Raw genomic sequence first — 72,089 nt, forward strand, 5'->3', positions numbered from 1 at the left:
AAATATCTATGGGGATTAGAACAGAAAATAGTTTTGGAAACTGGTATTAGAACATATATTTAGAATTAAAAACTGAATTTTAAAGTCTAATAATCAGAGCATATGATCAGAGCAAAAAGAAATAGAAACTGACATTAGAAATAAAAACTAAGTTCTAATTTTAAGCTGCAGAGCATATGTTAGAATAGAGAACTAAGTTCTAAAATCTAACTATCAGATCATCATATAAAACATATAGCTCATAAACTATTCTCTGTTTACATGGAAACAAAATAACACAGTTTAGAACATGATAAGCATTTAGAGATTATAGTATTACAAAAAGTGTTACATACTTCCTCATGTACTTAATCACCAGAATATCCTGTGTTCTCCCCCTTTTTGTCATCAGAAAAGAGGGTTAGTAAACCAGAGCAATATAAAAGTAAAACAACAAATAAAAAAAAACCTAGGAAATTTAAGTAGAATTCAATAACATAAACTACAAACACAAACAAAGAACTGAAAACAAGTAATAGAAATAGTTCACAAAACATAGTTAGAGCAGATTAGAAAGAAGTCAGAAGGGTTTAGAATCAGTTCTAAGTCTCTTAGAACTTCTAAGGTTTTGTGCAGGAGAAGTTTCAGTAGGACTCTCAGGACATTTAGATGAGGGGTACAGAGGAGGCTTCCTTCCATGAACCCTATGCTTTCCAGCAGTGTGCTTCACTCTCTTAGGCTTTTCTGAGGTAGGAGTGTAGGGTGTGCCCTTTACCTTTAGAGTAGCTAGTCTTCTCTCATTAACATTTTTCATCCTTTCTAAAGATTCAATAAGGGACTGGTTGTGTGCAATCATAGCCTTACTCTGTTTGATTGCCTTATCAAGCTCCTTATTATGCTCTTCGATGAGTTCTTTTTCCAGTTTGCCCTGCATAGCCTCTCTACTCCTTTGTGCTGTCAGAAACTCTGATTCCCTTTTAGCCTTAACCTCAGTCTCTTTTTCTTCTTCACTTAATTCTAGCTTTTTTGTTTCAGCATCACTGGCTTCTTCAACTTCTACTGCCTCTACTTTTTCAGTTTCATCTTTAGGATCAACAGAATCCTTTTTCTCTTCAGTTCTTGCTTCATCTTTTTCTTCTTCTAACTCTTTTTCTGACTTTATTTCTTCCTCGACAGCTGTGTGCTTTTTCTATCTATTCTGCTTCCTGCAAAATAAGAATCACTATATCCAACAAGATCAAATGTATCACCTTTAGAATACCACAGACCCAAATTAGAAGTTCCACAAAGATATCTTAGAATTCTTTTTACAGCAATTAATGAGATTCTTTGGGACATGATTGAAATCTAGCACATAAACAAACACTAAAATGAATGTCAGGTCTGCTTGTAGTTAGATATAGTAAAGAACCAATCATACTTGTAAACAATTTAATATCCACATCCTTATCTTTTTCATCTTTTTCTAATTTTGAGGATGGATTCATTGGTGTACTACATACCTTGGCATTCTTCATTTTGAACCGTTTCAACAATTCTCTAGTATACTTACTTTGGTTTATGAAAATTACATTATTACATTGTTTGATTTGAAGTCCAAGGAAGAAATTTAATTCTCCCATCATGCTCATTCCAAACTCACCCTGCATAATCTTAGAAAATTCCTTAAAAAGAAGGTCATTAGTAGAACCAAAGATTATGTCATCAACATAGATTTGCACAACTAGAATATCATTTGCTTTATTTTTAATAAATTGTGTAGTATCAACCTTTTCTCTAGAAAAACTATTTTCTAATAAAAACTTAATCTTTCATACCAAGCTTTAGGAGCTTGTTTCAAACCATAAAGAGCTTTAGTAAGTTTGTAAAAATGATTTGGTTTATCATAGACTTCAAAACCGAGTGGTTGTTCTACATACACTTCTTCATTTAGAAAACCATTTAGAAAAGCACTTTTCACATCCATTTGATATAAGATGAAATTTTTAAAGCATGCAAATTCACAAAGCATTCTAATGGCCTCGAGTCTAGCAACCGGAGCAAAGGTCTCATCAAAATCGATGCCTTCCTCTTGGTTGTACCCTTGAGCCACTAACCTTGCTTTGTTTCTCACAACATTACCTTGTTCATCAAGCTTATTTCTAAACAACCATTTTGCTCCAATAACAGAATGGTTTTTAGGTCTAGAAACAAGTTTCCAAACTTGGTTTATCTCAATTGATTTAGTTCTTCTTGCATAGCGAGAATCCAACTTTCATCATTTTGAGCATCTTCTAAGTTTTTAGGTTCTAATTGAGAAACGAAAGCAACATTACCAAAATATCTCTTAAATTGAGCTCTAATCATCATCCTTTCTGAAGGATTATCCATGATGTCCTCTTTAGGATGATACCTGTGGAATCGCCATTCTTTTGGTAATTTAGAATTCTCATTTTCTGTTTCTAGCATTTGACTTTCAGTTGAATTCTGATCTTCATGTTCTATTTCTGATTCAGCCTGATTATCAATGTTCTGCTCATTTTCTGGCTATTCTAGTTGTTCTGATTATTCATTCTGCTTTTCTTGATTAAAATATACAACATCATCATTTTCTAAAATTCTAGAAGTAGAGTCAAATTCATCAAACACAACATGAATAGATTCTTCTACAACTAGAGTTTTCTTATTAAACACCCTATATTCTTTACTATTACTGGAATATTCTAGAAAAATTCCTTCATAAGATTTAGCATCAAATTTAGCAAGGTGATTTTTCTTATTGTCTAGAATAAAATATTTACACCCAAAGATGTGAAAATAACCTATATTTGGCTTTCTAACTTTGTATGGCTCATATGGAGTCTTTTTTCAGTTTAGATCTTACCAAAGCCCTGTTTAGAATATAACAGGCAGAGTTAACGGCTTCTGCCCAGAAATACTTTGGTAACTTAGAATCACTCAGCATGGTTCTGGCCATTTCCTGAAGTGTTCTATTCTTGCGTTCTACTACTCTATTTTGTTGAAGTGTTTTAAGTGCTGACAAGTTATGGAAGATTCCTGACTCTTTGCAAAATACATCGAATTTCTAATTTTCAAATTCTCCTCCATGATCACTTCTAATCACAAAGATGTTGTATCCTTTTTCATTTTGTATTCTCTTGCAAAGATGAACAAGCATATCATATGACTCATCCTTATTTCTAAGGAAGAGTGTCCAGATGAATCTAGAATAATCATCTACAATAACAAATGCATAGAATTTACTTCCAAGACTAGAAGGAGTAATAGGTCCAAATAAATCAAGGTGTAGTAATTCTAAAAGTCTAGAAGTAGAAACCATGCCCTTAGATTTGAAAGATGTTCTAGTTTGTTTGCCTAATTGACAAGCATCACAAATGTGATCTTTTTTAAACTTTAGCTTTGGCAAACCACGAACCAAGTCTTTCTTAGACCATTTAGAAATAAGGTGCATGCTTGCATGTCCAAGTCTTCTATGCCATAACCAACTAGAATTGTCGATAAAAACTAAACATATATCTAGGTTATGCATATAAGAAAGATCTACTAGGTATATATTCTAAAAACTTTTCCCAACAAATAAAGTTTTGTTATCATGCATATTCTGAACTTCACAATAAGAGGGTTCAAATATCACTCTTCTATTTTTATCACAAATCTGACTCGCACTTAACAAGTTATAATGTGATCCTTCTACTAAGCATACATCTTCTATTGAAGGATTAAAACCTACCTCACCAATACTAACGATTTCACCTTTTGCTTTGTCTCCAAAGCTCACTGTACCTCCCTTTTTCTTTTCTAATCGGTGAATTTCTTTCTATCACCGATCATATGCCTAGAGCAAGCGCTGTCCATGTACCACATTTCTGTTTTCAGCTCACTCCTTAGGCACAACTGAAAAGATCATGCAGATTTAGGTACCCAACTCGTATTGGGTCCTGGAGGGTTAGTGGTAACATGTGTATTCATCTTACTATGATTTTTCTTTCTGTTGAGACTGTTAGATTTCTGATGTTCTAAAGTCACAACATTAGAAACAACATTTTTCTTATTAGAAACATGATTATGTTTTGAAATGCTATCACAGCTAAAACTTGTCTTTTCTTTAGAAAACGACTCTTGAAATTGACTTTAGAGTTCTATTCTCAGTTTTCAAAGATTCATTTTCAAAATTCAAGTTTTTAAATTTTTCTTCAAAGTGTTTCAGATTTTCAGAAAATTTATCATTACAATCTTTAAGATTTTTGATCTCTATGATAAGATCTTTGCATGTAACTTCTTGATAAAAAGCATCTTTCAAATGATTACATTCTGTTTTTAACTTTCTGAGATCCTTCTTTAGAACCTTATGCATTTTAACAAGCTTTTCAAATTCAGTGCAAAGGTTATAATAAGTATCTAAAAGATCATTTTCAGATTTAGATTCAAAAATACTTACATTGCTTTCTTCAAGCTTTTGGCCCATTGCATCTATTTCATTACTTTTAGCTTTCTGTGTTGAAGTTAGAGTGTTGATTTCCTTGGAGTCAGAATTGATAGTGGCCATTAGACAAATATTTGCAGTTTCTTCTTGGTCACTTTGGCTTTCAAAATTAGAAACATCTGAATCACTCCAAGAAGCTATGAATGCCTACTTTAACTTTTCTTTCTTTGACTTCTTTTTCAGCTTAGGACAATTAGGCTTGATATGACCGGGCTTGTTGCATTCATAACAAACCACTTCAGAAGGTTCTTTCTTAGGCATGTTGCTATTTTTAGATAGAAAGTTCTTTTTGATAAACTTTTTATGTGGCCTTCCACTCTTTTTATAGAACTTTTTGAATCTCTTAGCAATAAGTGCTAAATCATCACTATCAAGATCAGAAGAACTTTCTTCACTAGAATCTACTTTCAAAGCCAGTCCTTTCTTTTTCTTATCTTCTACAGTCAAAGAAGATCTCATCTCTTCTGAAATAAGAGCTCCTATCAAATAATCATAAGTAACGGGAGTCTCTTTGTAATTCATAATAGTTTCTATAGAATCCCATTTTTTAGGTAGAATTCTAAGGAAACAAGCTCATATTCTGAAATTTCCTTTCCAGGAGTGTTCAAAGGATTAACTATATTAGTAAATCTAGAATTTAATTGAGCGATAGTTTCTCCTTCTTTCATACTAAACATTTCATATCCTCTCCAAAGGATATTAACTCTGGATTCCTTCACTCGATCCATACCCTCATAGGTAACTCTGAGTTTTTCCCAGACTTTCATTGCAGACTTACATCCAAAACTTTGTTGTATTATGTTGGATCTAATGCACAGTGAAGAATATTAATAGCTTTTGTGTTCATAGAAATATTATTCCAATCAGCATCAGTATATTCTTTTTCTGTTTTTCTAACTCTCTCATTTTCCACAGTTTTTATAGGAATACGAGGACCATTAATGACGTTCCTCCAGCAGTTTATATCAACTGATTTTATGAAATTTTCCATTCTGGTTTTCCAGTAAGAGTAATTAGAATCATTGAACAAGTGGTCTAGAAACAAATTGACCTTCTAAAGATGTAAGAGGAAGTGGGGCTGCTAGGATCTTATCTCTTAAGCTATTAAGCTTTGGTAAGTCAAGAACCAATGCTTTGATACCAGATTGTGGGTCCTATATACGTATGGCACAACCCAAGAGGGGGGTGAATTGGGTTTTCTAAAATTAAAAATTTAACTTTCAAAATAAAGTCAGAATTCTATTGCAGCAGAAATAGAATGCATTTGTGAGAGTAAGTTATTAAGATTAGAACTTCCTCACAAAGCTCTATGCAATAAATAGAAAGACTTTGTAAAGAGCAGCTATTGAGTAGAACTGCTTCACAATATCTTAATCAATTTCAAAACTACTTTATGAATGAAAGTTATTACGTTTTTGAACTACCTCACAAAGTTTAGACAAATATTAAAGAGTATGTGAGAGACAATTATTGAATTTCTGAACTGCTTCACAAAGCTTTAAGTATAATCAGAAAACTGATTAAAAACCCAAATTGTGAAATATATTGAATATAGAAGAACTGATTAGAACTTGGTATATTCACAATGCAAAAGTCCAGCGTTCTAATGTTCAATAAAGATAAAGCGTATTCAAGTTTAGAATAACAAAATCATTAACAACTTAGCATTTCTAAAAGATTAACAGAAGTGTAAGTAAAATGGTATCAAGTAGAGCTTCAGAAAATAAAAAGATTAACACAGTGATTTATAGTGTTTCGGCACTAACTCGCCTACATCCACTTCCCAAGACTCATCTTGAGATCCCCCACTATGTTATCTCTTTTTAAGGGTAAGAGACAAACCAATAGTACAAGGCAATAGATCAACACCTAAATCAACCCTTTGTCCCACTAGATTTTCCAAAGGGTCTAGTCAACCTCAACCTTTTCTGTTTTTGTAGAGAACAGAAACTCAAATCAAGACATTAGAATCCCACACAAGGAGAAGGTCGCTTGATAATCTATTTCACAATAGCTTTTCACCTAAGCTATTACACAAATGTTTTTCAAATAAAAACCTATCTACAATAGATTACAAAATCTATATAGACAGTGAGAAATGCAAATATAAGTACAGAAAAAATAGAAATCAAGATTAAAAATCGTTTTAAAGAACAGAATCTGTTTTTCAAAAGAAGTTGTTAAAAATCTTCTTTTCTCTTTTAAAAATAATTCGTGAAGTAATAAGATGAAAAGAAATAAGGGGGTTGAGAGTAAGTTTTGACAGATTAAAGATTTGATCAATGGACTTATATCTTAAAACAAAAACCCACATCTTTACAAGCGAAAGATACTTTTTATAGAAAGGGATGAAAATCCCATTTTAGAAAGTAAAATCTCTCCTTTTAAATAAGAATATTGACTTTCCAAATTTTTAGAAGATATGGAGATATTGTTGCCAAAAATTCTTTAAGTCAAAATCTTTTTTTTTAAGGTAAGCGAAATAGAATAAGATTTTAGACTTTCCTTTAAAAATAGTTTTCGGAAATAAGTATAGAAAAATCTTTTTCAAAATATTTTATTACCGAAAATAATTACGATAAAATCTCTTTCATTTAGATAAGTGAATTAAATTTATGAAAATGAGAAATTTTGTGACCATAAATGATTAAGAAAAAATCTCTTTTGTTTAGGTAAGAAATTCGAAAAGAATCATGATTTATCTTTTATAAATTAAGGTAATTTCCGAAAATCATTTTGAGAGAGAAAAAAATATTTTTGTGCTTATAAAAGAATATTCTTTCTATCCTACAACGAATCTTAATATACTTAACCATTAAAATTTTTAATGGTCTTCATGATCTTCATTTAAACTTGGATTTGCTGGAATTTGCCTTATTTATTAATAAAAAGTAAATAAATCCGCATAAAAATAATATTAGTACAAATAAAATAATTAACTTTATTTGTTTTGCTTAATCATCAAAATCTCAAGATAAAATTGACCCTTAAGCCAACAGTACGGGATATAATAATAAATAAATAATTATTTATAATAAATAATAAACATAAAATAAAAAATACTTAATTTCTTATTTCAATATAATTAGTTAAATTCTCAAAATTATTATCACTATTGGAAAATCTATATTTATCTATATAATATATAAAAGTAGGGTACTTTGCTTTATATGGAAGTCAAATGTAAGTAGCACAATTTGCCACATAACATTATTGTAAAAAGATCAGTTGTTTTATATTTTCAGATAATCCCTTTATCAAGATAATATCCATAAAAAAAATTATCTTTTCATATAATCCCTTTATCAAGGTAATATCCATAAAAAAAGATTATCTCTAACATTTAATTTAATATATTAATATAAATTTATTTCTTCTTACAAAACAATTAATAAGTAATCACACGCTTAAAAAGAGTGTGGATAAATAATATATTACTATTAAATAAATAATATATAAGCAATTTAAAAAATATAAATTGAAACATATATATGGGATACGATAATTTTTAAAAAAGTAGGACATCCACACGCTTATGACACACTACACTAAATAAGTAATACATTAATATTTCAAATATATAGATAACAATATATATATATATATATATATATATATATATATATATATATATATATATTAAAATGGATCCTTTATTGTGTAGATCAGTAAGTAGTATTAAATCTGATGACTCAGATTCTTCAGAAATTAAAAGGGTAATAAATAGAAATGAATTAATTTTACAAGATTTTAGTAAAGCAATTGATGAATGGGAAATACCTAAAGTTGATAAAGAACAAATTTATAAAATAAATAAATTTAATTTATTTAAAACAGATTATGTAATTAAAACAGAAGAAAGAGATTTTCAATTAAGTAAACCTTTTGAAAGAATAACTATTTTATCTTCTAAAACTTTACAACATCATAAAAGTAAAAAATATAAATATATTCATATAGGATTAATTCAAGTAGGAATAAAACCTTTAACCAGAGAAGGATTAAATACTAGTATTCTTGCAGTAGTAAGAGACGCTAGATTTTTAAATTTTCAAGATTCTTTATTAGGATCAGTTGAGACTAGCTTAAGTGAAGGACCGATCTCCTTTGAGGTCTATCCAGATATGACTGTCTCATTAAATGATTTAAATATTTTGGAAAGTATAGTTTTGGAAATTAAAACTCATAATTATAAAATGAAGCAAGGATCAATTCCTATAGCTTTAATTTATAAAATTCATTATAAGGCAATGAATTCAGCTTTTGGTACTAAATATAAACTACAACCTAAAATTGGTGAAACAAGATTTCTTCAAACAGATTTGACTAAAACGAACACAGTAATTCCTAAAACCATCCAATGGAAGGATATAACACTTCCAGATGAATGGATTTTAGAAGGGGTTGTACCTCCTCCAGTTATTGATAAAGTAAAACCAAACATCAATTTGCAAAAAATTGAACAATTTGAAGATGGTAAAGTAACTTTAAAATTTAATAGAAGTCAAAGTATGAGGTATGCAGGGTCATCTTCCTCTGTAACTACGGATGAAAATGATAAACCTACTTCATCTATACCTTCTGTTATTTATGCTAAATATAAAGAGACTGAGCCTAAACCAATAATTCAAACATTAGTAAAACCAAGATTTTCTACTTCTGATATTCCAAATTTAAAAATGAAAGGTGTTGATTACAGTAATTCTATACCACAGGCAGTTTATAATCCTGTAGATAATTATGTTAATCAACAATCAAATTTAGTAAATACACCTCCAGTATCACCAACAGCTTCAGCCATAACTGAAAATGTTAGTGAACTCAACAGGGAATTAAATGTACTTAATAAAGACGATATAGAAAAAAGTTTAATAAAAGAAGTATCTAAAATTAAAAATTTACTTAAAATGAAACAGATATTAAAACAATATACTTTTGAAGAATTAAAATATGAATATTTAGATTATAAATTAAATACTCAAACTGACATTAAATTCTTTGATTGGTATAAATTTATTAAAGAAAATTCTTCTAATAAAAGTTTAAATCCAATTACTGTAAGAGATAAAAGACCAGAATGGATAGTAAATGATCAGACAATTAAAAGTGATTTTCCACCTAAAACAATTAGTAAATTAAAACATCAAGACCATGAAATTGTCTGTGCTCCATTTAAAAATATAAGGGAAAATGATACAAATAATAAATTAATTGAACAAAATAATTTTAGTAATGCCAGTTTAATTTGTTTAAATACACAATTAAAACGAATAGAAAATTTATTAGAAGATAAACAAATTGTAAATGAGACTGTAAAAGGTAAAGAAAAGGTAAAAACTCATATGTTTAAACCTTACCAAATTTCTCAATCTAGTAAAAATGAATTTGTAAATACACTAAAAGATCAATTAAGTAAAATTCAAGTTAGATCTGCTACTACCCAACATGTAGCTCAGGATACTCCTCAATCATCAGCATCAAGAAACATAAATATAATTGAAGAAAACACCAACTCTGATGTTAGTGAACCTGACTCAGAAAATATTCAACAATTTGAAATCAATCCTATAAATCATCATAGAGAAATAGTAAATAGAGCACCAGACTTAGGAATTGTTGATAAACCTAATACTATATCTCAATTTAAATATAATGCTTCAACAATCTATGAATGGAACATAGATGGTTTAAGTGAATATAATATCTTAAGTATTTTGCAACAAATGACAATGGCTGCAAATGCTTATAAAACACAGTCAATCATTTCTGATAAAGCTATAGCAGAAATCTTAATTGCTGGATTTACCGGCCAACTTAAAGGATGGTGGGATTATCATCTCACTGACCAACAACATTTAGAAATTCTAAATTCAATTCAAATAAATGATGAAGGTGAACCTATATATGATGAAAATGGTGAAGTAATTCAAGATGCGGTGTCATCTTTAATTCTCACCATTTCACTTCATTTTATAGGAGATCCATCTCACTTAAAAGATAAAAATGCCGAGTTACTTAGTAATTTAAAATGTAAACATTTAGGTGATTTTCAAAATTATAAAACGACTTTTCTCACTAGATTAATGTTAAGAGAAGACTCTAATCAAAGCTTTTGCAAAGAAAAGTTTTTAGCTGGGTTACCTTATTTCTTGGGAGAAAAAGTTAGAAATCATATTAAACACCAACATGGTCAACCTATACCTTATGGTAAGTTAACCTATGGACAATTAATTAGTATAATTCAAAAGGAAGGTTTGCAAATATGTCATGATCTAAAACTTCAAAGAAAGATAAAATATGAAATGCAGAAAACTAAAAAAGAATTAGGATCTTTTTGTAAACAATTTGACTATAGTATAACTTCTCCACAGAAATGTGAGGGCCAATGTTCTAAAACCAATAAGCCTAAAAAATATTATAGAAATAAATACTCTAAAAAACAATATAGATATACACCTAGTCAAGATAAATTTTATAGTAAAAAGAGAACAAAATCTTCTTATAGAAACAAAAATAAACAACCTTCTAAATCTACCACTAAACCTTCTTATAAAAATTTAACTTGTTATAATTGTGGGAAAAAAGGGCATACATCTAAATTTTGTAAATTTAATAAAAGATTACATGAATTAAATTTGGAAGAAAACGTTTTAAGTAAAATATACGAACTCTATATTGATTCGGATTCTTCGGAATCTGAGACTAATGAAAGTGAAAATCAAATTGATGAATTAGGAACTACTTCAAGTTCTTCCAGTTCATCAAAATTTTCTTTAAACATGTTATCTAAAGATCAAAGCAATTTATTAACAGTAGTTAATGATATTGAAGATCAAGAAACTAAAGCTAAACTTCTTAAAAAACTAATAAACAGTTTTGAAGACGTCGATGAAGTAAAAAATATTACTCCTAAAATCCAGTCTAATATTTATGATTTAACTACCATTTTAAATAAAAATCAATCTAAAAAGGTCGATATAAATGACTCTACTAAAGAATTATATAGAGAAATTAAGATGCTAAAAAATGAAGTAAAAGAATTAAAAACCCAACTTCAACAAAATTCTAAAAAAATAAAAATATTAGAATCTCAACTTATTTCCAGTTCCTCTTCAGAAGAAGACGAACCAGATACTAATTTAAAAATAAATGAATTAGACGAAGATGTAGATTGTAATTTTCTCAATTTATTACAAGAAATCACTTCACGAAAATATTTAGTAAAAATAAACATTCAAATAAATGATTTTGTGATAGATGCAATTGCACTCTTTGACACAGGTGCAGATTTAAACTGTATAAAATCTGATCTAGTTCCTAAAAGATATTGGTTAAAAACTAGTGAAAAATTAAGTACAGCCAATAAATCTAAACTTGAAATTATAGGAAAGACAGATGCAATAATCATAAATCAAGAATTAGAAATAAACACAGTATTTTTACTATCTCCTCAAATAAATTATATGGTCATTTTAGGTACTCCTTTTATAAACCTAATAACACCATACTCAGTAAAAGAAGATTGTATTAAATTCAAAATAAGAAATAGTAGAGCTAGATTAGAATTTACAGAAAAACCTAAAACAAAACAATTAAATTTGTTAAAAGCTCATTCAGTTAAAATATTAGAAATCAATTCTTTAATAAAATCAAAAGAAGAAAATATAAAAGATTTAAATAACAATATCCATTTAAATAGAATTCAAACTCAATTAGGCAGAGATCTTGTTAAACATAAAATTCAAAATCTCCAAACATTAATGGAAAAAGAACTATGTGCTGAGCATCCAAGTGCATTTTGGGATCGTAAACAACACATGGTAGATTTACCATATGAAAACGATTTTGATGAAAAAACTATTAAAACTAAAGCTCGACCAATTCAGATGAATCCTGAATTAATTGAGCATTGTAAAATAGAAATTCAAGATTTAATAAATAAAAAATTAATTTGTAAATCTAGAAGTCCTTGGTCATGTGCAGCTTTTTATGTCAATAAAAATGCTGAAATTGAACGAGGTGTTCCAAGACTAGTAATAAATTATAAACCATTAAATACAGCTTTAAAATGGATCAGATATCCAATTCCTAATAAAAAAGACCTATTAAAGAAATTATACAATGCAAATATTTTTAGTAAATTTGATATGAAATCTGGTTATTGGCAGATTCAAATTGATCCTAAAGACAGATATAAAACAGCATTCACAGTTCCATTTGGTCAATATGAATGGAATGTAATGCCTTTTGGATTAAAAAATGCTCCTTCTGAATTTCAGAGGATTATGAATGACATATTTAATCCCTATAGTAAATTTTGTATAGTATACATTGATGATGTGTTAATATTTAGTCAAACTATTGATGATCATTTTAAACACTTAAAAACTTTTTGTATGGTAATTAGGCAAAATGGTTTAGCACTTAGTAAAACAAAGATGGATCTATTCAAAACTAAAATTAGATTTTTAGGCCATTATATTGAACAAGGTACGATTCAACCTATAGAAAGAGCACTTGTTTTTGGTGAAAAATTTCCTGATGAAATTACTAATAAACCCCAATTACAACGTTTTCTTGGTTGTTTAAATTATGTTATTGATTTTTATCCAAATTTAAATTGCATGATAAAACCATTACATAATAGACTTTGTAAAAATGCTGGTCCTTGGACAACTCAGCATACTCAATTAATAAAAAAGATAAAATCATTGGTAAAAGAAATTCCTTACTTATATATTCCTGATCCTAATGCTTTTAAAATCGTTGAAACTGATGCTTCTAATATTGGTTATGGAGGCATTTTAAAACAAAAGGTAAATGGTAAAGAAAGAATCATCCAATATACTTCAGGTCATTGGACTCCAACTCAATTAAATTATTCTACTATTAAAAAAGAAATTTTAAGTATTGTTATTTGCATAAATAAATTTCAATCTGATCTTTTAAATCAAAAATTTTTACTTCGTATTGATTGTAAATCTGCAAAAGATGTTCTGCAGAAAGATGTCCAAAACCTTGCCTCTAAACAAATTTTTGCTCGATGGCAAGCACTTTTAAGTATTTTTGAATTTGACATAGAATATATTAAAGGCAATGATAATAATATTCCAGACTTTCTAACTAGAGAATTCTTACAGAACCATGGGAAGAAAGAAGGATAAAGGGAAAGAAATTAAACAAGATTCCGGCTCCCCAACTAAAGCTCTTTCTGAGCAATCTGAAGACCTTAAAACCTTAAACACTAAAACCACTCCTCCTACAGATCTTAAAAAATGGATTGAGGAACTTTCTCAATCTCCCGAAGTTATTAAAGCCCTGCAGAGTATGGCATCCTCTTCCACAGAGGACCCAGGTATGTCTTCTAAATCTAAAGCGATCGTATCCGCTCATGATACGGCTACTCTGTCTCAAACGGTAGACAGTAAAGAGTTATCAAATCCGTTGATGGCTGTGGATTTGCCAAAAATCCAATATAAATCTACTAGTAGTATACATAAATGGTTTGATAAAAATTTATTTGATTTTGAAATCGAAGTTGAGGATGGATATAATCATACCAATCCTTGGCAAATTATAAAAAATTATTATCCTGAGAATTGGTTTTTTATGCCAACAGATTTGTCAAAACCTCAGGCCTATTATAATAATATATTATTAGATACTGAATCAGTAAACATCAAACATACTTTTGATAAAAATGGCATTATTTCTTATTCTTCTATAAAAATAAAACGCGTCATCCATCCTAAGGATTGGCCCGTACCTTCTTTAGTAACACCAGTAAAATTTAAAGGATTACATAAATATAATATGAGTTATAATTATTTTGATTATAAAAAAGCATGGGATACGATATTTTGTCTTCAAAATCCCACCACTACTCATTCATGGTTAATATATTTTGATCAAAATATACGCACTGATTTAAAAATCCCAAATTGGTTTAAACGATGGTGGCAATTTAAGGGTATTTCAGAGGAAATCATTCCTCATGATATCCTTTATTTGTATCAGTTCTTTAAAACCCATTATAAACCCAAACCCGAAGAAGTCCATATTCCTTCATTGATGTATTATTGTATGACCTTCTTCACACCATGGGTATATCAATGGTATTTTGATTATCAGTATGTTCCAGGAAGTCAAATTCCTATGATAGTAAAAAGACATAAAATAAAATGGTGGGGATCATTCAAGAATTCCACCACTGAACATAAAATTAGTCAATGGATCCGCAATAAATTATCCAGCCCATCTAAACCAGCTTTAACCTATGCCCATACATTAGCTATTCAGGATAACCCCCAGTTTGGTATCCAAAAAGCCCAATGTCAGGCTCGGTTAGCTGCAGCTAAAACAGCAGAAGAATATAGATTGATCTGTCAAGAGATGTCTGAACAACTCTCAACCAGTTCAAATCAGCCCATAAAACCATCCACCAGTAAAGCCCACAGTGCATCCTCCAGTAAATCTTCAAACACTACACACCATAAAAGCAAGGGTAAAATCGTTCTACCATCATCCTCATCATCCAGTTCATCTAGTGACGACAGTGATGATAGCGATATCATAAAAATCCGAAGCAAAGCAAGTCAAAAGCAAAAAGATAAAGACAAGAAAGGCAAAGCTAAAGGAAAAAGAAAAGAAAAAATAAAGAGAAAAGCAAAGAAAAAGGACACGATAACTTCTTCCTCCTCATCATGTTCTGACACATTGTAAAAGAGGCATGTGCAACAGTAAAAGTTAAGTCACCAAGTCATTTTCAAATAATAAAAGCGAAGGCATCTCCAACAGTAAAGGCCAAGGCATCTCCAACAGTAAAGGCCAAGGCATCTTCCTCAGCCAGTGGCAGACAAGGAACTATTCATTAATAGTAAAGATTCGCCAATTTTCCTATTAAAAAGGGAGCCTCTCCCCTTGTGAAGGCATAAGTTTTAGTTTTAGTTATTACCTATAATCCCTCTCTCCTTCTGTACTCCTAGTTCGAGTTATAAGAGTTCAAGTTGGAGAAAGTCTAAAGTAAAATTGTTGTAAGTTTTTAAATCTTGTATTTGTATTTTGTAAATAAATAAAGTTTGTATTTTATCTTAAACTGCTACGAATATAAGTCCGTGTTTACGGCACCTTTCTCTTCTCCCTCCACACTCTGACTTAATTCTGGGGATCCCAGGTTAAGGTTGCAGGAACCCTAAACCTTAATTAAAATAAATTAATTAAAATTGGTTGAGTTGATTGACAAAAAATTATTTGGTAAATTGATTTTGTTTGTGATAAGTATGCTCTGTGGATGCAGCTTAGTCTGATCTTCCACATCAGAAAAATTGTTTAAATTGTATGTTGATTTTATGAATTATATAAGTATTCATATAAACCCAATTAATCATAGTATTTTAGTTCACAGTTATGATTTATCTTTAAATATTTGTATCTGTATTTATTTAAACCCTAGTAATAATCTTAGTGCTATACATATATATGATTTTATTTAAAATCAAATATTAAAGTCATTTGTCATTATTATTTTCAAAGTCATAAGTCATTGTTTTTATAAGTCTTTAGTCTTAGTTAGGGTCTTTTGTTTTGTTTTGCTTTGTAACGTGTTCTTGGTTTAAATTCAAAGTCTTATTTAAAATCAAATATTAAAGTCATTTGTCATTATATATATATATATATATATATATATATATATATATATATATATATATATAATCCTGAAGCAAAAAAAAAAAAATATAAAAAGCTTACTTGTCACTTGAAACACCTCGTAATTTTATTTTCAAAACTTTCGAATTTTTATTAAATAAAAAATCTCGAATTTCAACTATATGGGTTATAAACATTGAACAATCTTAATTTGAGTCCAAAGTTTTGCGAGTTGGGCCCAAGCCCAAATATATTGTCGAAATTTTTGATTTGAGAACAATTAAAATTTTCGAGAAATAATATAAAACTCCAGGAATTAATTTATTATATATATATATATATATATATACCCTAAAATCAAATATCATTAGTAATTATATTTTTATTTTTATTTAGTTAATGGAGGCAATGTTACAGAACCTAATTAAAATAATCAAAATAAATCGAACCGGACCCGGGAATCAAATTGATTTTTTCAAAAACCACACGAATAACCTGAAAACCAAGTGAAAACCCTGTAAACCGAGCAAGAATCGAGCCAAATCATTGAATCAGACCAAATCATTTCGAATCAAACCGGAATGATCTAGAAACTGACTTGGTCTCTTTTTTCTTCCTCTCTTCTTCTTCTTCTTCTTCTTCTTGGCGCGCGACAGCCCCTTTGCCGCTGGTTCACTGCGATCTCCGGCCTCCGGCCATGGAATTCGACACACAAGCACTCCATCTTGATCCTCTCATCGAAACGAACTCCTCTGTGGTCTTGGTTCACGCGATAAGGGCTGGAATTGAGAGAGATCGCGACTGGAAGGCTGGCCACCGCGCGATGGAGTTTTTCGGTGAAATCTCATCAGTTCCGTTGACTTCAAGTGCTGGGAGTGGTCTCAAATGACTCCTCTCATCCACACAAACATTTCCCCTCTGAGAAATCGACTATCTGATGAGAAATGACGAAACCACCATTAATGGCAGCACTAAGCTACTGTCGGGGCTATTTCAGCCAGATGGAGGGCCGACCTCGTACAACCAACATCAAAAACGGGCTCCTCGATGAAATTTGAGTGGGGTGGCGTGAAGAATGGTCAATTCTGGGCGGTTCCAACTTTTTCAGCCACCGTGGACGGCGGCGGTCCGGCGAGCCTCCGGCGAGGCACCAAGGGACAGAATGTTCCTCTCTTTGCGAGGAATGTGGAATCATCGCCCAAATTTCAATCGGTACGCCCTAAGACTCAAATAAATTCTGAATTAGTTAATTAATGAATCTAATTGAGTAATTAAGTAAATTAAAATTGAATCATAAGAAATAGGTTATTGGAATAGCCTAAATATATATAGAACATTTTTAGTCCTTTGTAAATAAATTAAATTGATTAGTATGCGGATTTTTGCGATAGCCGAATATGTTTAGTTAATTGGTTTAGGATATTAGAATAATGTAATTGTAAATTAGTTTAGAGTATTGTCAAATAAATTTCATGAACTATAATCATAACTAGAAGATTTGACATGGAAATAAGAATTCTTAGTTATTATTTTTGTGAGTTGATTATTTGTTAATGCAAGAGCTTAATGGATGTTGAGTTATGAATGTGGCGGATGGGAAGTGTTGTTGAGAGTTGCCCGACGGATGGATTGCGTGCATTGACTGATAAATATATAATATTATTGTGATATTTAAATAGGTAGATAGTCCTACTTTTAGGGGAAATGCTGTCGAAATTTCGATAGAACCTAGACTAGTTTTAATTAATAACATAATAAATAAGCTTACTTAGATAATTTCTATAATTTGATACATAATAAATAAAGTGCTTTAATTACTTTATCATTATCATTATTATTCATTTCATTATTCAATTATTTATTTATTTTCATTATCATTGTTTATTATTATTATTATTATTATTTATTTTATCGTTGTTGTTTATTGTTAATATTATTTATTTAATTATTTAATTGCATTTGAGAATGGATGTCTAATTGTGCATTGCATTACGATGTTCAACTGATCAATATGTCTGCATTTAATTGCAATGTTTGATTAATTGTGTTGTGATAATGCTATGCTTTGTTTGTGTGGAATTGGGATGAAGTGGGTCACCATGGGTTTGTGAGACCGTTAACCTTATATGGATCCTAATTATGATTACCGTTAGCCGGGTAAATGGGAGATCGGCGCTCTCGTGTGCACCTACCGTTATGATCTGTATGATATGGAAAACCACAGGTTGGTCTCTTTATTGGGCGCACCTAATAATCTAGATTTGATTGCAGCCCGCAGGTTGGCCTCCTGTTGTGAGCGCCTGATGATCTAGATTTGATGGAGACGACCGGGTTACCTCTAGTTGGTATAAAAAAAAAAAGAAAAGAGAGACTAGAAAAATAATGAGAGGACTGGTCGTGTGAGGATTATACCGGTCGACCAGAATGGGGGATTAGCTCCCTGGTGCACACGTGAGTGGATGGGCCATGTGGGAGGACGGCTCATCGGGGTTTCGGTGATGCCACTAACTAATTTCCACGTGATGTGATTATTTGAAGGTGATATTAATTGTGAGTGCTGGTGAATGCCATTTGTGTGACTGACTGCATGAGCATATAACTAGTCGGATGACTAGATTGATATATTTACACATTTGTGTGAATGTGTGTGTTGTGCAATAATAGTTACTCCTTAGAAAGCTCACATATCTTGTTTAATTTTTCAGAAAGTAAGTTTCTCTTTAATTCGATTAAGCTATGTTCCTTCGCCGCAGGGCTAGAAAGAAAATTTCCCTAGTTCAATAATTATTTTGCTATGTATCTATATGTATAAAAATCTATGTATATCTATTAGTTAGTGACTCCGCAATTGTAGAATTTACTTACATTTAGTCGTGTATTATCATAGACGAAATTATTCTATGAGCCCATATTAGAAATGTGATGTATTGTAAATTAGGCCCGAATTGTGAAATGTTGTAGAAGATAAATTTGGGCCGAGATGTACTAAAATCTTGAGGTTTATTTTTTTTGTAATATGGGCTGAATATTTGAAATTTATATTGAGATAGTAAATTTTAGTGTTTTAGGCTTACTAAGGGCCTCGGGGGCCTTAAGCTTAGCTGAGTCCTAATGCCGGTCCGGCCCGTGGAAACGGGTCGTGACATCACTCTATTTATTAAGCATTCTATTTTTCCATTTTTAGAAATTTTTATATTTTTTCTGAATTTTTAATTAATTAGTTAATTAATAATAACTAGTAAAGATAATTTTTAAAATTTTAAATTATACAGGGCGTTGTAACTAAAATACAAAAGCACCGTTGTATCCTATCTTTATATTTTTCTTATTTTTACTGTTTATAGATTTTAATTCAAGTTAAATTTTCTAATTTGTTTATTTCTAAATTTTAGAATTTTCAAAACAATGGAAGCGATAATGTTTGTGTGCATAAATAACATGAAATGGATAGATATTTCACAAGTATTTGAAATTCTGAAACAAATAGTACCGAATATCAAAAATTCATAAAATAGAAATTTGAAAGTGGCTTGAGTTCACTTTAGCGACCAATTGCAGTGTTATCCCAGATGAGTCGAGGCTAAACTTGCACCACCACTAATTCCATAATGGGTTTTGATTTTAATGGTTTTCTTTCTTTTTTTTTTTTTTTTTTTTTATATATATATTTTTGATTGTTATGATATAGAATCAGATGCTGAGCTTGTTAATTTGAATTGTGAAGGCAACATGTGTAGCACTGCTGTCTACAAATATAATATAGAACTGCTGTTATCTATAAATAGAGTATAGAAATATAATATAGAGGATAGAGAGTTCTGTAAGTTTTTTTTCTCTTTTTTTTTCCTTGATCCTCAATGTACTTAGCAAAAAGGTGATTATTAATCAATTAAATTAATTAATATTTTGGATCATGAGTTCACCTGTCTTTCTCTGTTGCACGCAACGTCGACGGGAAGATTTTCACTCTTGGGAAATATAATAACAAGTGCATATGCTAAAAATATTTTTTATGTTGATAGGTCGCCATGGAACCAGATAATAAAAATTAAAGAATAGTCTAAATATGGTTCAATGATGTATGAGAACAGAGTTATAGATAATTTAATAAAGATTTTAGAGATTATTAATAGATTTAAAGAAAATTAGTTGATACAGCTAATATAGTTTATTTAAAAGCTGGGATACCTCCTACTGTAACTTAACAAAATTTTATGATTATATGTTTATATTAATGTAGCTTTTTATTGACCCGTGTAAGTGATAGTTTGTTAAGTATGTAACTTTTTATTGACTGTGTATTTATGTTAATATTTACTTTCATTGATGATAATGAAGTAGGGATTTGCCATTCAAATGTTCTGTTTATGATTTATTGAGTATTTCATTTTTTTTTTTTTTTTTTTTTGTAAATATGATATCTTTATATGTTGTCATTTTTTTCACTTTTTTTCCAATTAAACAAGGTCGTCATTGTTATTTGAACTAAAGACTAAGTTGATAGCATAACGTTTCTTAGCTGAATTTTAACTTTATTTGCAGTTGCAAAAAGATTAGGATCCCATAAAAAAGTTCATATAATCAATAGCATAAATTATAATAGTTGCCTAAAATTGAAAAAATAACATAATTTATAATTTTTTTTTTAAATTCAGCCTAACAAAAATTACTGCTACACAAATATATTATATTTAAAAAAAAATATTATAATACATATCATTAAAGTAATCTCCTATAAAATCCTGCACAATGCGCGGGTGTTTACTAATTTATAATAAATTATAAACATAAAATTAAAAAAACTTAATTTCTTATTTTAATGACACAAAAAAAATTTAAAAATACTTCATTTGTTATTGGTAATAAAAAAATCTTAGTTGATTAGCTTGGTGTATAGAGTAGTTTCATATACTAGAAGCTGAGTTGCATGAAAAGGAGACACGAGATATGGAACATATGAAATACTATAATTTTTAAAAAAAGTAGGATATTCACTCGCTTAAAACACACTACACTAAATAAATAATACATTAATATTTTAAATAAATAAACAATCATATAATAAATATAAAATAAAACAACACTAAGTTTCTTATTTCAATGACACAAAAGCAAATTAAAAAAAAATATATTTTATTGGTAATAAAAAAATCTTAGTTAATTAGCTTGGTGTATGGAGTAGTCTCATGTACCAAAGAGCTAAATCGTACAAACACAGAATACGAGATAGAAAAACGTTTGAGATACGATAATTTTTAAAAAAGGTAGGACATCCACACGCTTAGGACACAGTACACTAAATAAGTAATACATTAATATTTCAAATATATAAACAATAATTTATGATAAATTATAAACACAAAATAAAAAAATTTTAATTTTTTATTTCAATGACATGAAAACAAATTAAAAAAAAATACTTCATTTTTATTGGTAATAAAAAAACCTTGGTTGATTAACTTAATGTATAGAGTAGTCTCATATACCAGGAGCTATATTGTTTGAAAACGGGATCAACAATTTTCAAAAAGGTAGGATATCCACACACTTAGGACATAGTATACTAAATAAATAATACATTAATATTTCAAATAAATAAACAATCATTTATAATAAATCATAAACATAAAATAAAAAATACTTAATTTCTTATTTCAATGACACAAGGAAATTAAAAAAACACTTTATTTTTGTTGGTAATAAAAAAAATCTTGGTTGATTAGCCTGGTGTAAGGATTAATCTCATATATCAGGAGCTAGGTTGCATGGACACGAACACGAGATATGGAAACGTGCAGATTGACAGTGATTTTCGCAAGTGTACGAAATCGCAACAAAAATATATAATGAGTAGGGTATCGTTCCCTCGAGGATTGTCTACCAAGTACCAAAATTATGTTATCCTACTATTATTTAAACGGCAATTTAGGGAAATTATTTTAAGAAACTAAATTCAACAAATAAAAGATAATAAAAAGAAATCAAGCAAGCAATTTTTTATTAAAAGAAATCAAGGAAGCAATTTTTTATTAAAAGAAATCAAGGATCAAGGACTAATAGGGATTTTGACTTCCCTTAATTCTATCCAATTTATTTATTAGTTCATTAATCAATTTTAATTGTTCAAGTAGGGAAAACAACCCTAAAATCACTAATAAGTTCTCCTGATATATTATTAGTTATTTTAACCCGATTTAATTATCTGTCTTTCAATAGTGCAATCAAATATGAATTAAATCATTAAGTTTTATGGTTTGTTTTGTGAATTCATAACCTAAGATCATTAACTTATGAAAACCCCCATGAGTCAAACCATATAGCTTCTACATCAAGTTATTCTCATGTAATTTATTATATTTTTCATATCAAAAACCCTTCTCCCAATAGTGATTGATGAAATAAATCAATCCAGGAGAGAAACTCTGCCTGGAAGCATTAAGCTCAATATAAAATTATACTTTGAACAAAGAAAAACAAATATAATATTATAAATTGGAAAAGAAATTAACTATATCAAATCCCTAGTATAGGAGTTTAGTTCGACATAGTAATTAAATAAAACTCAATTAAACTTGATAATAATTCCATAATCAATATGAATAATGAAAAGTAAAAACAAGATTAAGAGTTTAGAGATAAAAACTAGTCAAATAACGTGGACGGCTTCCTTGAATCTTGACACAATTCTTGATCACTTAAAGTCTTAAAGAGAGAAAAATAATAGAACAAGAGATTATAGAACCAGCGATATCTTTACAATGAATTGGTTCTCTCTTTATATAGGCTTCTTGGGAGAAAATCCAACTTCGTTTAGGAAATAGAGTCTTCATTAAGTAAGAAACCTTTTGGAAATAGGAAATTGTTTAGGCTTTGAATTTCTTCTTAATTAGGACTCCCCCATGAAGTTCATCTGTATGTCAGGAAATCATCTTATGTTGGGCCATGTAAGTAGTAGCGACTAGCTGGAGTTCGCAATCCAAAATAAAACTTGATTTGCAGCACGTGCGTGTTGTGCGGCACGGTCAGGGCGTGCCAGAGCCTGAGTTCTAAGGATGATTCAGCACGGACCATGCTTAGGGGCACGTCTAGAGAGGAATCTATGGCACGGGGTACCTACACGATGAGTAACACCATATTTTGAAAGAAGGGAATCTAACTATTTGTTGCAAAAGTGCTTACCTCCGTCTGTGATTGTTGCTCTCGGAGTACCATGACGTGTGAAAATATATTTCTTGATGAAGTTCATCACACTCTTGGCATCATTGTTGGGAAGGGCAACAACTTCCACCCATTTCGAGACATAATCCACTGCTACTACAATGTATTGGTTGGAATAAGAGGATGGGAATGGCCCCATGAAATCTAAGCCCCAAACATCAAAGATCTCCACTTCAAGGATATTGTTTAATGGTATCTCATGTCGCTTGGACATATTACCTAACCTTTAACAATGATCACAAAAACGAACAAAGTTAGAATCATCCTTAAATAAGTTAGAACAATACAAACCGCTTTCTAAAATACGTGCTGTTGTCTTACTTGCTCCAAAGTGTCCTTCACATTCCATTGAATGACAAAATCGAAGTACACTTTCCATTTCCTCTTCTGGTATACATTGTCGAAAAATCTGGTCACTACAATACTTGAACAAGAAAGTCTCCTCCCAATAGTATTATTTAAGATCATGAAAAAAATTTTTCTTTTGTTGATAAGAAAGATTGGGAGAAGTAATCTTACAAGCATGGTAGTTAACTATGTCGGCATACCATGGAGCTCATGTATTTGCTAGAAGAAGAAGATGGTCATAGGGGAAGTCTTCATTGATTTGCAATTCTGTCTGCTCTTCTTCCCCCAACTCAAGCCTGGATAAGTGATCAGCTACAAGGTTCTTGGTTCCCTTTTTATCACGAATCTCCAAATCAAACTCCTACAAAAGAAGAACCCAACGAATTAATCTAGGCCTTACATATTTCTTTTCTAACAAATATTTAACAGCTGAATGATCAGTGTAAACTATGGTCTTAGCTCCAATCAAATATGCTCTAAATTTATCAAAAGCAAAAATAATAGCATGATTCAATGTGAGACTAGCATAATAAATGACATAATTTAGTTGTGCATTATTCAATGTGCGACTAGCATAATAAATGACATGCAACTTCTTTTCCTTTCTTTGCCCAAAAACAGCTCCTATAGCATGATCACTAGCATCACACATAAGTTCAAAAGGAAGACTCCACTTTGGTGTAGCAATAATAGGTGTTGAAATCAATTATTTCTTCAACCTATTAAAAGCATTCAAACACTCTTTTTCAAAATTAAAAGGAACATCCTTAACTAATAAATTATAAAGAGGTTTTCTGATTTTGAAGAAATCTTTGATAAATCTGCTATAGAATCCTGCATGGCCAAGAAAGCTTCTTATTCCTTTTACTGAATTTGGATGTGGTAGCTTTTCAATTACCTCTATCTTGGCTTTGTCCACTTCAATTCCTTTTTGTGAGATTTTGTGCCCTAAAAGAAAACCTTCACTAATCATAAAATTACATTTTTCCCAATTTAAAATAAGGTTAGTGTCCTCACATCGCTGCATTACTAAAGAGAGGTTATAAAGACAAGAATCAAAAGAAGAACCGAACACATAAAAATCATCCATAAATATTTCAATGAACTTCTTAACCATGTCAGAAAATATGGACATCATGCACCTTTGAAAAGTTGCAGGAGCATTGCACAACCCAAAAGGCATTCTCCTATAAGCAAAAGTACCATAAGGGCAAGTGAAAGTGGTATTCTCTTGATCTTTGAGAGTAATAAGTATTTGAAAATACCCTGAACAACCATCTAAAAAGCAATAGTAGGGGTAACTTTTAAGTCTCTCAAGCATTTGATCAATAAAAGGTAAAGGAAAGTGATCTTTGCGTGTTGCTTTGTTCAATTTTCTATAATCAATACACACACGCCAACCTGTGATAGTTCTAGTAGGAATTAACTTATTATTTTTGTTAGAAATAACTATCATACCTCCTTTCTTTGGGACAACTTGAAAGGGACTTACCCAACTGCTATCGGAAATTAGATAGATAATGCCAGCATCCAAAAGTTTTATGATCTCAGCTTTGACTACCTCTTTCATGTTTGGGTTCAATCTTCTTTGATGCTCAATTGAAGGTTTGTAGTCTTCCTCCATCAAGATCTTGTGCATGCACACACTTGGACTTATTCCCTGCAAATCTGAAATTGACCATCCTAGGGCTTTCTTATGTTTTCATAGAACCTGCAATAACCTTTCCTCTTGATCAAGTGTTAAGTGAGAAGAAATAATAATAGGAAAAGAATTATTCTCACCTAAGAATGCATGTTTTAAATGAGATGGAAGTTGTTTCAATTCTTGCTTTGGTGTTTCATTTTCTTTCTCATCTATGATGCTTTGATTATTAATGTCATTTTTATCTTTAATATGCAAAGTGTCCTTTATGCATTCATCACCAGCATCAATCCTTAAACAGTTATTATAATCCATTGGAAGTTTACAAGATTTAAGAACATAAAAAATAACCTCCTCTTGACCTACCCTGAAGGTTAATTTACCTTCATATACATCAATCAATGCTCTTGTAGCTGCAAGAAAGGGTCTTCTAAGGATTAAGAATCCTTCTCTATCTTCATCAATGACAATAATAACAAAATCAATAGGAAAGATGAATTTACCTACCTTGACGAGCACATCTTCTACAATCCCCCTTAGGTATTTGATTGATCGATCTGTCAACTGTAGAGACATCCTTGTTGGTTTCAGCTCTCCTATCCCTAGCTTCTTAAAAACTTCATAAGACATAAGATTAATACTAGCACCTAAATCTGCTAAAGCTTTTTCAAAATCAAGACTTCCAATATTACAAGGGATAGAAAAACTTCCTAGATGTTTTAATTTTGGAGGCAATTATTTTGAATGATCGCACTACACTCCTCTGTTAACATTATCGTTCCTTGATCATCGATCTTCCTTTTCTTGCTCAGGATCTCCTTTAGAAACTTTGCATAGCTGGGCATTTGAGCAAGGGCTTTAGCAAAAGGGATGTTGATTTGAAGCTTTTTGAAGACGTCAAGAAACTTAAGGAAACTCTTATCATCTTGTGTTTTCTTTAACCTTTGTGTAAAAGGAACTGGTGGAACATAGGGTTTACTTCCTCTTTCTCTTCTAGGTAAATGATGGGGATCTTTTTCTACTCTTCCTTCTCTTTCTCCATCCTGGGTGGAGCTTCCAATTGTTTGCCATTCCTCAAGGTTATAGCTTGTACCTGTTCTTTAGGATTTTTTTTTAGTATTACTAGGTAACGTACCTTGAGGTCTGAAGGCCATCATGTTTGCAAACTGTCCTAGTTGAATCTCCAAGTTCCTCATTACAGCTTATTGGATTTTGTTGTTTTCTCGAGTTTCATTCATGAAATCCATATGAGATTTAGAGAGGGCAATAAGGAGATCATCACGAGTCTTTTTCTCTTGAGGCAGAAAACCTGGTGGTGTATTCAAGGCATTGTTTGGATTCCCATATGAAAGATTAGGGTGATTTCTCAACCTGTTATCATAAGAGTTAGAGTACGGGTAATTCTTCCTTCCTTGATTCATCACATAGTTTACCTGCGCCAAAGTTTGCAGATTTAAAGAATCTAACATGCATTCTCCAATCCCATGTTGCCAATTACACCTGTCATAAGCTTGCACAATAGAATTAATCGAGTTAGTAGTCAATAAGTCCAACTTCCTTACCATATTGTCTACCTTGGCATTGAGTGCGGTAATGGCATCGATCTCATAAACTCCTACAGTCTTCTTTCTTTCGGAGTTGCTTTGATAATGGTTATTGCTTACCATCTCTTCTATCAAGTCATATGCCTGATCAATTTCTTTTCTTTCAAAAGATCCACCTGCAGCTACATCTAGAGTAATTTTTATGCTAGGAGATAATGCATTATAAAAAGTTTGTACTTGTAACCACTTAGGCAAGCTGTGATGTGGGCACTTTCTCAATAAGTCCTTGAATCTATCCCAAGCTTCATACAAACTTTCTTAATCATGGTGGATAAATGTCATTATCTCATTGCGCAGTTTTGTGGTCTTTGAAGATGGAAAGAATTTTGCTAAAAATTTTTGGGCTAATTCCTCCCATGTTGTAAAACTTCCAGCAGGGCATGATTGTAACCAGGATCATGCTTTATCCCTTAGAGTGAAAGGAATAAGTCTTAATTTTATGGCATCCTCAGAAACTCCATTTTGTTTGAAAGTATCGCAAATCTCTAGGAAATTTGTGATATGTGCATTAGGATCTTCACTAGGTAAACCTCCATATTGAATTGAGGTAGAAAGCATTTGGATAATTGCAGGTTTAATTTCAAAATTGTTAGCTTCCACCCTAGATCTAGTGATACTCGAGGTTGTTCCATTGAGAGATGGAGTTGTGTAATCTCGCAAAGTGCGGACATGAGGTTAGGGTCCATCCTGTAGGTTAACTTCATCAGCATATTTGCTTACTATTCTTGTTTGCCCTCATGTGCTCTTCTAGCAGCGTTGTTCCAACGACAAGGCTTTTCGATTTCTGGATCAAAGATCAAGGGCTTAGTTCAACTAGATCTTCTTTCACTACAAAAAAAACGCTCAATTGCGACCGATTTTTGCGACCGATTTTTGCGACCGATATATAAGGGTCGCAATTTTGCGACCGATTTGCGACTTCTAGTACATCGGTCGCTCATATTGGCGCTGAAAAATTCCCGCGAGAATGGTTAGTGATTTGCGACCGCCTTACTACGGATTTGCGACCGATTTTGCGACCGATTTGCGACTACGTTTTATCGGTCGCAAAATTTCGCGCGTAAAAAATGCGGCAAAGTTCTGAGACCGATTTGAGACTGAATTGCGACTGATTTTTTTGCGACCGATATGTTTTGTCGCAAATCGGTCGCAAAACTTGTGCCTAGTCAAACGACGTCGGCTCATTAAAAATTGCGACTGAGTTTATAGAAATTGCGACCGATAAGTCGGTCGCAAAAATTAGGGCTTTAAACAAGCCGCACCCTCTCTTTTTTCTTTCTTCTTCTTTCTCTCTTCTCCTTCTCCTCTCCTCTGCTCCGTCCGCAGCGCCACACAGCCCCTTCCTCACACCGTTCCAGCTCGCCTGACGCCGCCAGCCCCGCCCCCTTTGCTCTCCGCCAGCCACACAGGTTAGTTTTATTTTGCGATTAATTTGTCAAAATTTTTTTTTTCGAATTTATTTGTTTTTCGAATTTATTTATTTTTATTATATTAAGTTATATATGGTTGATTTTGTATATTGTTGTTAGAATTTTGTATATGGTTGCGATTAATTTATTTTGTATATGGTTAATTTATTTTATTATTATTATAATTATTAGCTAGTATTATTGCTGTTGTTATTATTATTATTATTATTATTATTATTATTATTATTATTATTATTATTGTGATTGTTATTATTATTATTATTATTATTATTGTTATTATTATAATTATTACTGCTGTTCTTATTATTATTATTATTATTATTGTTATTATTATAATTATTATATATATACTGCTGTTCTTATTATTATTATTATTATTATTATTGTTATTATTAAAATTATTACTACTGTTCTTATTATTATTATTATTATTATTATTATTATTATTATTATTATTATTAGTATTAGTATTATTAGTATTATTGTTGTTGTTATTAATATTATTATTAATGTTATTATTATTATTATTGTGATTGTAATTATTATTATTATTATTATTATTATTAGTATTATTGTAGCTTCATATAATAATAATAATAATGTTAGGAATAATAATAATTTTATTACTGAATATAAAATTGTAGCTTCATAAAATTTTATTATTAGTATTGTAGCTTTATTATTATTATAATTTTATTATTTTAGCTTCATAAAATCTCCATAACCCGTAGATAATTATTTTATTATTTCATTATATTACTATTTCGAAAAGTGTTTAATTTGCAGCTTGATATTAAAACCTAATTGAAAGTACTTTTTGTAAAATGTTAGGAATAATAATAATTGAGAGAAAATTTATATTGTATTCAAAGTTGAAGGAGAAAGAGAAGAATTTTTATGGTATTGAAATTAATGTTCTTGTCTCTATTTAATTATCTATAAACCATAATTATTTATATTTAAATGCCTAATTATCAATTTATCGATTTAAATAATTTTAAATAATTGTGTAAAGTAGAATGCACAACAACAATTTGATTGTATAAATTTCATGTGGCGTTCTTTCTCCTTTTGCCCATGTCATTTTTGGACCTCCAAAACTAAGATTGGATATGCATTTTATTAAAAAATAATAATTATCTATAAAAGACATGTACATGCTAGCTAGCTTAATCGTCCAAGAAATTAACGGTGAGTATACCAATCTAATCACATGAAAATAATGTATCCTGCACTCTTCAGTTTGTAAACTGTCATAAAAAGCAACCTTTTTTTTTGTTTTTTACCATGTAGTGAAAGAAGATGATCAAAGACAATTGAGAGAAAAACATTGAGTGCAGTTTTATATTCAAAACTCTGTATTTAGGGATTTTAAAATCCTTGGATTAAAAGTTAACCCCAAATAATTAGTTGCGACTTACAAAGTTACTGAGTTGTTGCAAATTCTCACCGTAATCTTACTTTTAGGATGCTAATAAATCTAAGTTTTAAAATGAGAGTGCCAAGAGGATAAAGTTTATTTTAGACTGATTTAAGCCTTTTGTGTATAAAATGATAAGTTATATGTTAGTTGAGATTTTTTTTTTATAATTAAGGATATTTAATTTTTATGATATTAATAATAAAAATTTTCAAATGAATAGAAGATTATATTTTTTTAAAAATATATTTTTAGATTTCTTTTATTTACTTTAATAATATTTTTAATTTATAATTGGGCGCTCTTGAATCAATCTTCTAGATACGTCCCTTCCTACAATTTTTACCTGTCTTAAAAACAACCTCCTTAACATTTTTTTTCAAAAGTATTACTATCTTTTTACAACAATTACAACGTGGCTAGTGTCTCTGGCACAAATTGTGCCAAAAGTATTTACGGAAAAGAATAATTACATGGATAAGGTTAACTTTTTAGTCAAAAAATCCATTAACACGCACCGTCAAGCAAATGAGGAATCTAACTAGAAAGCGTTGTACTCGTACTACTACTACTACTATTAACGATGTAAGACTGCTATGGAACAATAGAATATTATATATTCTAAAGACCTATATATATGTAATGAGTAGAGGGATCATAATGTGAATGGTTTGATCCTACGCTAAACATTGGCACGAAGGTTCATCCTAAGTATAATCTGGTTGATATTAATCAAAGAAGAAGATATACAAAGTATGAACCTTTTGTTTTGGCAATGCAAGCTGCACAAGTGTACTATGTCCCATATCCATCGTTTAAACGAGATAGATGCGATTGGATGGCAGTGTGTAAAATCAAGGCTAGATCAGTTGTTCATGCACTTGAAATGAAACAATCTTCTTCACTCGCAGTATCGGAGGCATTTCAAGAAGTTAGGGTTGAAACGCAACCGATGCAAGTTGTTGAAGATTTAACAGATAGGTTGGATGATGAAAGCCGATCTTATGTTGAAATAGGAGCATCAGATGATGAAGAGGAAGAAGATCAAATCATCATGGGTACCTCAGAAGACGAATATGAAGAAGAGGAAGCTGATGAAGAGGAGGAAGCAGATGATATTGAAGACACTTAAAACTTAGAGCAATTTTACTGTTACAAATTGATAAATGTATATGCAATTAATATTATTAATGAAGAATTTCAATGGTATTCACTTTGTTTGCTCGTATTTACCACAAGTTCTACAATTCATATAATTGTATAAATTCATTTTATCTAGGTTCTGATATCTGCAGTACAGATGGCTAGAGGCAGAGCGTTTGATTCTGACGCGTCCGGCAGTGGTTCGCATGGAGGTCGTGGACCTGGACGCAGTGCCCGTGGACGAGTAGGGTCGATCCCTCGTCCTTCGTCAGGTACGTCTGGGGCTTCGTCATCTGCTCAGCGACCAGTACTGCCGCCATCACATCCTTCTTCAGGTACGTCTGGGGCTTCATCCTCTGCTCAGCGTCCAGTACTGCCGCCATCACAGCCTTCTGCTCCTTCCTCTTCTGCTCCTTCCTCTTCTACCCCCGTTTCTGGACCATTACAGACTCCAGCAGCTGCACAGTCACCCACTGTGCAAGGTAATCATAAATGTCATAACTGTCATTTTAATTATATATTAATTATCTAGAAATGTATAACATTTGTCATTTATTTTGCAGCTTCATCAGATCCACGTATCACCCTCAGTTTGGTAGCGGGACAGTAAGTACTTATTCAGATTTTCTGTAGGCATATTTTGTAATTATATTTTGTACTTATTCATATCTGTGATGCTTTCGTGTAATTATATTTCACTTCTGTTTTTTTTTTTCAGCATATATCCATCTTCTCGAGCAGCGAGGCAAATTTTGAAGATAATCAAGCTACAGCTGCATAAAGAAGGATACACATGGGATGCCGTACCACAAGAGGCGAGAGACTTTTATTGGGAGGAGTTCCAGGTACTCTTTGGTTTAAGTTATATCATCATTCAATGTTTACAATTCAAGATAAATCCTTAGTGTTTAAACACTATATTTCATTTTTTTGCAGAAACATTTCATATGGGACGAGGCCATTACAGCTATGCTGAAAGTAGCCTGGGAGAAGATATGCGCCGATCGATACGCTGACTTCACGTATAGGATGAGAAAAAGCGGTAAGAAGCAGCAGTGCGTGTCTCAGGAGATATGGGAGAGCTGGCAAAAGGCTTGGGAGGATCCTGCATTCAAGAGAAAGCGGGAGATATTTGCACAAAACAGGCGTAGTGAGACTGGCGGTGATGGAGCAGGACCTTCGCGACACACAGGCGGATCTATATCTGCTATAGAGACAGCTCGATTATTAGTAAGTGACCTAGTCCATTTACAATAAACTGATGTTTAATGAAAGGACATTATATATATTAATATATCATGAATAAAAATTTATTACAGGCTAAAGAATTAGGTCGTGAGCCCACACCGATGGAGGTGTTTACATACACTCACACGAAGGACCACGATCGTAATACCTTTGTCGACAGACGTGCGCTGAGCGTCAATGTAAGTAACAATGAATAATATTTACATTTACCCTCTAATCATTGCGAAGATGTACAAAGTTCAATATAATAAAGCTTGCAATTGCATTGATTAATTAATTTTTTATTTTCAGGAGAACTATACTACAGCTCGGGAGCGTATTGTTACTTCTCAGACCGATGAATCCGAAGCTGAGTCAAGAATTGACGAGGTAGCGCTTTATCTCGAGGCTGTAGGGGGCGAGAAGAAGAGGAAGGTATACGGCATCGGGTCTCAGGCATCACAGTTTTACACTGGCTCAGCAGCTCACGCTTCTACAGCCAGCGCAGCACCGCAGCCGGAGCACACTGACTCGCACTATGATGATGATATACGGGCTCAGCTTGCTGATCAGCAGAGATAGATTGCAGAGCTTAGAGCGCATGTGCTGCGGCTGTCCGGTGAGCACCGTGCTGGTACTTCTTTCTCTGATCCTGCGCCTGCTACAGACCGACATGTTTCGACGTCTCAGCAGCAGCCACTATCGGCTCCTGATCCCGATGCTGCAGGCGATACCTTGCTCACCCCTCCTGGCGCTACATCACATCCAGCAGGTACTCCTCCCGGCGATCCGACATCGGAACCTGCAGATGAGCAGCAGCATATATAGATTTGATTTCCGACCTTTTATTTTTTCATTTGTATTTTCATTTTTTAATTTGTCCAGAACAATAAAAATTACATTTTTATACTGTTCTTGAATTGCGTGTGTGTATATATGCATTTATGTCAACTTTCACAGGTGTAGAAAAATTTTGGTTTCAAAATAATATTTAATTTTTTTTATTCCCTTTTTCATTTTTGCGACCGATTTGCGACCGATTTGCGACCAAAAAAAAATTTTTGAATTTATAAATTGCGACCGATTTGCGACCGATTTTAAAAATTTGCGACCGATATTCTGCGACCAAATTTGCGACTGAATTTCCAATTAAATCACGACCAAAAGTTGCGACCGATTATTCAATTTTGCGACCGACTTATCGGTCTCTAATTTGCGACCGATTTTCTCATCGGTCGCAATTTAGATTTGCGACCAGTGATTTTGCGACCGACAAAAGTCGGTCGCAAATCGGTCGCACAGAACAAATAGCGACCGATTTTTGCCATTTTGCGACCGATTGGTCGGTCGCAAAATGGCGTTTTTTTTGTAGTGTTTGCATAAACACCTAAAATAATCTTCCAGAAAAATTAAAAGAATAAATAAAAATAAATGTCTAAATTAATAATAGGGTAATTAGTATTGATATTGGTAATGCCAATCCCCAGCAACGGTGCCAAAAACTTGACAGTGATTTTCACAAGTGTACTAAATCGCAACAAGTAATATATAATGAGCAGAGTATCGTTCCCTCGAGGATTGTTTACCAAGTACCAAAATTATGTTAACCTACTATTATTTAAATGGAAATTTAGGGAAATTATTTTAAGAAACTAAATTCAACAAATAAAAGATAATAAAAAGAAATCAAGCAATCAATTTTTGATTAAAAGAAATGAAGGATTAAGGACTACTAGGGATTTTGACTTCAATTAATTCTATCCAATTTATTTTATTAGTTCGTTAATCAATTTTAATTGTTCAAGTAGGGGAAATAACCCTAAAATCACTAACAAGCTCTCCCGATGTATTGTTAGTTATTTTAACCCGGTCTAATTACCTATCTTTCAATAGTGCAATCAAACATGAATTAAATCATTAAGTTTTATGGTTTGTTTTGTGAATTCATAACCTAGGGTCATTAAATTATGAGAACCCCCCATGAGTCAAACCATATAGCTTCCGCATCAAGTTATTATTCTCATGTAATTTATTATATTTTTCATATCAAAAACCCTTCTCCCGATAGTGATTAATGAAATAAATCAATGCAGGGGAAAAAACTCAGCCTGGAGGCATTAAGCTCAATAATAAATTATACTTTGAACAAAGAAAAATAAATCTAATATTATAAATTGGAAAAGAAATTAAGCTACATCGAATCCCTAGTATGGGAGTTTAGTTCGACATAGTAATTAAATAAGACTCAATTAAACTTGATAATAATTCCATAATCAATGTGAATAATGAAAGTAAAAACAAGATTAAGAGTTTAGAGATAAAAACTAGTCAAATAAAGTGGATGGCTTCCTTGAATTTTGACACAATTCTTGATCACTTGAAGTCTTAAAGAGAGAAAAATAATAGAACAAGAGATTGTAGAACCAGTGATATATTTACAAAGAATTGGTTCTCTCTTTATATAGACTTCCTGGGAGAAAATCCGACTTCGTTTAGGAAATAGAGTCTTCATTAAGTAAGAAACCTTTTGGACATAGGAAATTGTTTAGGCTTTGAATTTCTTCTCAATTAGGACTCCCCCATGTGCCTAAATAGGATTAGAAGTTGATCTGCACGTTAAGAAATCATCTTATATGGGTCCATGTAAGTAGTAGGGATCGGCCGGCATTCGCAACCCAAAATAAAAGTTGATTCGCAGCACGGGCGTGCTGTGCGACACGGTCAGGGCGTGCCGGAGCTTGAGTTCTAAGGATGGTTTAGCATGGGCCGTGCTCAGGGGCATGTCTAGAGAGGAATCTGTGGCACGGGCGTGCCACATAGCACAGCTAGGGCATGCTAGGCTCTGAGTCTTCATGATGGAATGCAGCACAGACCGTGCTCAAGTAAGCACACCTTTGGATTGATGTCCTTTTGCGGCACGGGCGTGCCAGATAGCACGACTTGAGCGTGCTAGGGCCTGAGTCTCCACACTGATTTTCCTTGATTCTAGCACGAGCATGCTAAGTTACACGGCCTGGGCATGCTAGAGCCTGAGTGTTCTGCTTTATTTTGCTACTTTCTGTGTCAAACTCCTACAAATTTCCGTAAGATCAAGCAAATTATGTTTCAAGGAAGCTTTGATGAAAAATATAAATAAAACTAAATAAAAAGCTAACTAGAGTAATTAAAACTACTAAAAATTCTAATAAAAATTATATTAAAGATACTATAAAAATAACACTTATCACAGATACGATAATTTTTAAAAAGTAGGACATCTATATACTTATGACACACTACACTAAATAAGTAATACATTAATATTTCAAATAAATAAACAATCATTTATAATAAATCATAAACATAAAATAAAAAAATACTTAATTTCTTATTTCAATAGTTAAATTCTCAAAATCATACCATGCATTACTTTTGCTATTGCATATCTTATGAAAAGTTTCCGCATGATACTTAAAAAGACATATCTCAGCATCACAACTTTTCAGCATATCTCAAAAAGATACAATTTATCATTTTGTTATATAATTTTACTATTTTTGAATGATGTTATAAAATATTATTTCATCTTTTAATATTACCATGCGCATCGTGCAGATTATAAGGAAATAAAAAACTTCAGATAATAGTCATATAGGAAGAAAAAGAACTAAATTAATATTAATAAGTAAAAACTATTTTATTTGGAAATAATAAAGAAATATAAGGGAAAAGAATTCTGATAATTTTCTCTTCAAATTAGAAGGAAAATAAAAAACTATAAAAATAAATTTGTAAAGAAAAAATAATTTTATTTTTCTTTTATATCAAAAAAAAGTAACAAAAGTTTTTCCCAAAGAAAATTAGTCCCTTCTTATTTTTTTGATTATTCATTAATAAAAAAGATATAAAAATAAATTAAAAAAACAGTTTATCATGCGATACGGAAACCTACGTGATATGATAATTTTTAAAAAAGTAGAAGATCCACACGCTTAGGACACACTACACTAATAGTATAATACGTTAATATTTTAAATAAATAAATAATCATTTATAATAAATCATAAACATAAAATAAAAAATACTTAATTTCTTATTTCAATATAATTAGTTAAATTCTCAAAATTATTATTACTATTGAAAATATACATTAATAGTGTGTGTGCATTTTTTTTATGTAGGTCATACTATGGGTGTCAAAATGGGTCACGACACGCGAACACGATTCACTTAACACGCAAAATAAATGAGTTAGGGTTGAGGTTAAACGAGTTTGTGTCATAAACGAGTCACTCATTTATGACATGAAAATAAACGTGTTGTGTCACGGGTTGATACGCGGGTTAGGCGAGTGACCTGTTTATTTAAGAGTAAAGAGGTAATTTTAGTGTTCGATATAAATACTCTAACAAAAACCTATTTAAATTTTATTGTTGTATTACTTTTTTATTTTAATTATAAATCTTGAAGAATTTATGCATTTTACGTGTGAAAATTTATTTTTAAATATGATTGAAGTTAAATAGTTTAGAAGTTAAAAATACCATAAGTAGGTTAAGTTGGTCGTATATAGGTCAACACATTCACTTAACCTATTTATGATATTAAGCGGGTTACATAAGTTGTATATAGATCAACACGATCCACTTATCCTATTTATGATATTAAGCAGGTTAAACGTGTCGTGTTCGTGTCAATCGTCTAATTTTCGTGTTGTGTTTGTGTTAAAGTTATAAAAAATTATTTCATCCTTAAATATTGCTCTGCGCATGGCGCGGTTTCTAACACTAGTTAATCATAAATAAAAAGAAAATTCTACTTTAAGTTTACATTAACCAAATCTCTCTCTCTCTCTCTCTCTCTCCCTTCCTCTATCAATTAGGCCATAAACAAACCGAATCGAGCTGAGGCTTGGTGATCTTGAGCTTGGCCTATTTAAAAATAGCCAAGCTCAAGCTTGACTCGGGCTCGGCTCGATAACCATAAATGAGCCGAGCTCGAGCTCGAAATCTATTAACCAAAATGGCGTCATTTTAATGTAGGTCTTAATTGATTTTGACTTATTGAACTAGTTCGTAAGCTTGACTTGGCTCGATAAGACTAGCTCGTGAGATAGCTCTAGAGTTCAGCTTGATAAAGCTGGCTCATGAGCTAATGACCCAAGCTTGAGCTTAGCTTGTTTATTAAATGAGCTCGAGATCGGCTCGATAAGCTTATTGAACGAGCTCGAGCGACCTTTTACCGAGCTGAGCCTCGAACAGCTCACGAGCGGCTTGTCTCGTTTACAATCCTACTCTCAACATCCATTCTCACCCATTAAATAATTTTACATCAATTATTTTATAAAAGGCTTATGTTACGATATTTCATTATTCAATTTTTAAACGGTAAGCAAAAAGCCAAGAAGTAATATGTGTGCTTCTGCAAAGTAATATGGCAGAGATTCCTTCTCCCTTAATCAGAGGTCTCGAGTTTAAACTCTGAATATGTAGTCTTTTTAAATACTCGGAGGAAGTACTTTACCCCTTTTTATGGACATATCCAGCGCGAATCTGTATTAATCGGACAGTGAGCTTAGGGACATTGGATGATTAAAATCAAAATCAAACTGCCTTTGATTGTAGACTGAACTCTACTGTAAGATGCTAACTGCATGGATTGTGATGCTTGGATGACAATGTACGGTATGATATTTACCAGAAAATAAATGTTTGGGTGTGATAGTTTGACAAAGTGAATTGATCAGACTTGGCTACCAGTTCATCAGATTCACTGGATTTGGTAATTCATTAATATGAATGAATGCTATCAAACTGTTAATGACCATGATATGCGAGCCATTTTTATTTTTATATTTCTAACTATAACTACCAAGAAGAAAAATCTTAATTAACAAATATTATATTTGATTGAACTATATTGAATTTCAAAAATTTTAATTTCTAAGAGAAAATATTTTGCATTTATATCAAACATATCTTAATTTTTTTGGGATGTAGTACAATGTATATCATTATATATACAACGGCACTCAAATGAATTAGAGACAAAATTACTTCATAAAATCGTGACAATTTTATAAAGAAGATGTAATTTATATAATACACAGATTTCACAATCGATGTGAGATTTTAAGGACCAACTCACTATCTGGTGACCGCGAGTGGAAGACTAAACATCATACGAGTTTAATCAATGTTAAAGTTATTGCAATTAGAAATTTAGAAAGCTGTGCAAAACTTAAATGCTGAAATTAGGTACAGATTAGATTAATCAAACCATGGCATTTGTAAATATGGTTAAAACCATGTCCTAGATAGAAATAGGCAGCACCAACCAGACCACGTTGGACCACGTTGTTTAAGCAACAAAGAGTCAATGTGCAGAAGTAGAACTACCACATGCACATACTATTCTCTTTTTATTTTATTTTATTTTTATTTTGAATTAAAAAATTATTGGAGGCAAAAATCTGGCTGGGTTTCAAACTCACAATTACTTCATTACTTTGACAATTAACTAGTGTTAGAACTTGCATGATGTGCAGAATAATATTAAATGATGAAATAATCATGTGCGGAATAATAAAATGATTATGAAATGCATTATAAAATTATATCTCATTGAGATATGCTAAAAAAAAAGTTGCCATGCTAAGATTTGTCTTCTTAAATATCCTGCGAAGCATTTTACCAAAAGTATGCAATAGGTTTGACACGGATTTGCCTAACATGCAACATGATTAGGGTCAACATGAACACAATATAAAAATTTGACCAATTTAATAATTGTGTTAAATTTATCAACACGAACATGATACGTTTAACCCGTCTAATATCATAAACAAGTTAAGCGGGTCGTGTTAACTCATATACAACTCGTGTAACCCCTTAATATCATAAACAAGTTAAGTGGATGGTGTTGACCTGTAAACGACCCACTTAACCTCTTTAGAATATTTTAAATTTTAACCTATTTAACTCCAATCATCTTTAAAAATAAATTTTCACACATAAAATGCATAAATTCTTCAAGATTCATAACTAAAATAAAAAAAGTAATACAATAATAAAATTTAAATAGGTTTTAATTGGAATATTTATATTTAACACTAAAATTACCTCTTTACTTTTAAATAAACGGGTCACTTGCCTAACCCGTGATAGGTACGTTTATATTAATGTCATAAATGGGTGACTCGTCTATGACACAAACCGGTTTAACCTCAACCCTTAATCCATTTATTTCGCATGTTAAGCGAATTGTATTCGCGTGTCATGATCCATTTTGACACCTCTTATGACCTGCGTAAAAAAATGCACATATACCATTAATGTATTTTTCAACAGTAATAATAATTTTGACTAATTATATTGAAATAAGAAATTAAGTATTTTTTATTTTATGTTTGTGAGTCCCATTTTATATGGCACAACCCAAGGGGGATAAATTGGGTTTTTAAAAAATTTATCTGTTACGCAAGTTCAGAATTATAAAGCAGCGAAATTAGAAAGCATTTGTGAGAGACAATTATCAAGATTAGAGCTTCCTCAAAAAGTTTATGAAAGATTAGAATATTGATTATAACTCGGATTTTGATTTCTACTACATGTAAAAGGACAAATTAGAATTTGGAGAAACCACAATATAGAAATCAAGAGTTCTAATGATCTACAAAGATAAAGCTTTTGCACGATTAGAAACATAAAATCATTTATAATTTTGCATTCCTAAAAACATTAACAGATGTGTAATCATAATATAATCAAGCAACACTTCAGAAAGTAAAAGAAGAACAACACAGAGATTTATGGTGGTTCGGCCCTAACTCGCCTACATTCACTCTCCAAGACTCATATTAAGATCCTCCACTATATTATCTCTTTTAAAGGGTAAGTGACAAAACAATCGTTACAAAGGAAATAGATTAGAAACCTAGACCTAACCTTTAATCTACTAGATTCCAAAGGTTCTAGTCAACTTCTACTCTTCTATTTTACTGAGAATAGAAAACTCAAATCAAGACATTAAAATCTTACACAAGGAGAAGGTCGCTTGATAACCTTTTACAACATAGTTTCTCACTTAAGCTATACACAAATATTTTTCATTTGAACCTCTAATCTACAACAGATTACAACAATCTATATAGATAGAGAAATGCAACTATAAGCAAAGGAAGAACATAAAACAGATTTTAAAAAAGAAAGTAAGTTCAGAACTGTTTTTCATAAAAAGGTTGTTACCAGATTTCTTTTCTCTTAAAAATATTCCTTAAAGAATTGAGAAGAAAAGAAATGAAGGGGGTTGAAGAGAGAGTTTTGAGTGATTTGAATCTTTGAGAAATGGTCTCTTACTCTTGCCAACATTTCTTTTGAAAGACGAAAAGCTTTTTATACAAAAATGGTGTTCCCGTTATTTAATAAATGTTGGACATAAAGCAATAAATATTTCTTACATGGTGAGCTTAAAGAGACAGTGCATGGATAGTATTTAAACAATCTGACAGGGCACTTATTGCACACACACATGCACGATGTTGCAGATGAAAGGTTTAGTTCAAAAAGCTATGTTACTTTTACAGCAGAAGCAGGCAGCTGTATCAGAAATAGACAGTTGTGTCAGAAATAGAAATTGTCAATTCTGTCAGAATCAGAAACTACTTTTACAGAAACTCATTTAATAGCCACCAAAAAGATTTAATCAAAAAATCTTTTTCATTTTGGAAAATGTGAAAAGCAAAAATTTGACTATTTCCTTTTAATATTTTTATCAAAAACATTTTAAAATGATTTTAAGAGAGATGAAATAAGTTTTGTGCTTATAATATAATTTTCTCTCTATCCTACAATAATTCCTAAGATTTAATAAAATACTAACCACTAAAAATATCTTCAATAATCTTCATGGTCTTCAATAAAAAAATATTGGATTGTAGGAGCTTGATTTCTTCAATAACTTCAACATTAAAAATAAATCTGCATAAAATATCTTTAGCACATACAAAAACATTAAATTTATTTGGTTCGCATAATCATCAAAATCTTAGGATAAAATTAACTTTGAGCCAGCAATCTCTCCCTTTTTTATGATGACAAAACCAATAACTTTATCACATATAAGAATAAGTGCTCCCCTTGAATTTATGCAATACAATAGAATAAAATTTCTAAGTTCAAATATTTTCTAATTTGGCAAGATTAGAACTTCTATAAGTAGATAAAACTCTCCATGAATAAGTGCAATATAAGCGCTAAGGTATTTAGAACAGAACACAGATAAAAGAAGAAACTGATTTTAGAATTAGAACTGAAGTTAAGTCTAACAATCAGAAATAACTACTCAAGATAAGCATATTCTATTCACACGAAAACAAAACATTAGAACAAAAAGAGTCACAGTTAGAGCAGGATAAGCATAGAGATTAAGTACTTAAAAAACTTTTACTATATTCTCCCCGAGTACTTAAGGATATACTATTTTCTCCCTTTTTTTGTCATCAGAAAAAAAATAATAAAAAAAAAGCAATAAAACAACCAAGTTAAAGAAAAAACAATACAAACAGAAAATTCAGATGTAACACAAACAGAATAAGAATAAATCAAAATGTTAACAAAATAAAATAAGTTATCAAAAATCTTTGCAAAAATTCTAGTAAAAAATGTTTGGGTAAGAGGTCACTAGTTTTTAGGTTTAGTTTTGGGTTTCTTTGAGCTTCTAAGGTTCTGGGCAGGTGTGGATTCATTTGAGTCCTTGGTTCTTTTGGAAGATGGGTGCAAAGGGGTTTTCCTCCCTAGTCTTTTATCGTCCCAGCAATGCGCTTGAACCTTTTAGTCTTTCAAGACATAGGAGTGCTGGTTGCAGTTTTGACTTTAAGGGTAGCCAACCTCCTCTGATTTATACTTTTCATTTTCTCCATAGAATCAATCAATGACTGAGTATAAGCCATTACTTCTTTTCCATGCTTAATGGCTTCTCCAAGCTCATTATTGTGCTCCTCAATGAGCTGCTTCTCTATCTTAACCAACACTGATTCTCTATTTTTCTACATAGGAGTTTGTTCAGGTGCCTTTCTAGCTTTTGATTCTGGTTGTAGCTCTTCTTCATCACTGATTTCCAGCTTCTTAGTTTTAGTCTCACTAATCTCTTCAACTTCATCTCCTTCCTTATCCTTTACTGCCTCCTCAATTTCAGCTTTATCAAAATCTCCAAAGTTCCCTTTATCTTCTGGAAATTCATTTCCAACTACAGCATCTTCTTATTTTTCTTTTCCTCGATCTTCTTCTTTTTCTTTTCCTTTATCTTCTTCTAATTCTACTCCTTTCTCCTCTTTTAATCTTATCTCTTCTAACTTCCCTTTTCCTTTTTTTGATCTCACCTTTTCTAACTTTACTTTTTAAGACTCGACTTTTTCTCTCTTTTTCTTTTCTAATTTTGATTTTTCATTTTCTAAACTCATCTTTTCCTTTTCTAATCCTTATTTCTCCTTTTCTAATCTCACTTTCTTCTTTTATGTTCTCACTTTCTCTTTTTTTTTTTTCTACTACTTCTAGCTTTTCTTTTTCTTTTCCTTTTTCCTTCCCTTGATCCTCCTTTTCTTCTCCTTCTTCTTTTTCATCCTTACTCTTCAAAGAATTGCTATCTAACTTAGAAACACTATAGCACTTCTTCCTTTTTAAGTTCACTCCTAGAAATTCAAAGATGGGAGTTAGAATCATCCCATAGGGCAGTTTCTTAGAAACACCTTGTATCTTGTCAAGTATAGCATAACACAGATTAAAAGGCTTTTTCTCAACAATATGCCACATTAAACAAAGCTCTACTTGATTAATATAAGTGATGCACTCTTAGGTAGTAGACAATGCATAACTAGTTTATACAACCACATAACTAGTTTATAAAACCACTTAAAATTTTCATGAACATCAGAGCAATCAATCACAACTTTTTATTTTTCTACAATCCTCTTCTTTGTGATTTTTCTAATGAACTCATCCCTTTTATACATAGTAAGCCTAGTTGTTTCTTTAATCTTTGTTGCTTTTGTCCCATTATTAGGAATTTTATAAATATTGCTAAGGTCAGTGAGGGATAGTAGCCTAGTCTCTCCATCCATTTTTCATAGAAAGTATCTCAAGACTAGTTCCTCTAACAGATCCATAAAACTCCTTAACAACATTTTCATAACAGGGCTTATTCAATGAAAATCCATCCACCCTTGAAATTCAAACCACTCCCTAAACTGAAACTCTATTTTTCCAAAAAAATTTCCAATCTATTACATAGGAGCGCATCAAAGAGTATAGAGACAAAATCGACTTACCCTTGTTTCGAGAAGCAGTATCCTTTTCAATTGTCTTCTCTTTTCCTTTGTCTTTCTCTAGTTTGGGCTTTCATTTCTCCTTTTTCAAACTTGATTGGCTCATGGATTTCTTGAGTTCTGGTTCTAATTTCTTATATTTCTAGGTTAGTTCCATGAGGAGTTGGAGTTCTTCACTGGACAGTTTCAGGAGAGGAAGAACTCGATTTAGACATGGCTGATTTCTATTTTCTAGTTCTATGAGTTTTAGGGTTTTGTTGAGAGATTAGAGAGAAAGAGACGTTGGAGACAGAGAGAGAGAGTAGAAGGTTAAGTGTAGTTATGGTTTTAGGAGAGAGAAGAAACTTTAATGGGTAGTTTTAATTGAAAGAGAGGATGTGTCAGGAACATGGGAGAGAGAAATCGAAAAAGTAAATGTTGCAGTTTTGAAAGTTGAAAACGCAGTTTTTGGGGGGAAGCTAAAATTAGTTGACTTGACTTTTATAAGCTTTTGATAGACTCAACAAGTAAATAAAAGAAAATATAACTGACACACAATTAAAAACCTGCTGCCACTTTTATAAAAATGAAAACTAATAATAAAAGAATTAAATAAGACAAATAAAATAAAAGAGAGACTTGACTTAAAAAAAATAGAATCTGATGTAGATGGCGACATTCGAATTCTACATCAGAACTTAATAAGCTCTTTTAGACATAAAAACACTTTACTTCAGAAGAGTACACATGGAATTAGAATTGCATACAAATCATAACAAGTCTTTCATTCTTAAGCACAGGAAAGCATTTAGAACATGATAAATAGAGTTCTAAAGTTAAGAGTTTAGAATCAGAATACACAGTTCTTTTCTAATCAATCAAAATTGATTTTCATTTAAAGGCTTGGTGAACATATCAGTCAATTGCTTTTCAGTAGGAATAAACTCAACCACTGTATCATTTTTTTGAACATGATCACGAATGAAGTGGTGTTTGAGTTCTATATGCTTGGTTCTAGAATGCTAAACTGGATTCTTAGTAAGATTGATAGCGCTGGTGTTGTCACATTTGATTGGTATTGTTTCTAATTTCAGACCATAGTCTGCCAATTATTGCTTGATCCATAGAACTTGTGCAATATAGCATCTAGCAGCTATATATTCTACTTCTACTGTAGAAAGAGCAACAGAAGTTTGTTTCTTACTAAACCAAGATATAAGGGTGTGTTGACGCGTGGTTTTATGCCTCCATCTAACCCAATGATGATATGAGGACAAAGGATGAGGTTTCACAATAAACCAGAAGTGCCTGAATCAAAAATAGAATCAAACCGCCCAAAGGAGTCTGACCCGTGTTAGGGCTGCGTCACGCAGCTAATACCTGCGTGACGGCACTCTTAGTTGCGTCACGCAGCTCTAACGGGTCTGACACCCTTGGCGCGCGCCCGTGCAATGGCCTGCACTGTTTGTATGGATACGCGACAACTGTACGAAAAGTAAGTCGCATCACGCAGGCTTACGGGTGCGTCACGCAGCTCCTACCCGTGTGACGCGACTACCCTGTTGCCCTAGCCATATAAATACTGCATTACACAGCAAAAACGGGACTTTTGAAAACTTTTTTTCATTTCTCTCAAAAAGACTAAGGCATTTTAGACTAAAAGAAAACGATTGCGGCTAGGCTTTTTCCTCAAAGACTCCAGTGAGTAACCTTGAGGAAGATCAAGCCATTAGGCACATAGATTGAAAGCTTAAAAATATAAAAAGGACATAAAAAAGAGTAAAAAAAGAAAAGAAAGGTTTTTATTGCTAAGATTGGACACTGAACATTTCTGGGATCGTGAAGCTTCATCCCTAGATCAACCATATCGTATGCAATCCTCAAATCTGAGGGTTAGGTAATCATCTAAACCATTTTTTTTTATTTTAGTTACTTATTTGTGAAAGTCTCATTTTCTTAGTATTTTAGTTAGTTTGGCTTTGATTAAACTACATTTTGCCCATCTCTGAGTGTTTCTGAGTTGTATTAAATCTCTGTTGGTAAAAAGAACACGCAAAAAGAGTAGTTTGAATGGTAGTTGTGGACTAGAGCAGCCGCGTCACGCAGCTACTACCTGCGTGACGCGACTGTTCATGTCCAAAAGTCTTTAATTCGGACTGGACCACCTGCGTGACCCAGCTATTCACATGCCCAGGATACTTGTATATTTAATGTGATATTTTGGATGAATAATCAATAAAACTAAGAATTTCAATAAGTCCCGAATAGTTCCGTCACGCAGCTGGGAGTTCCGTCACGCGACTGTTCTTCGTAGAACAGCTGCGTGGCGCAACTGTACCTATTTCCAGTAATATGAATAAGGGGAGCTGCGTCACGCGACTGTTCCTTATGGAACACCTGCGTGACGCAACTGTCCTAAGATTTCAGTATATTTTCCCTTGTTTCACCTTAGTTTCATATTATTAAATAAGACTTTAATCTCAACCCAGAAAATGATCAAACATGGGCAAATTAAGATTTAATCAAATCAAATCGACTAATTATTTATGATTATGAGGTTTTAGGATTTATTTCTCTTTGTTTATTATTTATCATATTATCAAATTCGGTTTGTGGCCCGCCTTTAACCATAAGGCAAGAGCGGGTCTTTTATTTTATTGTAATATGTGTTATGGATGGATGGTGAATGATATGCTTTATTTGTGATGAATGCAATGGATGAAATTAATTGGGACGGTTAATTAATTTTCCACATAGGAACTCGGTTCGATTTATTCGGGTTGGGTTTAAATAATTGGCTTTTTCTAAAATAAAATCAAATTAGAAATCGTAGGTTAAAAGAGGCCGGTTTTTTTCGGGCGTCGGCTTCCAACGGGTCGGCGTACCTAATTCCCTTACCTAGAATCGTACTTGGTACGCCTGACCAGTTTTTTTCAAATAAAAGGCCTTGAATAAAATGGGTTAAAATGGAGTCACTTTTACAAAATAAAAATCAAAACGGTCCCATTACCGAAATAATGGGTGGCGACTAAAAACGATTTATAAGACCGATTTATCGGCATCGCATATCAAAAAAGGTTTTATCACCCTTTTTTAATAAAGTATTTAAGTACACAAAATAAAATCCGATTTTCTCTGGGGGGAAAACAGGGTGCTACCCAGAAACTGACAAGTTCTAGACATACTCTTTCTATCTACTCTGCTTCTTGCAAAATCAGAATCACTATACCCAACAAGATCAAATGTGTCATCTTTAAAATACCACAGACCCAAATTAGAAGTTCCAGAAAGATATCTCAAAATTTTTTTTATAGTAATTAAATGAGATTCTTTGGGACATGATTGAAATTTAGCACACAAACAAAACACTAAATTGAATATCAGATCTGCTTGCAGTTAGATATAGTAAAGAACTAATCATACTTCTAAACATCTTAATATCCATATCCTTTCCACTTTCATCTTTTTCTAATTTTGATGATGGGCTCATTGGTGTGCTACATACCTGAGCATTCTCCATTTGAACCTTTTTAACAGTATCGAGTATACTTGCCTTGGTTTATGAAGATTCCATTGTCACATCATTTGATTTGAAGATCAAGGAAGAAGTTTAATTCTCCCATCATACTCATTTCAAATTCACCCTGCATAATCTTAGAAAATTCCTTACGAAGAAGGTCGTTAGTTGAACCAAAGATTATGTCATCCGCATAGATTTGTACAATTAGAATATCAAGTGCTTTGTTTTTAATAAATAGTGTAGTATCCACATTTTCTCTAGAAAAACCATTTTGTATTAGAAACTTACATAATCTTTCATAGCTCTAGGAGCTTGTTTTAAACCATAAAGAGCTTTAGTAAGTTTATAAACATGGTTTGATTTTTCATATACTTCAAAACTCGGTGGTTGTTCTACATACACTTCTTCTTTTAGAAAACCATTTAGAAAAACACTCTTTACATCCATTTGATATAACATGAAGTTTTTAAAGCATGTAAATGCATAAAGCATTCTAATAGCTTTAAGTCTAGCAACCGAAGCAAATGTCTCATCAAAATTGATGCCCTCTTCATGGTTGTAAATTTGAGCTACTAATCTAGCTTTGTTTCTCACACCATTACCTTGTTCATCCAGCTTATTTCTAAACACCCATTTTGTTCCAATAACTGAATGATTTTTAGGTCTAGAAATAAGTTTCCAAACTTGGTTTATCTCAAACTAATTAAGTTCTTCTTGCATAGAAAAAATCTAACTTTCATCATTTTGAGCATCTTCTATATTTTTAGGTTCTATTTGAGAAATGAAAGCAACATTACCAAAATATCTTCTAAGTTGAGCTCTAGTCATCAGCTTTCTGAAGGTTTGTTAATGATGTCCTCTTGAGGATGATAATTATGGAATCGCCACTTTTTTGGTAATTCAGAATCTCCATTTTCTGGTTCTGGCATTTGACTTTCAGTGATATTCTAATCTTCATATTCATCTTCTGGTTTAGCCTGATTATCATCATTCTGCTCCTATTCTGGCTGTTCTAGTTGTTTTGACTGTTTGTTTTGCTTTTCTTGGTAAAAGTCTACAACTCATCATTTTCTAAATTTCTAGACATAGAATCAAATTCATAAAAAACAACATGGATAGATTTTTCTACAACTAAAGTTTTTTTATTGAACACCCTATATGCTTTGCTATTACTAGAATATCCTAGAAAAAATTTCTTCATAATATTTAGCATCAAATTTAGAAAGGTGATTTTTCTTGTTATCTAGAATAAAATATTTACACCCAAAAATGTGAAAGTAGCTAAACTTGGCTTTCTACTTTTGTATAACTCATATGGAATCTTTTTAAGTTTAGATCTTATCAAAGCTCCGTTTAGCATGGTTCTGGCCATTTTTTGAAGTTTTCTATTCTTGTGCTCTACTACTCTATTTTGCTGGGGTGTTCTAGGTGCTGAGAAGCTATGGAAGATTCTTGATTTGTTATAGCAAGCATCAAATTTTTTATTTTCAAATTCTCTTCTATGGTCACTTCTAATTCCAGTGATGTTGTATCCTTTCTCATTTTGTATTCTCTTGCAAAGATGAACAAACAAATTATATGACTCATCCTTATTTGTAAGCAAGAGTTTCCTGGTGAATCTAGAGTAATCGTCAACAATGACAAATGCATATACTTTTCCTCTAAGACTAAAAGGAGTGACAGTCCAAACAAATCAAGATGGAGCAATTATAAAGGTCTAGAAGTAGAAATCATACCCTTAGATTTGAAAGAAGTTCTGGTTTATTTGCCCAATTGACAAGCATCATAGATTTGATCTTTTTCAAATTTTAACTTTGGCAAACCACGAACTAAATCTTTCTTTGACAGTTTACAAATAAGGTACATACTTGCATATCCTACTCTTCTATGCCATAACAGCTAGAATTATCAACAGAAACTAAGCATATATCTAGGTTATGCATATCAGCAAGATTGATAGTGTTAATTTTTATAGTGTTTTTATTGTAATTTTCACTAAGATTTCTAGTATTTTTTATTTATCTAAATGAGTTTTTATGTAATATTGTTATGTTTTTATTTAAAAGCTTCCTTGAAACACAACTCACTTGATTTGGAGGAAAATTGTAGGATTTTGCAAGAAAAGAACAAAAATAAGGCAAAATATATTTAGCACGCTCCAGCTTGTGCTAATCAGCACGACCGTGCCAAATGCAAGGCAAAACAAGCAAAGATCCAGAGGCACGCACGCCCCAGCCCATGTTGAGCTGCACGCCCGTGCCACAACTACCATAGACTTCCAGAGAGGTGCACGCCCCAGGCCGTGCCAAGGCGCACGCCCGTGCTACACATGTTCCAGACTTCCAGAGGAGGGCACGCCCCTGACCGTGCCAGTGAGCATGCCCGTGCTTTGGAACCTCCCCAAACCGTGTTGAACAACACGGCCCGTGCTGAGAACCCCGGACTTCTAGAGCCTGGCACGCCGCAGACCGTGCTAGGCAGCGCACCCGTGCCAATGAAGAAATCCTAAATTTGAGTCAAAAGTTGCCAACTAATTCCTACCATTTTCACAGGATACTTTGGATACTCTCTTCACATGCTAGTCAAACTTCAACCATATGCACTTGGAAAGCCATAATTGAGAGTAATTTATGGCTTGATTTAGAACTTTTCCACCTCACAAAGTTGGACTTTACTCATTAAAGCATGTGGATTGTTCCCCCAAGAAGTCTATATAAAGAGGGGAAGAAGCCATTCCAAAGGCATCCCACACATTACACTACACTCCATTCTACATCTATTCTTCTCTCATTTCATAGCTTTGTATATAGTTTATTTTAGAAGTTAAGTATTCAAGAGTTGTGCAAAGTTTCAAGGAAGCCATTCAAGCAATTATCACTAGTTCTTATTTCTAAACTCTTAATCTTGTTTATTTCTTTCATTATCCTTATTGATTATGGAATATTTATCAAGTATTATTGGGTTTTACTTAAGTACTATGTGTAACTAAATTCTAATACTAGGGGTTTGATGTAGCTTAATCTCTTTTCCAATTTATGCAATTAGATTTATTTTTCCTTATTCAAATTATGATTTATTAATGAACTTAATGCTTCTAGGCAGAAATTTCCCCTAGATTAATTTATTTCAATTATCACTATCGGAAGAAGCATCTTTGATAAGAAAAGGTTAATAAAATACATGAGAATAATAACTTGATGCGAAAGTTATATGGTTTGACTCATGGGGGGGTTTTTATGATTTATCAACCTTAAATTGTAAATTCATAAAAAACTACATAACTTAATGATTTAATTCATATTTAATTGCGCTATTGGACAATAGGTAATTAAATGGAATTAAAATAGCTAGCAATACATCGGAAGAGCTTGTTAGTAAATTCAGAGTTGTTTCCCCTACATGAGTAATTAAATTGATCAATGAACTAATGAAATAAATTGGATAGAATTAAGTGAAATCAAAACCCCTAGTAGTTTTAAATCCTTGATTTCTTTAATCAATAATTGCTTGCTTAACTTCTTATTTTTACTTGTTGAATTTAATTTCTATAAACAATTTCCTCATTTATCGTCTAAATAATAATGAGATAACATAATTTTGGTACTTGGATTACAATCCTTGTGGGAATGATATCTTACTCATCATATATTACTTGTAGCGATTCGTACACTTGCGAATTAAGCTGTCAAGTTTTTGGCGCCGTTGCCGAGGATTGGCAAAACCAATATCAATACGAATTATCTTGTTATTAATTTAGACATTTATTTATTCATTTGTTTTTATTCATTTGATTTTTCTGTAGAATATCTTAGGTTTTATGCAAAGAAGATCTAGAAGAACAGAACCTCTGATCTTTGATCCAGAAATTGAGAAAACCTGCAGAAGAAACAATGCAGCAAGGAGAGCACAAGAAAACAGATTCGAACAATAATCAAACATGGACGGCATCAATCCTCAACTTTCGAACATACCTCTTGCTGCAAATCCTCAAATCAGACAACAAAATATCCGTACATTGCGAGATTATACCACACCTTCTCTTAATGGAGCTACCTCTAGTAGTACTAGACCAAGAGTGGAAGCTAATAACTTTGAAATTAAACCAGCAATTATTCAATTGCTTTCCACTTCCATTCAATATGGAGGGCTGCCTAGTGGAGATCCTAACGTTTGCATCACTAATTTCCTGGAAATTTGTGACACTTTTAAACAAAATGGTGTTTCTGAATATGCCATTAGATTAAGACTCTTTTCTTTTACTCTAAGGGACAAAGCACGATCATGGTTACAATCTTATCCTACTGGAAGTTTTACAACTTGGGACGAGTTAGCCAGAAATTTTTGGCTAAATTCTTTCCATCTTCTAAAACAACCAAATTGAGAAATGAGATCACGACTTTCGTTCATCATGATCAAGAAAGCATGTATGAAGCTTGGGAAAGATTTAAAGATTTGTTAAGAAAATGCCCTCACCATAGTTTGCCCAAATGGTTATAAGTCCAAACTTTTTATAATTCATTGTCACCTAATATTAAGATTACACTTGATGCAGCTGTAGGAGGATCTTTTGAAAGAAAAGAGATCGATGAGGCATATGATTTAATAGAAGAAATGGCAAGCAATAGTCATTATCAAAGTAGTTCTGAAAGAAGAAAAACTGCAGGGAGCTATGAAATTGATGCCATCACAGCACTAAATGCAAAGGTAGACAATATGGTAAGAAAGTTAGACTTACTAACCACTAAATCTGTGAACTCTATCATGCAAACTTGTGACAGATGCAACGAACCACATGGAATTAGAGAATGCATGTTAGATTCTGCAAATCCACAAACTTTAGAGCAAGTAAACTATGTGATGAACTAAGGAAGGAGGAATTACCCATACTCGAACCCTTATGACAACAGGTTGAGAAATCATCCAAATCTTTCATATGGTAATTCTAATAACACTTTAAATGCACCACCAGGTTTCTTGCCTCTAGAGAAAAAGTCTCATGACGATCTACTTACTGCCCTTTCAAAATCGCACATGGATTTCATGAATGAAACAAGAGAACACAACAAAATCCAACAAGCTGCGATAAGAAATCTGGAGATCCAAATGGGACAATTTGCAAACATGATGGCAGCTCAACCTCAAGGTACGTTACCTAGTAACACTGAGAAAAATCCTAAAGAACACGTACAAGCCATCACCATGAGGAGTGGCAGAGAGTTGGAGGACAAGCCCAGAAAGGAGAAGGAGAAAGAAGAAGAGAGAAAGGCACCTATCATTGATCTAGTGGAGAAGGAAGAAGTGAAACCCTATGTTCCACCCGTTCCATTTCCGCAAATGTTGAAAAAGACGCAGGATGACCAAAGCTTCATGAAATTTCATGACGTCTTCAAAAAGCTTCAAATAAACATTCCTTTTGTTGAAGCTCTTGCTCAAATGCCCAGCTACGCAAAGTTCTTAAAAGAAATCTTGAGCAAGAAAAGAAAGATTGATGATCAGGGAATGGTAAAACTGACTGAGGAATGCAGTGCAATCATTCAAAATAAATTGCCTCCTAAACTTAAGGATCCAGGGAGTTTTTCTATTCCTTGTAATATTGGCAATTTAAATTTTGAAAAAGCTTTAGCCGATCTAGGAGATAGCATAAACCTAATGTCTTATGAAGTTTTTAAAATGCTAGGTATGGGAGACTCAAGCCAACGAGGATGTCTTTACAATTGGCCGACCGATCAATCAAATACCCCAAGGGAATTGTAGAGGACGTACTTGTCAAGGTTGGAAAATTTATATTTCCTGTTGATTTTGTTATCCTTGACATTGATGAAGGAAGAGAAGGATCATTGATCCTTGGAAGACCTTTTCTTGCAACTGCAAGAGCTCTAATAGATGTACATGATGGGAAACTAACATTGAGAGTAGGTCAAGAAGAAGTTGTTTTTTAGGTGTTAAAATCTTGTAAATTTCATATGGACTACGATGATTGCTTTAGGATAGATATAATTGATAAATGTGTAAAGAACACTTTATATAGCATAGATGATAGTGGTAATAATACAGAAGAAAAAGAAAAAGAAAGTACACAACCAAAACAAGAACTGAAGCAGCTTCCTCCCCATCTGAAGCATGCATTTCTAGGTGAGAATAACTCTTTCCCTGTTATTATTTCCTCTCACCTAACATGTGATCAAGAAGAAAGGTTGTCGCAGGTCTTGCAAAAACATAGAAAGGCTTTAGGATGGACAATTTCTGACTTGCAGGGGATAAGTCCAAGCATATGTATGCACAAAATTCTGATGGAAGATGACTACAAACCTTCTATTGAGCATCAATGAAGATAGAATCCTAACATGAAGGAAGTAATCAAGGCTGAAATCATCAAACTCTTGGACGCCGGAATCATCTATCCAATTTTCGATAGCAGTTGGGTGAGCCCTATCCAAGTAGTTCCAAAGAAGGGAGGTATGACAGTAGTGACTAATGAAAATAATGAATTAATCCCTACAAGAACTGTCACAGGTTGGCGTGTGTGCATTGATTACAGAAAATTGAACAAAGCAACACGTAAAGATCATTTTCCCTTACCATTCATTGATCAAATGCTTGAAAGACTTGCAGGTTATCCATACTATTGTTTTCTAGGTGGATACTCAGGGTATTTTCAGATACCTATTACTCCGGAGGACCAAGAGAAAACCACTTTCACTTGTCCTTACGGTACCTTTGCATATAGGAGAATGCCCTTCGGTTTATGCAATGCTCCTGCAACTTTTCAAAGATGCATGATGTCTATTTTTTCTGACATGGTTGAAAAGTTCATAGAAATTTTTATGGATGATTTTTCTATGTTTAGTCATTCATTTGAATCATGTCTCTATAACCTTTCATTAGTAATGCAAAGGTGTGAAGACACTAACCTTGCTCTGAACTGGGAAAAATGCCATTTCATGGTTAGTGAAGGAATTGTTTTGGGCCACAAAATTTCACAAGAGGGGATTGAAGTGGATAAGGCCAAGGTGGAAGTAATTGAGAAGCTACCTTCTCCAAACTCAGTAAGGGGAGTGAGAAGCTTCCTTGGCCATGCTGGTTTTTATAGGAGATTCATTAAAGATTTCTCCAAAATAACTAAACCTCTTTGTAATTTACTTGTTAAAGATGTTCCTTTTGATTTTAACAAAGAGTGTTTAGCTTCCTTTAACAGATTAAAAAGGGAATTGACATCGGCACCGATCATTTCCACACCAGATTGGAGTCATCCCTTCGAGCTTATGTGCGACGCAAGTGATCATGCAGTAGGAGCTGTTCTGGGACAGAGAAAATGTTGGCTCAAGGGTCAAAATGCTTATCTCAGATTTTGATGATTAATACAAAACAAATAAATTTAAATTATATTATTTGTGCTAATTTTATTTTATGCAGAAATTCTTTGGAAAGAAAGCATACAAGGCAAGTCCTACATTGAAATTGAAGATTTCGAAGATCCTAGTAATCTAGGTATTTAGGAAACTTTGTAGGATAGAGAGAAAGTTTATATATGAGCACAAAAATCTTTTTCTCTCTCAAAAGTATTTTCGGAAATTAGATTTTCACAAAATAAATCCCTTTATTTTATTTTATTTTATTTTCGAAAATATTCCTTTATTTTATTTTCAAAAATATTCCTTTAAATCGAAAAGATTTATTTTCCTAAAACTAAAGAGATTTCTTCTCTAATGTTTTTGGTAATAAAATCATTCACTTGTTCAGAAATATATTTTGAAAGATCTAAAGTACTTAAAATTATTTTCTTACCTAAAAACGAAAAGGAATATCTTTCGGTTTTAGTAAGAACATCTTTTCCGCAAATAATTCTTTCCAAAATAAATGCTGTCGAAAATCTTTTCTAAAGGAAAGTGAAAATCAGGTTTTATTCTCTTACCAAAAAGGGATAAAACAATTTTTGGTAACAAAGATTTTCACATCTTCTAAAATAAGGAAAGAAGATATTCTGATCTCTTTCCAAAAGGTGACAGCTCCTTTGTTTCCTATATAAAGGAACATTCACGCCTTAAACATTTTGGTGAAGTAAGAGTATTTGTTTTAAGAGCACTCTCTCTCATTGAACGAATCTTTTTCTCTCAAAACTTACTCTACCCCCATTTTCTTTTCATCTCTATACTTTAACGTTTTCATATTTAAAGAAGAAAAGAATTTTTACAGTTACTTTTGAAAAACAGTTCTGTGTTCTAATCGATCTTCTAATCTGATAAAACTGTTTTTCCTTTGCTTATATAGGCGTTTCTCTCTGTCTATTTAGAATCTGTATTCTATAGTAGACAGGCTCTTTATTTGTTAAACTTTTGTGTGTAATAGCTCAGGTTAGAAGCTATTGAGATAGAGGTTATCAAGCAACCTTCTCCATGTGTGGGATAGTAATGTCTTGAATTGAGTTTTCTGTACTCTGCCAAAAACAGAAAAGGGTTGAGGTTTACTAGAACCTTTGGAAAATCTAGTGGGACAAAAGGGTAGATCTAGGTTTTGATCTATTTGCCTTGTACTGTTGGTTTGTCTCTTACCCTTGAAAAGAGATAACATAGTTGAGGATCTCAAGATGCGTCTTGAGGAGTGGATGTAGGCGAGTTAGTGCTGAACCACTATAAATCTCTGTGTTGATCTTTTCATTTCTGAAGTTTGCTTGTTACTGTCTTTATTTCACTTCTGTTTAAATTTTTTTTGAAACGCTAATACTGTTAATGATTCAGATGTTCTAAAACGGCAATAAGCTTTATCTTTACTGAACATTAGAACTCTGGTCTTCTAATAAAGTGAATATACAATGTTCTAACTGTTGTTCTTTTCCCAGTATATTTCACTGATTGGGTTTCTAGTTAATGTTCTAAACTTTATGAGGACGTTCTTATCTTGATAGCTCTCCATCATAAAGTTGTTCTGATATTTGATTAAGGCTCTGTGAAGAAGTTCTAAATTCAATAACTGTCCTTCACATAAGCTTTATATGATTGCTCAAACTTTATGAGGAAGTTTCACTTTCTATAACTTTCCTTCATAAAAAAGTTCTGATAGTGTATAAGTCAGTGAGAAGCTGTTCTAATCAATAGCTGCACTTCGCACAGACTTTCTATCTTTTATAATTAGAACATTGTGAGGATATTCTAATCCATATTCTATTCTCACAAAGTCCTATGTGTTTTCCGCTGTGCTTAGAATTCTAATTCTTATTTAGAATTTCTAAAATTTATTTCAATTTTTAGAAAACCCAATTCACCCCCCCTCTTGGGTTGTGCCATATATATTCGGGACCCACAATCTGGTATCAGAGCCTTGGCTCTTGACTTACCGAAGCTTAACCGCTTAAGAGATAAGATCCCATGGCAACCCCACTTCCTCTTTCTTCTTTAGAAGGACAATCTGTTTCTAGACCTCCTTTGTTCAATGGCTCAAATTACTCTTACTAGAAAACTAGAATGGAGAATTTCATGAAGTCAGTTGATATAAACTGCTGGAGAAATGTTATCACTGGTCCTCGTATTCCCATGAAAACTATAGGAGATGAGTTAGTTAGAAAATCAGAAGAAGAATATACCGATGCTGATTGGAATGATATTGCTGTAAATGCAAAAGCCATTAATATTCTTCATCGTGCTTTAGATGCAACTGAATACAACAAAGTGTCTGGATGTAAATCTGCAACAGAGGTATGGCAAAAACTTAAAGTCACTTATGAGGGTACAGATAGAGTAAAAGAATCCAGAATAAACATCCTTTGGAGAGAATATGAAATGTTTAGTATGAAAGAAGGGGAAACTATTGCAGAATTAAGTTCTAGATTTACAAATATAGTTAATCCTTTGAGAACTCTCGGAAAGGAAATTTTAGAAGATGAGCTTGTTAAGAAAATCCTTAGAATTCTACCTAGAAAATGGGATTCTATAGGAACTGTCATGAATTACAAAGAGACTCCTGTCACTTATGATTATCTTATAGGAGCTCTAGTTTCGGAAGAAATGAAATCTTCGTTAACAACAGAAGATAAGAAAAAGAAAGGACTGGCTTTGAGGGTAGATTCTAGTGAAGAAAGTTCTTCTGATCTTGACAGTGATGATTTAGCACTTGTTGCTAGAAGATTTAAAAAGTTCTATAGAAAGGGTGGAAGGCCACAGAAAAAGTTCAACAAGAAGAACGTTCCATCCAAAAACAGTAACTTGCCTAAGAAAGAACCTTCTGAAGTGGTTTGTTATGAATGCAACAAACCTGGACATATCAAGCCTAATTGTCCTAAATTGAAAAAGAAGTCAACGAAAGAGAAGCTGAAGTAGGCTTTCGTAGCTGCTTGGAGTGATTCAGATGATTCTAATCCTGAAAGCCATGATGACCAAGAAGAAATTGCCAATATCTGTTTAATGGCTACTATTGATTCTGACTCCAAAGAAATCAGCACTTTGACTTCAACACAGAAAGCTGGAATCAACGAAACAAATGCAACTATCCATGAGAATGATGAAAGCACTGTAAGTATTTCTGAACCCGAATCAGAAAGTGATCTTCTAAATACTTACAATAATCTTTGCAATGAGTTTGAAAAACTTGTTAGAAAGCATAAAGTTCTAAAGAAAGATTTCAGAAAATTAAAATCTGAAAGTAATCATTTAAAAGATGCTTTTTATCAAGAAGTTACATGCAAAGACCTTATTATTGAAATCAAAGATCTTAAAAGTTGCAATAATCAATTTTCTGAAAATCTAACACGTCTTGAAGAAAAATGTAAAAATCTGAATTCTGAAAATGAATCTTTGAAAACTGAGATTAGAATTCTAAAGTCAATTTCAGAATCTTTTTCTAAAGAGAAAACAAGTTCTAATAGCATTTCTAAACTGAATCGTGTTTCTAATCAGAAAAATGCTGTTTCTAATGTTGTGACTTTAGAACATCAAAGTTCCAACAAAAAGAAAAATCATAGTGCACCTGTTACTACTAATCCTTCAGGACCCAATATGAGTTGGGTACCTAAATCTGCTTGATCTTTTCAGGTGTGCCTAAGGAGCGAGCTGAAAACAGAGATGTGGTACATGGACAGCGCTTGCTCTAGGCATATGACTGGTGACAAAAAGAAGTTCACCAGATTAGAAAAGAAAAAGGGAGGTACGGTAAGCTTTGGAGACAAAGCAAAAGGTAAAATCGTTGGTATTGGTGTGGTAGGTTCTAATCCTTCAATAGAAGATGTATGCTTAGTAGAAGGATTACATTATAACTTGTTAAGTGTAAGTCAGATTTGTGATAAAAATAGAAGAGTGATCTTTGAACCTTCTCATTGTGAAGTTCAGAACATGCAAGATAACAAAACCTTATTCATTGGAAAAAGGTTTGGAAATATATACCTAGTAGATCTCTCTGATATGCATAACCAGGATATGTGTTTAGTTTCTATTGATAATTCTAGTTGGTTATGGCATAGAAGACTTGGACATGCAAGCATGTTCCTTATTTCTAAATTATCTAAGAAAGACTTAGTTCGTGGTTTGCCAAAGTTGAAATTTGAAAAAGATCACATTTGTGATGCTTGTCAAATGGGCAAACAAACCAGAACATCTTTCAAATCTAAGGACATGGTTTCTACTTCTAGACCTTTAGAATTGCTGCACCTTGATTTATTTGGTCCAATTACTCCTTCTAGTCTTGGAGGAAAATTCTATGCTTTTGTTATTGTAGATGATTACTCAAGATTCACCTGGACACTCTTCCTTAGAAATAAGGATGAGTCATATGACATGTTTGTTCATTTGTGCAAGAGAATACAGAATGAGAAAGGCTACAACATCACAGCAATTAGAAGTGATCATGGAGGAGAATTTGAAAATCAGAAATTCGATGCTTTTTGCAATGAAACAGGAATCTTCCATAACTTCTCAGCACCTAGAACACCTCAACAAAATGGAGTGGTGGAACGCAAGAATAGAACACTTCAAGAAATGGCTAGAACCATGCTAAGTGATTCTAATTTACCAAAGTATTTCTGGGCAGAAGCAGTTAACACTGCTTGTTATATTCTAAACAGGGCTTTAGTAAGATCTAAACTTAAAAAGACTCCATATGAGCTATACAAAGGTAGAAAACCAAATATTGGTTATTTTCATATCTTTGGGTGCAAATGCTTTATTCTAGGTAACAAGAAAAATCATCTTGCTAAATTTGATGCAAAATCTTATGAAGGGATTTTTCTGGGATATTCTAATAATAGTAAAGCATATAGAGTATTTAATAAAAAGACTCTAGTTGTAGAAGAATCTATTCATGTTGTGTTTGATGAAACTGACTCTACTTCTAGAACATTAGAAAATGATGATGCTGTAGATTCTAATCCTGAGAAGCAGAATGAGCAACCAGAACAACTAGAACAGTCAGAAAGCAATCAGAACATCAATAGTCAGGCTGAACCGGAATTAGAACATGAAGATCAGAACATAGTTGAAAGTCAAATGCCAGAAACAGAAAATGAAGAGTCTCAATTACCAAAAGAATGGCGATTTCATAAGTATCATCCCCAAGAAGATATTATGGACAATCCCTCAGAAAGGATGATGACTAGAGCTCAACTTAGAAGATATTTTGGTAATGTTGCTTTCGTTTCTCAATTAGAACCTAAAAATTTAGAAGATGCTCAAAATGATGAAAGTTGGATTCTTGCTATGCAAGAAGAACTAAATCAATTTGAGATAAACCAAGTTTGGAAACTTGTTTCTAGACCGAAAAACCATTCTGTTATTGGAACAAAATGGGTGTTTAGAAATAAGCTTGATGAACATGGTAATGTTGTAAGAAATAAGGCAAGATTAGTGGCTCAAGGGTACAACCAAGAAGAAGGCATCGATTTTGATGAGACCTTTGCCCCAGTTGCTAGACTTGAGGCCATTAGAATGCTTTGTGCATTTGCATGCTTTAAAAACTTCATGTTGTATCAAATGGATGTGAAAAGTGCTTTTCTAAACGGTTTTCTAAATGAAGAAGTGTATGTAGAACAACCTCCTGGCTTTGAAATTTTTGATAAACCTAATCATGTTTACAAACTTACTAAAGCTCTTTATGGTTTAAAGCAAGCTCCTAGAGCTTGGTATGAAAGATTGAGTAAGTTTCTATTAGAAAATGGTTTTTCAAGAGGAAAGGTTGATACAACACTATTTATTAAAAATAAAGCACATGATATTCTAGTTGTACAAATCTATGTTGATGACATAATCTTTGGTTCTACTAACGACCTTCTTTGTAAGGAATTTTCTAAGATTATGCAGGGTGAGTTCGAAATGAGTATGATGGGAGAATTAAATTTCTTCCTAGGGCTTCAAATCAAACAATGTGAGAATGGAATTTTCATTAATCAAGCAAAATATACTAGAGAGTTGTTGAAACGATTCAAAATGGAAAATGCCAAGGTATGTGGTACACCAATGAGTCCATCGTCAAAATTAGAAAAAGATGAAAAAGGCAAGGACGTGGATATCAAGCTGTTTAGAAGTATGATTGGTTCTTTGCTATATCTAATGGCAAGCAGACCAGACATACACTTCAGTGTTTGTCTATGTGCTAGATTTCAATCGTGTCCCAAAGAATCTCATTTAATTGCTGTAAAAAGAATACTAAGATATCTTTGTGGAACTTCTAATCTGGGTCTGTGTTATTCTAAAGATGATACATTTGATCTTGTTGGGTATAGTGATTCTGATTTTGCAGGAAGCAGAATAGATAGAAAAAGCATGTCTGGGACTTGTCAATTTCTGGGTAACGCCCTTGTATCATGGTTTAGCAAGAAACAGACATCGGTTGCTCTTTCTACTGCAAAAGCAGAATATGTTGCTGCTGGAAGTTGTGTTGCACAAGTTCTATGGATCAAACAACAGTTGGCAGACTATGGACTAAAATTAGAAACAGTGCCTATCAAATGTGACAACATGAGCGCCATCAATTTATCCAAAAATCCAGTTCAGCATTCTAGAACCAAGCATATAGAACTCAGACATCACTTCATACGAGATCATGTACAAAAAGGTGATATTGTGATTGAGTTCATTCCCACTGAAAAGCAATTGGCAGATATTTTTACAAAACCTTTGAATGAAAGTCAGTTCTGCACAATTAGAAGAGAACTTGGTATGTTAGTTCTAAACTCATAACTTTAGAACTCTGTAAGTATGTTCTAAACTGCTTTCTAATTTCGAGAATAGAAGATTTGCTTTGTTCTAACTTTTATTCTGTGTGAAAACTGATTTTTGTCTAAAAACGCACGTTTTCTTTTATGACTTTCTAAAAGTCATTATCAAAATCTTGCTTTAGACTAAAACAGTTATTTTATTGTGTTTGTCTTTATTGAATTTTTTCGTGTCTTTAGTGCTTTGGCGGTTTCAGGGTTTTTTTTTCTTTTAATTTTCTTTTTTGTTTTGTTTTACTTCCTTTATTTATTTTATTTCTTTTGTCTTATTTGTTGCTTTGAATTCCATTTAAAAACTATTCTTTATTTCTTTCTTCCGCCACTTAAGCTTCTCTATTTTGTGTTAACTGCTTAACGTACTCTTCATCTTCTCTTTGCAAAACTGAAACCCTAAGTTGCTTTTGAGTTTCGAAAACCACAACAATGGCCGAATCCAGTTCAAACTCCTCTTCAGACTCTCTCACCGAGCAAGAGCTTCAACTTCTGAAGAAGCTCTCAAAGAAATACGAACAGAAGGAGTCGAAGGAGAGAAAGGCTGAAGAGAAAACCAAGAAAAGAAAAGTCGAAACAAGTACTTCACAGAAACAGGGGGCGGAAATTCTTAACAAAGGTAAGTCGGTTCTCTCAACTTACCCTCTTATGCGCTCCTATGTGATTGATTGGAAATTTTTTGGTGGTAATGAGTTTAACTTCAAGGAACTCTTTGAGTTCCAAGGTTGGATGAAGTTTCTGTCTTTAAATGTGCTATGTTATGAGAACCTAGTTAAGGAGTTTTATGGCTCGTTGAAAGTCTGCGGGACAGAGGAGATCTCTGTGAAACTTCGGGGTGAAACCAGGGTAATTTCGTATGATGATTTTGGGAGAATTTTTAATATACCTAATGCTGGGTCCAGAGTGACCAAAATCAAAGATGTATCTAGGGTTAGTGATTACAAGAAGGAAGACTTTGTGAAAAAGATAATGAAAAAGGTGTCTGCAGACAAACAAGGTTCAATAGAATGCTCCAACTTGACAGAAAGCATGAAATGGTTGTACAAGATCATTGTACATTATATCTATCCTAAGAGCGCTTCACTGACGTATGTGAATCAAGTGGAACTATGCATTATGTGGCACATAGTTGAGAAGAAACCTCTCAATCTATGTCACATTGTGTCTGACAAATTGCAGAACAACCCCAAAAAGCTACCCTATGGTATGATTCTCACGCCTGTGTTTGAGGTTCTGAATGTTGATCTAGATAAGCATGTTGGTCAGTTTGTTTCCAAGTTGGATAGCGGATCCTTGAAAATGAAGGATGAGGAAGCAGGTGAAGAAAAAGAGAAAGAAGAGAAGACAGATGAAGGAAAAGAAAAGGAGGAAGAGAAGGAAGTGAAAAAGAAGGAAGAAAAGAAAGTAAAAAGGGAAACTGGAAAATCAAAAGAAAAAGTAATGAAGGAAAAAGAGAGTAAAGAAGAAGTTGAGAAGAAAAGAAAAGAAAAGGGGAAAGGAAAGTTAGATGAAATAGAGGAAGAAAAGAAAGTGAAAGAAGAGGGAAAGAAGACTGAAGAGAAGACTGAAGAAAAGACAGAAGAAGAAGAAACACAAGAAGAAGAAGAAGAAACTGGAAAGGAAAATGCCACAGATAAAGAAAAATTAAAAGAAGAAGAAGCAGAAAAAGAGAAAGAACATGAAGAACAGGAAAAAGGGAAGGAAGCTGAGGAAGACAGCGATGCTGAAACAGAGAAAATAGAAATCAGTGATGAGGAAAAGTCTACTGAGAATAAGACAGAGCAAGAGTCTGAGTTACTATCAGCCCAAAGAAGTAGGGAAGCTATGCTAATAAGATTAGAAAGAGAGCTAACAGAAGAACATAACAGGGAACTTGATGAGGCGATTCAACAGTGCAAGACTGTGATTGAACAGAACTAGTCTCTCATCAAGGCTCTGGAAAGGATGAAAGATGTAAATGCAAGGAAGCTAGCTACTCTAAAAGTGAAAGGAACACCCTACGTTCCCTCCTCAGAGAAGCCAAAGAATGTGAAGCATACTGCTGGCAAGCACAGAACACATGGAAGAAAGCCTCCACTACATCCATCTTCTAAAAAGACAGAAAGCTCTTCTGAAACTGCTCCAGCTCAGCCCTTAAGGAGTTCTAAAAGACTTAGAACTGGTTTTAAGCCTCTTTGATCTATTTCTTATATGTCTTGAACATTTTTTTTTGCTTTATCTTCGTAGGATTATAATCTGTGGAACTATTTTTTTTGTGACTATGTCTAACCCTTTTTATATGATGACAAAAAGGGGGAGAACAGGCAGTTTGTTTGATGGTACTTGGTGACAGTGACAGATATTTTGATGGTACTTGGCAACCACAAGGACTTATATTTTAGTGGTTATCTGTGTGTTTATTGTTTTCTAATATGGTCTATCTTTTGGTGAGTTATATTTTCTAAAGCTGTGAGATTTTAGAACTAAGATTCTTATTCTAACGACTGTTTTGCAGGTTGGGCATAAGATCTTTCGCTCTATTTTTATCAGCTTCTATTCTATTTTATTGCTCTGACCATATGTTCTAAATATTAGAACTCAGAATATCCTGTTTATCTTTGCCAGTTCTAATACTTGTGCTCTGATTATTAGAACTTAGAATATCTTGCGTATACTTGTTAGCTCTAAAATTATTTTCTAAAAATGCCTCCCTAGTTCTAATTTTTCATAAAACAGTTTTACTGCATCTATTCAGGGGGAGCAAACTACATGTTCTAATTTGCTTTATTTTGGCATGAATAGAACTCTTATGCATAAAATTCAGGGGGAGCACATGTTTTTTTTTGTTTGCTAAATTTATTGGTTTTGTCATCATCAAAAAGGGGGAGATTGTTGGCTCAAGGGTCAAAATGCTTATCTCAGATTTTGATGATTAATACAAAACAAATAAATTTAAATTATATTATTTGTGCTAATTTTATTTTATGCAGAAATTCTTTGGAAAGAAAGCATAGAAGGCAAGTCCTACATTGAGATTAAAGATTTCGAAGATCCTAGTAATCTAGGTATTTAGGAAACTTTGTAGGATAGAGAGAAAGTTTATATATGAGCACAAAAATCTTTTTCTCTCTCAAAAGTATTTTCGGAAATTAGATTTTCTCAAAATAAATCCCTTTATTTTATTTTATTTTATTTTCGAAAATATTCCTTTATTTTATTTTCAAAAATATTCATTTAAATCGAAAAGATTTATTTTCCTAAAACTAAAGAGATTTCTTCTCTAATGTTTTTGGTAATAAAATCATTCACTTGTTCGGAAATATATTTTGAAAGATCTAAAGTACTTAAAATTATTTTCTTACCTAAAAACGAAAAGGAATATCTTTCGGTTTTAGTAAGAACATCTTTTCCGCAAATAATTCTTTCCAAAATAAATGTTGTCGAAAATCTTTTCTAAAGGAAAGTGAAAATCAGGTTTTATTCTCTTACCAAAAAGGGATAAAACAATTTTTGGTAACAAAGATTTTCACATCTTCTAAAATAAGGAAAGAAGATATTCTGATCTTTTTCCAAACGGTGACAGCTCCTTTGTTTCCTATATAAAGGAACATTCACGCCTTAAACATTTTGGTGAAGTAAGAGTATTTGTTTTAAGAGCACTCTCTCTCATTGAACGAATCTTTTTCTCTCAAAACTTACTCTACCCCCATTTTCTTTTCATCTCTATACTTTAACGTTTTCATATTTAAAGAAGAAAAGAATTTTTACAGTTACTTTTGAAAAACAGTTCTGTGTTCTAATCGATCTTCTAATCTGATAAAACTGTTTTTCCTGTGCTTATATAGGCGTTTCTCTCTGTCTATTTAGAATCTGTATTCTATAGTAGACAGGCTCTTTATTTGTTAAACTTTTGTGTGTAATAGCTCAGGTTAGAAGCTATTGAGATAGAGGTTATCAAGCAACCTTCTCCATGTGTGGGATAGTAATGTCTTGAATTGAGTTTTCTGTACTCTGCCAAAAACAGAAAAGGGTTGAGGTTTACTAGAACCTTTGGAAAATCTAGTGGGACAAAAGGGTAGATCTAGGTTTTGATCTATTTGCCTTGTACTGTTGGTTTGTCTCTTACCCTTGAAAAGAGATAACATAGTTGAGGATCTCAAGATGCGTCTTGAGGAGTGGATGTAGGCGAGTTAGTGCTGAACCACTATAAATCTCTGTGTTGATCTTTTCATTTCTGAAGTTTGCTTGTTACTGTCTTTATTTCACTTCTGTTTAAATTTTTTTTGAAACGCTAATACTGTTAATGATTCAGATGTTCTAAAACGGCAATAAGCTTTATCTTTACTGAACATTAGAACTCTAGTCTTCTAATAAAGTGAATATACAATGTTCTAATTGTTGTTCTTTTCCCAGTATATTTCACTGATTGGGTTTCTAGTTAATGTTCTAAACTTTATGAGGACGTTCTTATCTTGATAGCTCTCCATCATAAAGTTGTTCTGATATTTGATTAAGGCTCTGTGAAGAAGTTCTAAATTCAATAACTGTCCTTCACATAAGCTTTATATGATTGCTCAAACTTTATGAGGAAGTTTCACTTTCTATAACTTTCCTTCATAAAGAAGTTCTGATAGTGTATAAGTCAGTGAGAAGCTGTTCTAATCAATAGCTGCACTTCGCACAGACTTTCTATCTTTTATAATTAGAACATTGTGAGGATATTCTAATCCATATTCTATTCTCACAAAGTCCTGTGTGTTTTCCGCTGTGCTTAGAATTCTAATTCTTATTTAGAATTTCTAAAATTTATTTCAATTTTTAGAAAACCCAATTCACCCCCCTCTTGGGTTGTGACATATATATTCGGGACCCACAGAAAAGACAAGAAATTGCACGTCATTTATTATGCTAGCCTCACAATAAATAACGTACAATTAAACTATACAACTATAGAAAAGGAGCTCCTAGCTATTGTTTTTGCTTTTGATAAATTTAGAGCCTATTTGATTGGAGCCAAAACAATAGTTTATACTGATCACTCTGCCATTAAATATCTGTTAGAAAAGAAAGACGCCAAACCAAGACTAATACGTTGGGTTCTTCTCTTGCAAGAATTTGACTTAGAAATTTGTGACAAGAAAGGATCTGAGAATCTGGTCGCAGATCATCTATCTAGGCTTGAATTAGGGGAAGAAGAACAAGAAGAAATGAATATCAATGAAGATTTCCCCCATGAACATCTCTTTCTTCTGACTAAGACACAAGCTCCCTGGTATGCTGATATAGTCAACTACCTTGCTTGCAAAATCACTCCTCCTAATCTTTCTTATCAACAAAAGAAAAAATTTTCTCATGATCTTAAATACTATTATTGGGAGGAGCCTTTTTTGTTCAAGTATTGTAGTGACCAGATCTTTTGACGATGCATACTGGAAGAGTAGATAGAAAGTGTTCATCGTTTCTGTCACTCAATGGAGTGCGGAGGACACTTTGGAGCAAGCAAGATAGCTGCACGTGTACTGGAAAGCGGTCTATACTGGCCCAAATTGTTTAAAGATGCCTTCAATTTTGTTCATCTCTGCGACCGTTGCCAAAGGTTAGGCAACATTTCGAAGCATCATGAAATGCCACTGAACAACATCCTTGAAGTAGAAATATTTAATGTTTGGGGTTTAGATTTTATGGGTCCTTTTCCATCATCACACTCCAATCAATATATCTTAGTGGCAGTTGATTACGTTTCAAAATGGGCAGAAGCTGTTGCCCTTCCCAATAATGATGCCAAAAGTGTGATGAGATTCATCAAGAAATATATTTTCACACGACATGGTACTCCGAGAGCAATAATCACAGATGGAGGTAAGCACTTCTGTAACAAGTACCTTGATTCCCTACTTTCCAGATATGGTGTTACGCACCGTGTATGTACCCCATATCAACCTCAAACGAGTGGGCAAGTAGAAGTCACGAACCGGGAAATCAAAAAGATTTTGGAGACAACAGTAGGCCAATCAAGGAAGGACTGGTCCAAGAAGCTCGATGATGCTCTTTGGGCCTACAGAACTGCATTCAAAACACCAATTAGCATGTCACCATATCGAATGGTATACGGTAAGGCTTGTCACCTCCCTGTCGAGCTGGAGAACAAGGCATATTGGGCAATCTAATTTCTTAACTTTGAAACTAAGGAAGTTGGTCAAAAGAGGCTGCTTCAATTAAACATGATGGATGAAATGCGGCTTCATGCTTATGAAAATGCCAAAATCTATAAAGATCGCACAAAACAGTGGCATGATAAGCATATCACTCTATGGAATCTAAGGGTAGGCCAACAGGTATTACTCTACAACTCTAGACTCCGCCTTTTTCTAGGAAAACTGCGTTCAAGATGGTTAGGCCCATTCACAATTAAAGAAATTTTCCTACATAGAGCAGTTGAGATAATGGATGGTGACCGAAGTTTCAAGGTTAATGCTCACCGTTTAAAGGTTTATCAAAGTGGAAGCTTTGATCCCATTAAAACTGCTATCAGTCTTGATTAGCTTGGATCAAGTTCAGTACGTTGAGCTTAACGACGTTAAACAAAAGCGCTTATGGAAGAGAACCCATTTTCATTTTGATTGTTTTATTTGTTTGTTATTTGCTTCACTCAATTTATAGGAATAACAAAAGGTTCAACAGGCAGCATGCGCTGGCCATACAACTTAGCATGACCATGTTTCAAAGATAAATTGAAAAATGAGAACCAGAGGGTAGCACGCCCTGGACCGTGCCATGCAGCACGCCCGTGCCACGCAGCACGCCCGTGCCACATAGCACGCCCAATGCAAAACCATTGGCACGCCCGTGTGAGGTAAGTGATTTTTGATGTGCAGGAAAAACTGCACGCATGCCCTGGACCGTGCCATGCAGCACGCCTGTGCCTGGTTGTCACCTAGACTTCCAGAGGCTTGCACGCCCCAGCCCGTTTCATCCGCAGGCCCGTGCGCGCCATCAAACATACTTCCAGGAGCGAGCACGGTCCAGACCATGTTGAACCGCACGCCCGTGCGCGCCTCTTTATTTAAAAAGCATGCCCTAGATCCTATCTCATTCAACCTTGCACACCCTAGCCGCCAGCAGCTTTCTTCTCTCATTTTCTCTCATTTTCTTTCATTTCTCTCTCATTTTCTTCAATATTTTTCATCATCATGCCTCCCAGGTACAAACGTAGCAGACTTGCTTCATCTGTAGCAGTTGGACACTGCTCCTCTCGATCTTCCACCGCAACTCCGCCATCTGACAGTCCACCACTTCCCCCGTTTGAGACAAGTTCATCTGAGCAACTAGACAGGTATCACAAACTCTCATCATGCCCTATTTTGCCAAATAAATTTATAGATGAGGATGCCTTGTCAATAGTTGGACTTAGGGATACTGTCATAGAACCACTTTGGCGAGTGGGGTGGGGAAATTTTATTGAAATGAGAGATCCTGTGTATGCCCCTTTGACATTGGAATTTTTAAGTTCATATTCTTCCATTATTACATTTCCAGTTGGATGTGTTAGAAATTTTATTCGATTTCGATTACTTGGAAGAGATTTTGAACTTTCAATTGATGAAGTTAGTCGCATTTTTTGCTTTCCCACCGAAAATGCGATTACACAACTCCCTACAGATTCTTTTGATTCAACTAGGTGGAATGAGCTAACGGGAGAAGGAAATTATAATCCTAGAGTCTCTAAGGCATCAAAATTAAAAAATCCTACTTTGAGGTATATACACAAATTTCTAGTTAATACCATTTTTGGTAGAAGCGAGAGTGATGGCATTTTGGGACGAAATGAACTTTATTTTTTATGGGCCATTAACCACGGAGTTTTGCTGAATGTCGATTACTGGTTGGGTCAAAAATGGGCTCGAATGGCAAGAGCCGGTAAAGGGGCCATCATGATAGGTAGTTTTGTCACACATACTGCTACCTACTTAAGGGTGTGGAATCCGGCTAGGCTAATTTATGACAGTCTTGGTGCAGGCAGAGGTACCAGATTAGATATCGATATGATGATCCATATGAAGATAGTAGAGAAGGCCGGAGAATCTTATCATTTAGTGGGCGCTCCAGCAGACAGTTCTGATCATGCAGCCACTCAGGATGCCGGTGGCGCTAACACAGAGAAGGATATTCCACCTCCTTTCCCTAGTTTTGGTGTTTCTGGTGCAGGTACCTCCGGAATTGGACCTTCATTCCAGGGCACTTCCACCGAGTCCAATGATGAGGTGCTTGCCCGAATGCTCTCTCGCATGGATGTGTTCGACACCCGGCTAAATAGCATGGAGTCCATGATCGTCGATCGTTTCCAGACCATTGAGATCACGCAGGGCAGCCTCAATTCTCGTCTTGAAACTGTGCAAGGTCAACTTTAGACTATTCTTCAGTTGCTTCAGCCTCCTCCACCAGCAGCTTGATGGGTTTCACACCATTTTGGTTATTCCTTCTTATTTTTCTGTGTGTTGAACATTTCACATTGGTTTTTGTTTGACTACTTTAGATTTCAGTTAGTTGTCGTACTTACTTTGGATTTCAGTTATTTTTCAGTTTCAATATTTTGGAATTTTTATTATGTTTCTAACACTATAGCTTGGATGAACTTCGCCGCCCAGTTTCATTATATTGTCTCAAATCAATGCTGGTATTTTTCTCCACTTCTTATTCTTTCATTGTAATATCCATAATATCATAAGTTTTGGAAAATACACATAGCTCATTGAGGACAATGTGCTCAATTAAGTTGGGGGAGGACATTCTAAACTAAAAAATTTCCATGATTTTTGTTTTATTTTAGTAAATAAAATAAGTATGGAATTATTGTGATCAAATTTAAAATTTATCTTTAATTCATTAGTATTTGATTAAATTAATTGTTTTTCTAAAGTTAATTACTTTTAACCAAAATTTAAGTTTTTAACTCAACATACTTCTTTGATTTAACCATTTGTTTCTAAGATTATAAACATTAACTTTGTTAAAATTTAATGATAAATAGGTATGTTTTTCATAAAAACTTATTTAACCTTAGTACTCCTAGAACAAATTAGAATTCTCTTCAAGGCAAAATTTTGTGCTTACAATCAGAAAGAAAGGATTTAGGCATTCTTTGATAAAGACCTCATATCTAACTTAGACCACCTAAGAAAGTATGACATTTGCAACCAATTGGAAGCCTATATCAAAATTTTCATTGATCACCTTTATTTGAACATAGCCACTAAACCAAATCAATTCTGCACCCTAAATGCAACAATGTGTAATTGAAGGATTCTGATTTTATTGAAACATAGCAACAAGTGGGGAAAATTCTATTAATACTAGCAAAAGAGAAAAAGAGGAATACCCCATAAGAAAAGAAATTAGTCAAAAACTCAAGTTTTGGGAACTGTAGCAAGAAAGAAGTATTCAAGAATATTGTAAAGAAACCTTGCCCAAAAAAATTTACCTCTAAAAATTTGAGCTAGTAAGGAGCTTAAAAATTAAAACTCCCTCTTCAAATACAAATTGGTTTTAATATAAATATAAAATCCTAAAATGAAGCATTTGTTGCATTTTTCTTTATAACATTACTTTTTCTTCTTTAGCCAAAGTTTTACCCCTAAAACCCCATTACAACCTAAATAAAGACCTTTTGATCTTTCAAAACTGTAAGCATTTCAATTGTGGAGAAGAGATGACTAATATTGCATATGGGAATGCTATAATATTATTCTATTTAAAGGTTAAATTGATTGTTGTAAATTCATATTCTAATTATCACAAAATTAAATAAAGATTGATGATAAAAAATCTTGTTAACTTATGTTTAATAAAAAGAATCTGTTTTAGTGAAAACTTAAAATTTTGGCTAGAAAATAATTGACATAGGAAACATATAATTTACTCTTATGTTCATAATTTGGATGTTTATTAAATTCGTGAATAATTATTCCAAACTATTTTAAGGGAGTTTTATTGCTTGAGGACAAGCAATAGTTTAAGTTTGGGGAATTTTGATAGTGTTAATTTTTATAGTGTTTTTATTGTAATTTTCACTAAGATTTCTAGTATTTTTTATTTATCTAAATTAGTTTTTATGTAATATTGTTATGTTTTTATTTAAAAGGTTCCTTGAAACACAACTCACTTGATTTGGAGGAAAATTGTAGGATTTTGCAAGAAAAGAACAAAAATAAGGCAAAATATATTTAGCACGCTCCAGCCCGTGCTAATCAGCACAACCATGCCAAATGCAAGGCAAAACAGGCAAAGATCCAGAGGCGCGCACACCCCAGCCCATGCTGAGCCACACGCCCGTGCCATAACTGCCATAGACTTCGAGAGAGGTGCACGCCCCAGGTCGTGCCAAGGCGCACGCCCGTGCGCGCACTGAAGATAGAAACTTGGCCCATGCAGCTGAAACACGCCCGTGCTACATATGTTCCAGACTTCCAGAGGAGGGCACGCCCCTGACCGTGCTCTGGAACCTCCCCAAACCATGCTGAACAACACGGCCCGTGCTGAGAACCCCGGACTTCCAAAGCCTGGCACACCGCAGACCGTGCTAGGCAGCACGCTCGTGCCAATGAAGAAATCCTAAATTTGAGTCAAACGTTGCCAACTAATTCCTACAATTTTCACAGGATACTTTGGATACTCTTTTCACATGCTAGTCAAACTTCAACCATATGCACTTGGAAAGCCATAATTGAGTGTAATTTATGGCTTGATTTAGAACTTTTCCACCTCACAAAGTTGGACTTTACTCATTAAAGCATGTGGATTGTTCCCCCAAGAAGTCTATATAAAGAGGGGAAGAAGCCATTCCAAAGGCATCCCACACATTACATTACACTCCATTCTACATTTATTCTTCTCTCATTTCATAGCTTTGTATATAGTTTATTTTTAGAAGTTAAGTATTCAAGAGTTGTGCAAAGTTTCAAGGAAGCCATTTAAGCAATTTATCACTAGTTCT

The 72,089-nt window shown here is 32.9% G+C and overlaps 2 non-coding genes across 2 annotated transcripts; one reads left to right on the forward strand and one right to left on the reverse strand.

Moving 5' to 3' along the window:
* Positions 1-27,113: 27,113 nt before the first annotated feature.
* On the forward strand, positions 27,114-27,220 carry LOC119369704 (small nucleolar RNA R71). Its single transcript, XR_005177277.1, has one exon. It is a non-coding gene; the product is annotated as a small nucleolar RNA R71 (small nucleolar RNA).
* A 24,092-nt stretch (positions 27,221-51,312) lies between these two features.
* On the reverse strand, positions 51,313-51,419 carry LOC149493751 (small nucleolar RNA R71). The gene has a single exon (XR_016322764.1). It is a non-coding gene; the product is annotated as a small nucleolar RNA R71 (small nucleolar RNA).
* Positions 51,420-72,089: the final 20,670 nt, after the last annotated feature.

The sequence above is a fragment of the Jatropha curcas genome, chromosome 9 (genome assembly GCF_041381405.1).
Source record: "Jatropha curcas cultivar XTBG-Jc1 chromosome 9, XTBG_Jcur_1.0, whole genome shotgun sequence".
Classification (NCBI taxonomy): domain Eukaryota; kingdom Viridiplantae; phylum Streptophyta; class Magnoliopsida; order Malpighiales; family Euphorbiaceae; genus Jatropha; species Jatropha curcas.